We start from the raw sequence: 69368 nt of genomic DNA on the forward strand, positions 1-69368 counted from the left end.
TGATGATGGTCATGATGAGGATGGTGATGATGATGGTGAGGATGGTGATGGTGATGACAGTCATGACATGGATGGTGATGGTGATGGTGATGGTGGGGATGACAGTGATGAAGATGGTGACGGCAATGATGATGGTGGTGATGACGGTCATGACATGGATGGTGATGATGATGGTGGTGAGGATGGTCATGACAAGGATGGTGATGATGATGGTGAGGATGGTGATGGTGATGGCAATGGTGATGGTGGTGATAATGGTCATGACATGGATGGTGATGGTGATGGTGATGGTGATGATGATGGTGGTGATAATGGTCATGACAAGGATGGTGATGATGGTGGTGATGATGATGATGGTGGTGGTGGTGATGGTGGTGGTGGTGATGACGGTCATGACATGGATGGTGATGGTGATGGTGATGGTGAGGATGACAGTGACGAAGATGGTGATGGTGATGATGATGGTGGTGATGACGGTCATGACGAGGATGGTGATGGTGGTGATGACAGGGGTGGTGATGATGATGGTGACAAAGATGGTGATGAGGATGAGGGAGGTGGCAGTGATGAGGAGGATTCGAGTGTCTAGCCTACTGTAAGTCATCAGACAATTATAGCTGTTGTTAACGGCAAGTAGAAAGTGGGCTGCAAGGCAAACCTGATTTTCAGGGTGGGGGCACAGAGGAGCCGAGTCCAGGCACTGCACAGCAGCAGGGTCCTCACTCAGGAGGGGTCGGGTGGGCTTTACTGGCCCAGTGATGACCTCGGAGGGGCTGGGTAGGTGAGTGGCCACCTTGCCGCACCCTGATGGCAATGGAAAGGAGCCAGAGCCTCGGGGCCTTTTTCCTGTGGACCGCTCGCACCTTGGGGACATGTGCAGCTGAGCCAAGGGAGTTGCGGGCCACCCTTCTGGGTCTTGAGTGGATGCAGGCTCTGTGCCTTTCTTACTTCACTGCTCCTGCGGAGCCAGAGGCTCCCCCTCTCGTGCCCCAAGTCCTGTGTGGGCAGGAGTAGCCCAGAGCCCCAGTCTCACGTTGGAAGGTGCTGATCATGCTGCCGAGACAGCTCTGTGAGCTCTCACTTTTAGCAGCAAAACCAACTTCGTAGCTAACACTTTCAAATTGGCTTCAGCAACCTGGCCCCCGCTGTTTCATGGGAAATCATTTTTTGTTTTGTAAATTGCCTTTCTGAAAGCCACTTCGTCAGGCTTTGATGTGGCCCTTTGATAATTTTGTTCCTTAACAGGCAGCCCTGCACCGGGTGCCTGGCTTTGAAGCAGGGGCCCTCTCATCCCAACTGCCTTGGGGGGGCAAAGTAGTGGGCAGGGAGAAAGGGTTAACGGCCCATGAAGCAATTTCTATCAGCACTTGGGTGAGGCCAGGGCTTGGATGTCCCATGGGTCACAGGGTGAATGGCATCTGAGGCTGGAACCACACAGAAGGACTCCAGTGGGGGCCTGTGAAGACAGGGGGATCTGGTGTGCATCTCAGCCCCGGCACTTTTCAGCCACATGCCTGGGAGGATCGCTTACCCTTTGTGAGTGCCTCAGTTTCCTCATTTTAGAAATGGAGGTGGTGGGAGACAGAAGTACCTTCTGACATCATTGCAGCAAGGTTTCAATGAGATGCTGCATATGTGCCTCGCATACAGTAGTTGCTCAGGACGAACTGGGATGATGATGGTGATAGTGAGGATGATGGTGATGGTGACAATGTTGGTGATGGTGAAGATGATGATGGTGATGATGATGGTGATGATGGTGGTGGTGATGGATGACATGATTGTTGATGACGAAGAGGAAGCCGGTCTCAGTGAGGGAGGTGAAGAAGATGATGAAGATGAAGACGATGACGAAGGTCTACTCTGGTTCTCTCTTCATGGGCACTGAAAAGGGAGGGACTAACCCAGAGTCACAAAGCAATTAATGACATCCCAGTCTCTTGACTCCCATTCCGGCGCTCTTTGTTCCCGACCCTACGTCCCTTGACATCACCTTTAACTGAAACAGCTGGTTTAAACCTTACGTGGACTCCTGAGATCCATGAGTGCACAGAATTAGATAACTTGTCTTTGATCCCAGGTGTGTGGGTTCTGCTAGTGCGTCCTCCATACTCCTGCCCCTTTCTTTAGTAATAGAACCTTTGTAAGGTGACGTGGCCAGTAAGATATGAGCAGAAGTTATCGGACAGGGCTTTCAGAAGAATGCTTTTTGCCCTTTCTTCTGTTTCGTCCCTCTGCCTGGGATGCCAACAGGATGGCTGGAGCTGGAGCAGCCCATCTTGGCTCATGAGGCCACGAGAAAGGAAGTCACAGGCTAAGGGAGAGGGACAAAAAGATAGAAAGGGCCAGGGTCCGTGATGACCACAGAACATCACAACCGTGCTGGAATGCTCACCTGCTCTGCAGAAATGAAGCCCCTGCCCTTTGGAGCATTCATGCTAATTGAGAGAGGCAGGAAATAAAACAATAAACATGCGAATGTGTTCAAGTCAGGTGATGATAAAGCCAAGGAGTGGGACAGAGAACAGTTGTGCTGCTTTAGAAGGAGTAGAGGTGGCCACTAAGTCCTGCGTAAGGGGTTAGAGTGAGCCCCTGCGGGTGGGGAGGGAGAAGGTCTTGGAAATGTGTCTCATGCTCCCCAGGGGTCAGAAAGCTGGGGTTGTGTGGACATTGGGGTACATATGCGGTTGGATGCGGCTCCCCCAACACATGCTCACGTCTCAGTTCTTGGAACCCGTGACTGTCATGTTATATGACAAGAAGTGTCATTAAGTTAAGGGTGTTGAAATTAGAAGTTTATCCTGGATTATCTGGGTGGCCCTAAGTGCCATCGCATGTGTCCTTATAAGAGAGACAGAGGACAGCCAGAGAGGAGGCAGAGATTGGAGGGATGCGGCCACAAGCCCAGGACCGCTGGCAGCTACCCCAAACTGGACAAGGCAGGAAGGACCCTCCCATGTTGCCTCCGTGAAGGGGCACAGCCCTGCCCAAGCCTCGAATTTGACCTTCTGGCATTCAACCATGAGAGAATAAATTCTTGTTGCTCTCAGCCCCCCGGTTTGTGATCATTGGTCCCGGGGGCCCCAGGAAACCAGCACGGGGGGAGTGGCGGGCACTGAGGTCAGAGACTGAGGCCAGAGGCACCATGCAGGGCTTCGTAAGCCTCCTGGGGACTCTGGACTTTATTCTGGGTGTGAGGAGCCGAGGGGGGATCCAGAGCAGAGAGTAGTGGGATCCAGTATGCATTTCAAAGGACAGCTCTGTCTGCCGGGTCTCCAGGAGGACAGGAGGAAACCGTCTAACAGATGTCTGTGGTCACCCGGGTACGGGAGGGGCCCCTGGCCTCAAGGGGCCCTGCCCGGGGCAGCCCCACACGCAATCGGGCCGTTGCATCAGTGTTCTGAGTGCTCTAGAGGCAGACACAGGGCGTGGCGGGCCCCCTGATCAGCCGAACAGAGGAGACATGCTTTGAATGGGGAACAAGAGGCCGTGGGCCCTCAGGGCGGAGACACAGTTGTGTGTAAATATTTAGAAAGCTGGGTGTGATGTTTTCATATAAAAAATTTCACTTCCTTTTCTTTAAATGCTTCTCTGCATGACCAAGCGGAAACACCCAATTGCTTTTACCCTGAGGTACCGACAGGTGGGTCAGCGACCTCTGGGGGCCGAGGCAGCAGAGACGGGAAGGGAGAAGGCCGGGTGGACCTCCACCTGCTCCCTCCACCAGGCGACTCAGTTGTCAGAAGAGCCTGGGCTCAGCCGACCCTCCGGGACTCACAAGGCGCAGTAAACAGCCCCGTCTTCACGGGGGCAAGGACCTCCTGCTGGGTCATGGAATCCGCGGTAAGTGTTCTCGTCGAGTGGAACCAGAGACCTCTGCAGCTGGGTGACGAGGCACAGCTACCCTGCCGAAAGTTCGTTTGCAGAAGGGACCATTTTGCTCAAAGCGCTTGCCTGCTCCCCCGTCCACCTCTCCCCTACCACATCACCTCTTCACCTGTCCAGTTCCTCGCTCTACGTGAGCAGCTACCCAAGGTGGGTGCGGCATTCGGTGCCTCTGGGCGAGGAACGCAAGTGGCCTTTCCTTGGGCCACCCAAGAGCAGGAGAAAATCCGCCCATCAAGCAGGAGAACCCTGGGGCATCTAGCTGGGGGAGTTCACAGAGCTAGAGAGCGGGGCGCCCAGCCTGCGGGCTGTCCCGTGCCTCAGGAACGTGGCCGCTGCGGGTCCTAAAGCAGGGGAGCTTTTAAGGGCACTGAGGAGCTCGAAACGCCCAGACAGGGCTCAAGCCTGCTCATCTAAGGCCACCGCCTCCGTGATGCACCGCCCTCCCCGAGACTGCCCCTCGACTCGGCACTCCCAGCAGGGAAGGAGACGGCTGGTGCCCACACACGCTGAATACCTACCGTGTGCCAGGAGCTTCTATGTAGCATGGCATGTAATTCTCACCATGCCTTGGGGGACGGGAGCTCTCGAGAGACTCCTTTTGGGGGAGAGAAAGCTGAGACTCGGAGAAGGGGAGACTTGTCCAGACTCACTTACTTCTCGCTCCCCAAGCATTTCGCGAATGCCGCTTGGAGCTCACTGTCCAAGCACAGTGAGCATCGTGGTGACCGTGACAGAGGCAAACCCGCGCTTCCTGAGGGAAGCTTCCGGAAAAAATTTATTTGAGAGAGAGAGAGACAGCGTGCATGAGCAGGGAAGGGAGCGGGGGGTGGGGGGTGGAGAGAATACCAGGCAGGCTCTAAGCCGCCTCCGGGCTCGATCTCACCACCCTGGGATCATAACCTGACCCCAAATCAAGAGTCGGATGCTCAACCAACTGAGCCACCCCGGCGTCCCCATCCCCCGCCTTAAGGTTCAAGCAGAGGTCGCATCAATGCAGGGAAGAAGTCACGACCAGGTGATGGGGGGGGGGGTGTGTGTCCCGAATGGGAAAAGCCAGGAGCAGAGGTCCCCAGGAGCGTCCAGAGGGGACCAGCTTTGCCCACACCTGACTCCGGTGCGGCGAAACGAACTTCAGGCCCCCAGCCCCCAAACCTCGAAGAGAAGACATTTCTGTTGCTTCCCCAAGTTTGTGGTGACTTCTTATGGCGGCAACAGGAGGCTAATACGCAAGGGCCGGGAGGCAATGTACACGCATACCTGTCATCTTCGTTCCGGCTGCTGTAAGACGAGGTCACGGACCAGGCGGCTCAGACCGCAGACATTCATTTCCCACGGTTCTTGAGGCTCAGAATCCAAGACCGAGGTGCGGGCAGAGTTGGTTTCTGGCGAAGGCCCTCTCCCTGCTTTGCAGACGGACCCCCTCCTCACCGTGGACTCACCCGGCCTTTCCCCCGTGCGTGCGCATGGAGAGAAGTCTCTCTCTCTTTCTTCTTCTCCCCAGAAGGGCCCTAACCCGTTCTGAGGGCCCCCCTCTCATTAGTCATGTCCTAAACCTCTTACCTCCCACAGCACCCTCCCCCCCCACCTAATACCATCGCACTGGGGGTTGGGCACCAACAGAGAAATTTGGGGAGGAGCACAGACATTCATGCCAAGTGCCGAGCCGGGGAAACAACGCAAGGGTGGGGGGGAGTTCAGACTGCGTTGTCTTTCCCCCCTGGACCCCGAGTTTTCAATTTTCGAAATAACCTCAAACTTAAAAAAAGTTGTCAGAACTTCACGAGGAACTTTTATTTTTGTGGAGCCAGTGTGGTATCTCCATCGCCCCGAACGCTCCAGTGCAAAATTCTTTTTTTTTTTTTTCATGGTTTTTAAGTTTATTTCGGAGAGAGAGAGAGCACAAGCATAAGCAGGGGAGGGGCAGAGACAGAAAGAGAGAGAGAGAATCCCAAGTGCCTCTGCCGTATCAGCCCAGAGCCTGATGCGGGGCTCAAACTCACGAACCATGAGCTCGTGACCTGAGCTGAAGTCCAGAGTCAGACGCTTAGCCGACTGAGCCGCCCGGGCCCCCCCTCTAGTGCATGTTCCTTAGAAGCAAAGACGTTGTCCTACGTTATCACCACCGAGCCATCCGAATCTAGAGGTTGGCCCTGACCTGTCACTACGCCCCCCGAGTATCTTTCCAGCAACCAAACGTTTCTCCAAGGAGCCCGGTCTCGGTCCAAACCCATCCGACCGCACACCCCAGGTTGGCCTTTTTCACTGCGTGGTCAACTGAACCTCAATTTAAGAAAAAAAAAAAATGTAGCGTGAACACTAGGCTTGGGAGAGCCGGGAAAACCGGGCTGCCTTCTCAGGCCGGCTGTCTCCTTGCCGAGCCTCAGTCTCCCTATCTTCAAAGTGGGGTCAGGTGGCGGTCCCAGCCTCGCTCGCCAGACCGCCGCCGGGATCACGAGAGAGCCACGTGAAAACGCCTCGTGAGCCACTAACTGGGCTCCAGGGGCGTCCTCGCGGAGCCCGCTGGTTGCGTGAACGGCCGTTCGAGCCACACAGAGCAGAAGCAAGGTTTTCTTGCTTAAAAGAAATGTCCAGGGAAGGGTGTGGGGAAGGTAGTTCCAAGAAGAAGGAACAGCGTAGGCGGTGGCTTAGGGGAAGGTGTGAAATCCAGACCTGAGCTGGAACCCAAGCCGCTTTCTGAAGACGGTGCTATCCACGCAGCATCCCCCCTCTTTCTGGGCCAGCTCCCTCTCTGAGCCCCTCGTGTTGGTTCCTGTGGCGGAACAATTGCAGAAACGCCCCTAACTGCTTTCCTCCTGGATCGGACCTCGGGAGGCAGCCGTTCCCATCGGGAGGTGAAGTCCGTGCCCCTGCCCTCGACCCTACGTCGATCTTGTATTTGCTTTAGCCAGTAAAACACGCCAGCAGTAACCAGTGGGCAGTTGTGAGCCTGGACCGCAGGAGGTCGCTGCCCCAGCACGTGGACCAGCTGGCTTGCCGGAGGAGGGGACGCACGGCCAGAGGCCCGTGTCGCCCGGCAGGCAGCCAGCCAGCCGGCCATCGGACACGCGAGGGACGCCTCCCTAGACCGGCCGGCCCCCGGACGACCGGCCAGCTGACGGGGGACGTGTGGGTGAGTCCAACCGAGACCATCGGAGGCAGGTCGGTGAACCGCCCAGCCGATCCGTGGGCCTAAAGACAGACACCGACGTTCGTCACATGAAACCGCTGGGTTCGAGGGCGGTTTATCACGCAGCGGTAGCTGACTGATACGGTCCGCACATGGTTGCCCCAAGACCAGATCCCGCAGCACCTCCGTCGACCCCTGGGGCCCAGAGAGAGGCGGTGTGTTAAGTGCTGCTCTGGTCCAGCCTGTCACAGGACGGGTAACGCCGAGAGCAGTCAGGTGACCCGCCAGGCAAATGCGAGTCCGAACCCGGGGCTCCGGGCTCTCAGTCCGGTGCTCTCTCTATGATGCTTTCTGCTCTCGGCGAATCTCAGCCGTCACGTCCGCAGACCCATGACCTCCAAAGCCAGAAAGCACCCCTCGGGGTTGCCCTGCACAGACCCAGGACAGACCCGGGCAGTCCGGGACTGCGGCCCAGCTGGGCTGTGTGGTGTAGGCGGCTTCTGACGCCGCAGGCAGGGACCGTCCCCAGGGTCACCTGCCCCGTGAGCCGCGGCTACAGGAATGATCGGTAAATGCCAGTAGGTCTCACTGGCAAGACTTCTTCCCGGAATGACCCGCGTCTGCATACTAACAACGGCAGCGGCCATGACAGTGGCCGCCAGATATCGGGGTCCCGCCGCGCGCCCGGCTGAGCCGAATGTGCCCTGTGCCCTGTCTCACTCCGTGCACCCTTCCCATATAGTGCCCAGTATGCCCACGTTCGAGGCGAGGACACCCAACGTGCAGAAATCGTCCAGTGTCACGCCTGTTCACGGCCCCCGAGGGGCTTTCCCGACCGGGTCACACCGGACACGTCGCCCGCGGCCCCTCTGGGACGTGTGCCCGGGAGCTCCGTCTGCCCTGCTCAGCTGGAGCGTGGCCGTGGCTCAGGACGCGTGGCGCTGAGCCCCTGCTCCGGGCAGCTGCAGGGTTAGGGCCTTGGGTGGTGGCCCTCCTAGAGCCCCTGCCGCACATCAGGCCACAGCTGTCCCGTGGGCCCTTAAGCAAGAAGGGGACTCGGCCCAGGGAGGGGGCCACAAGGGGTCAAGTCAGCAGAAGCTCGGGGTCAGGCCCCGGGGCTGTGTTCCTCTCCTGTGGTTTCAGGGGAGGCGGCTCCTCGGGGCAAAGTCTCGGTGGCTCCCGCCCTGCCTTCTCCCTCGCTTGTGACAGGGTTTGGTTGAGGGGAGGCTCTGAGGCCTCAGTCCATCAGGGGCCTCGGCCTCCTCTCCCGCTCAGAGTCTGGGTCCCCTGAGCCCGGGCCCGGCACGGTGACCTGCCACCACATAGCCCTGCATCCCGAGTCCGCATCGGGCTGAGGTGGTGCCTGCGTTTTCCTCTGCTTTTCTGCTTTGCCTTTGACTTCTAGGGGTTCTGCTTGTGATTCAGTCTGGCTTCTGTTAACGACACGAAATATTTGCCCGCTTGCAGAGTCGGATTTACCGAAGGAGGTGGCAGGAGTCGCCCGTGGCGGCCGTGGCGAATGACCACCAACGACGGCTTAAAACAGCACGGACCGATTCCTCCCGGCTCTGGAGATCAGACGTCTTCCAATCAAGGGTCTGCGGGGACGCCGCCTCCTGGAGGCCCTCGGGGAACGTCCACTTCCTCCTGGAGGCTGCCTGCCTCCTCGGTGTGCGGCCCCATCACCCAACCTCGGCTTCCGCGCCCCAGCTCCCCCTGCCTCCCTTTTCCCTGGAGCCCTCAGTGGCATTAGACCCACACTGGTAATCCAGGACAAGCCCCCTGTCCTAGGATTCAATCCAATCCCACCCACAAAGCCCCCTTTGCCCTCTGAGGCCACACACTCTCGGGGTCTGGAGGCTAGGACGCGGGCGTTTGGGGGGCCATTATCCTGTAGACCACAGAAGACATAAGCAAAGAAGACGGACTTCTGTTGCTGCCCCCCAGTCCCCCTGGGGTAACCTCCTTGATATTTACACCCAGTGAAATTCACTCTTATGGCATCCGGTTCTGGGGGTCGTGACAAGTGTGGGTTGCCTGCCCGCCCCCATGACGGAGGCGAGGGTGTCCCTGCCTGGGGACAGGGGAGGGGGCCTTCGGAGGCCTGATCCCACCCTCCCAGCAAAGCCAAGCCAAGGGGGCACCGCTGAGCCTGCTCCCGCCAGGCCGGAATCAAACACCCCGCAGAACAGCCCCAGGGGAGGCTACGTTTCAGCGGGGGAGCGAGATGACCGGTGCCACCATTCACTCCTCCGCGACCGTGCGGTGGGGCCCGGGCCCTGCAGGGACCTGGTGCTATCTCCAGGGACCGCTGAGACAGCGCGTCTCCCCTGGAATCGAGCTCAGCGGCCCCGAGGTGGCGCTCACCCCGGGCCCGGGCTTTTTGAAAGCTCATTGAAATGAAGACTTGCCTGGAGCGTGCTGGCCGGGGGCTGGTGGCCTACGGGGGGGACGGGGACGGCATTCCCAGAGACAACAAGGAGCGGGTGGCCCTTTCTTCGGCCGCCAAAGAAAAGCCGGCCTCAGCACCACAAAAAGACCCACCGTGAATCGCTTCTGCAGCGACTGCATTTCCTTTGAGGGGGCCTGTCACCGGCACCGGGCGGTAAGAAAACATTTTGTCCCGCCCGCCCGTCAGCGGCCTTTCTCCAGCCTCGGGTGGTCTAGGAGCCGCTGCTCCTGCAAAGGGCTGGCTGTCCCGGCCCCCGAGCTCATCCATCATGCTCACCGTGAAGTGGCAAATTGTCTGAAAGCAACGCTCTCCCCAGATCAACGACTTCAGCCCGTGTCCAGGAGGGTGGCAGAGGCCTGTCCCCGGGGGGGGCCCCCCTCCCCCAGGAGCTTCACCGGCCACGGAGGAGGCAACGACCACCAGCAACTCCCGGGCTCCCCGGGGGTCAGGCCGCTGGGTCCCCTCACCCTCCGGCTCCCTGCCCACAGGGTCCGAACCTTCCAGCTCTTGTTCATTGCAGAGCTCCCCCCGAGAGACCCGGCGGCCACTGCTCCCCTGGGCACCCTCCTGGCCGCCCCCACCTGTTCTGGCACCTTCTTCCCTCCTCTGCGTCCCGGCGGCGGTCGGCCGACAAGCCTCTCCTTCCTCCTCCGTGCTGGGAATCTCGGGGGCGGCCCGGCAAAGCTGTGCCCGGGGCCTCCCCCGCCTCAATGGTGGTGACAGCGACAGTGATGGTCACAGGGACAGTTGGGGGCCGCAGCAGCCCTGTGCAGGCCGACCCAAGCACCCTGCGTATGGTGTCCGAGTCCTCAGGGCCACGCGGTGGGGACGTAGTGCTGTCTTCCCACGTCGCAGGCCAGGAGGGGCCAGGAGAGTGAGGCGCTCCAGCACGGAGCCCGCGGCAGAGCCAGACCCAGACCCGCTCGAGAGCCCGGGCACCCGCACATCCCCTCACGCCTTTACTGATTAGCTTCCGGATGGCATCCGTGTAACCCGGGCCACGCAGAGAGCAGGTTCCTGCAGACCCCCGAGGCTGAGCCCTGATTCTCGTGACCTCACTCCGGGTGGATGCGTGCATGGGGCAGGGCCGCCCCTCCAGCTCTCCTCTGAGTCCCTCCTGCCGGGTCGCCCTCCTGGGCGGCGGTCCCCCACCCCACCCTCCCCCCCCCCCGGGGGCAGGCCGGGCAGGGCAGGGCAGGGGCCGAGACCTGCGCCTTCTGGCACCGTTGCGATTAGGAAGAGACGCTCTCCTTGATGAGTGGTCGGTCTGGGCTGGGGCTCGCGCCCCTGGGGCCAGGAGCACTGTGGCATCGTCGGGGGGGCCCGGAGGGGGTCACACGGACAGAGGCTGTCAGAGCCGCGGAGAACGCACCCGGCCCCCGGCAGGGCTCATCAGCTGCTGGGCGGGCCTCCCTCTTTGTGCACAGACCTTAAAACAAACCCAAAACCACATTTCCAGTCCCGAGATGTGGACCCAAGCAGGGAAGGAGCTGGAACTCACGAGCCCGCGGTTTTCGCAGGTAGCCTGACCGCCTTTCTCGGTCTTCCATACGAGCAGAAAACGGCCCACACTCCTGTCTGTCCTGGGCCAGGGCCCCCGACACCCCCCCGTGGGCTCGGTGTGCCCACAGGCCTGTGCTCGTTCCGTGCTTCAGCTGGGGTCGGGGGTCATGACTTGCTGGACGTGCCCCTCGGGTGGGGACTAAGCCCTCACACCTGGCACAGGGCCTGGGGAGGCCGCAGGGGTGCGGTGGGGCGGTGGGGGGGGGGACTGGAGAAGTTCTGGGTGTGGTCAGAGTCCGGGTTAGCACCCCACTTCTCCACTTACCGGCAAGAAAGACAGTGACGAGTCGTGTGCGCTTTGGGCGTCAGGAAGAGAGAGAGGCTGCCAGCCCAGAGAGGGGTGGCCTCCTACCTGGGGTCACACAGCAAGGGAGTCAACAGAGCTGACTCCTCACCCCTGTCTCCCGCTCCACCCAGACAGGGACGCATCCCTGGGGGCTCAGCACACGTCAGGCGATCCGTGAAGGAAAACCTGAGCCCCTGGGCTGATGCTCAACCCACCGGATGCGGCCGAGGAGGTTGAAGAGAAGAAACCGTAGCCTCCTCCAGGAAGTCTGCCCAGACCTCCCCCGGCTGGTGTTCCAGTAAGCTTCTGCGGCTTCCCGTCTACCTCTCCTGCAGGGTCCTGATCCCAGGGAGTTTCTGGTTCCCTCCGGCTCTACCCAGCAGATATGACCCTGAACCAGATCTCAACTCTGGAAGTCACCCGAAGTCGCCCCAGCACGCACAACCCCTAGCCGTGTGGGTCCCTCTTCTGCCTGGTCCCCCAACCTGTCCATGGCACACCGGACGGTCTGGGAAGAACGAATCAACCTTTTTAGGGGCGCTCGGCAGCCGCGGCTTGAGGGGATGGGCACGGATGTCCCAGCGGCCCTGACGCAGCCTGTGAGGAGCCTGGGGTGACATCTGGCGTGGCCCTGGCGGGCAGGCGGACAAGGACGTGCGGGAGCGGGGGGAGGGCAGAGGTGCGGTAAGCGCCCGCCGGTGGGCCGGGTGCTCGCCTCTCCTCCTCTCGAGCTCCAGCTCACAGGCCAGGGGACCGAGTCCCCCGGGGCGCCCCGACTGAGCTTCCCCGCAAACCCCCAAACACCCTCTGCTCCAGCAAGGGTGCAGGGCTTGTTCTCCGGATGACGGGGCTCGGCTGCCCTCAGCAGCAAGAGCCCGGATGGCAGGCCGGACGGACATGGGTCCAGCCGACCCCCGCGGGCTCCCTTTCCCTGGACCCGGCCTCTCCAGCTACTCTAGTTCCCTCATGTGCGACCTCGGACAAGTCCCGGAACCTTCTCCAGCCCGGCGTGGGTGGGGGTCGGCCTGAGGTTCTCCTGCTGAGGCTGGCGGGCCATGCGGGGCACCGGGCCCGGCCCCGGTGTGCTCCGGGAGGGGGGGTGGGGGGGTGGGTGAAGGCTGATATTGTCATCGTCCTCACGGTCACCAACCGGGGACTTTGGATCTGATTCGAAGTGGCACTCACTCTTCAAAAGGCGAGGTTCCTTATGGGGGGCGCGGGAAAGCAAAAGCCACGTCTTGCGTGGGGTGGGGGGGCAGGGACCCAGGCCCTCGTGAGCATCCAAGGGACCCCCGCCTGCCCCACTTGGTGGGGGGCACGCAGCCCTCGATCGGGGACAAGCGGCCGGTCCCTTCCCCCACCCACCTCAGAGCCAGGCACCCACATAAAAAGGGCTCGAGTGGGCGAGTGCCTCCTTTGTCATCTGATGCCATTAAGGCCAGAATTTCTCATGGGAAAAGTAACGCTTTGGCTGCATGGAAGGTGGGGGGCCTGCGCGGCCCGGCGGTTCCAGGGGCGGCCGACCTGCAGCTGTTTGAAGTCCGCCCGTTATCTGCCGCCGGGGCTGTTTGGTTTCTGCAGGGGCATAAATAGGGTGATTGGAGTGAGCGGCTGTTTCTTTCCGGACGACAAAAGTCCCCTTGCTAATTGCCACATCAAATGATCGGGAACCCCCCAGTGCACGCCCTCGAATTACCGTGAACACACAGTGCTGCCCGAGGGCCGGAGCGGCCCCCCACCCCGGGCCGCGGCCCTGCTCCCCCCCCCGCCCCGGATTAGGTTACTCGTGCGGGCGGAGGTTCAGGAAGGTCTCTGCGGATTTGTTCTGCTCCGCTGCTAGGCCGCTATGCCAGCCCCCGGCCCGGGCCGCAGCCCCCCATTGTCTCCGGCCCGGCCTGCACAAAGCCCCGGGCCACAGAGGGGAGGTCCTCTCCCCGCGGTCACGCCCCGGTGACGGGGTGCCAGCTCCCAGGCCGAGCCCCACACCGGTGCAAAGGGACCGTCAGTCTCGGCACCTTCAAAGGGGCCGTCACAGCGCTGAAGCCACACCAAAGGCCAGTCGTTCCCCCGCCCCTCTGGGCTCTTTGCTGTCCGACGGGGTGACCGGAGCCCCGTGGCCAGTGCCATTGGCACAGGCAACCGGTGGGTCCTTATCAAAACGGGGGACACGCTTTCGTGACCCCAGTGCCGAGCACCCGGCCAGCAGGGCCCTTCGCCCGTATCGTCTCTCAGCCCCACCAGTGGGGACCGGGACCATCACTGCCATTTTAGAGATGGGAAAACAGAGGCCCAGGGAGGTCACGTCCACGATCTGTGGCTGCTCCTGGGCCGGCAGGGGAGAGACCTGGTCACCCAGCGGTGACCACGCCTGCTGACTTACCAACCTACAGACAATGCCAGGGTTGTGTCGCTACCACTCAGGAGGGGCACACGCAGCTCCTGGTGGCCAGGCTAGTGACAGTCCCCTGTTCCAGGCTATTCACCTCCTGAGGCCCGGCGCTCATTTCCATTTGGGTAGCGCTGACTTCCTTGACCAGCTGCATCCACCCCTGGGGACCCAGCGACGGGCAACACCGGCCTCGGTCCGTAACTCATCGATGCATAGCCTGATGGGGGAGGCAAGGTGACTAAAGAATTGAGTGAGGTGTGAGCCCGGGAGGAGGGGACACGAGACACAAAGTGACGTTGCTTAAGCGGAGGAAAGGGTGTTAGCCAGGTGAGGGTGGATGCCCAGGATCACTCCAAACCAGGAAGCCGGCCTGTGCAAAGATCCTGTGGCAGCAGAGTGTGGCCCACTGCTGGAGCCCAGAAAGGAGGGAGAGGGCTGTGAGCCGAGTACTGCAGGAAGCAGGGCAGGCTGGAGAGGGCCTTGTGGGCCCGTTGTGTGTGTGTAGGGGGGGTTCTGGTCTGAGAGTCGGGAGACGTTACTCTGCGGCTGTTAGCTGCAGGATGACAGGGGGTGGTGAATATTCCAGGACCAAGTTTCAAAATGACCGCCCTGCTGTGCTGTGAGCCTAGCTCTCAGCTTCCGTCAGGAAGTGCCAGCATGTGTGGGTGCTGTGCACCTGCTATGTGGGAGGAGGGGTGGCCCACGGGAGGAGGAGGACGATGACGGGGACCAGCAGGAAGGTCCCCGAGGCCCAGCAGGAGCTGGCACGGTCAAGTGTTGCAAGGACACCTCTCTTACCAGGAAGGGACATCAGATCTCCTGCATCAGACGGAGCTGAGCACAGCTGGTTCTGGGGGGGCAGGACGTGGACCCCCAGGCCTCCCTCCGCCGGGAAGATGGGGCAGAAGGTCAGTCACTGCAAAGCCTACTTCATGGTGTCATTGGCTTCCCTGGGGCGGGGTAACTGGGCACCGGGGAACCCTGGACAGGACGGTCAGGACCGTCTCCGACACGGAGAGGGTTCGATCCTGACCTGAGCCCACGCCAAGAGTCGGACCGTTGTGCCCGTTGTGGCACACACGGGCCACATTGGGTTCATCCATTCATCTGCTGATGGGTATTCGGGGTGTTTCCACCGTTCGCCCTGCTGTGAACCACACTGCTGGGAACGACAGGTGCACGTGTTTGTTTGAACTCGTGCTTTATTTATTTGGGACTGCACCCGAAAAGGGACTTGCTCGGCCACATGGCAATTCTGTTTCACTTTCGAGGAGCCACCAAGCTGTTTCTCACGGAAGCTGTGCCATTTGACATCCCGACCGACGGCGCACAGGGGGTCCAACGTCTCCACGTCCTTGCCAACACTTGCTGTTCATTCTTTGTTACGGCCGCCCCAGTGGGTGTGAGGTCGTGTCTCATCGTGGGTTTGCTTGCATTTCCCCGAGCACTGATGATGTTGAGTATGTGTCCTGGGCTCCTGCCCATGTGCCCGTCTTCTCGGGAGAAATGTCTGTCTGTGTCCTCTGCTCATTTTTTTAAGTTTATTTGTTTATTTATTTTGAGAGACAGAGAGCATGAGTAGAGGAGGGGCCGAGACAGAGAATCCCAAGCAGGCTCCGCACTATCAGCACAGAGCCCAAGGAGGGGCTCGAGCTCACGTACCTTGAGATCATGACCTGAGCCAAAATCAAGAGTTGGATGCTTAACCGACTGAGCCACCCAGGAGTCCCTGAATGGGTTTTTTGTTTTTCTTATTGTTGAGTTGTAAGAGTTCTGTATATATTCTGGATGCTTCTTATTCTTTTTTTTTTTTTAGTTTATTTATTTATTTTGGGGCGCCCAGGTGGCTCAGTTGGTTGAGCATCCGACTTCGGCTCAGGTCATGATCTCGCACTTTGTGAGTTTGAGCCCCGCATGGGGCTCTGTGCTGACAGCTTGGAGCCTGGAGCCTGGTTCACATTCCGTCTCTCTCTCTCTCTCTCTCTCTGCCCCTCCCACGCTTGTGCTCTCAGACTGTCTTTCACTCTCTCAAAAATAAATAAACATTAAAAAAATTTTTGAGTTCATTTATTTTGATAAAGCATGAATGGGGGAGGGTCAGAGAGAGAGGAAAGGAAGAATCCAGATCAAGCTCTGAACTGTCAGTGCACAGCCTGACTTGGGGCTCAAACTCAAACCGTGAGATCATGATCTGAGCCAGAGTTGGATGCTTAACTCACTGAGCCACCCAGGCGCTTCTTAATGCTTCTTAATATTCTGGATGCTTCTTAATAACTTTTCAACAAGGGGCTTATTTAGTTTGATTTTGCAGGGGGTCCCGTGAGTGGCCAGCAGCTCTGGAGACAGGCCAGACACCAAGGTCATGAAGTACATCCTGCAGGCAGCCTCTGTCCAGCCGCGGCTGGTCTGTACCATGTGGGGAAATGGCAGTGGAGTGCCCTTCGTGTTGCCCAGCGGTGATGGGAGACTGTGGGAACAGTCTCTTGGTGCCCCAGTTTTCTATTCTGTAACAATAGACAGAGCACAGAATCCACCTCGTAGAGCCGTTTCGGTGAGTGGCTTTCTTGACATGAAGCAGGCAGCAGAGAGCATGGCACAGAGTAAGTGCTCAATAAATGTTCAGTAGTATTACTATACAAACTATAAAACACTCGATGCTCTAGAGTCAAAGCAATGCCCATTAAAACTATAACTCTGCCTCACTGACATGGAAGAGGGCCATCGCGTGAGGTCCATCGTGCAGGCAGATTGTGACGCAGAACTCCAAGGCAAGCACTAACCAGGCAAAGAAAACCAAAAGGTAAAGCTAAGAAGCAAATGAGGGAGATAGAAAGGAATCATAAATACGCAATTAATCCACAAGGAGGCAAAGAAAGAGGACAGGGGAGACAGGGGTCAGAAGGCAAAGAAAAAAAGCTTCAAGACTAGAGTCAGCAACACTAGGGGCGCCTGGGTGGCTCAGGGGGCTGAGTGTCTGACTCTTGATTTCAGCTCGGGTCATGATCCCAGGGTTGTGGGATCGAGCCCTGTGTGGGGGCTTAGCGCTGAGTGTGGAGCCTGCTTAGGACTCTCTCTCTCTCTCTCTCTCTCTCTCTCTTTCTGCCTCTCTCCCCCACTCACACACTCTCTGTCTGAAATGAAATGAGATGAGATGAGATGAAATACAGGTAGAATAATTTAAGAAAAAGACTGGAGGCAACAGCACCGTATCAGTGATCACACTGAATGTAAATGGTCTAAACGCTCCCACATAAAAGGCAGGAATGGTCACACTGGAGACAAAAGTATGCAATCCACTTTTTTAAAAAAATGTTTTATTTATTTCTGAGACAGAGAGAGACAGAGCACGAGCAGGGGAGGAACAGAGAGAGAGACATGGAACCCGAAGCAGGCTCCAGGCTCCGAGCCGTCAGCACAGAGCCTGACGTGGGGCTCGAACTCACAGACTGCGAGATCATGACCTGAGCCGAAGCCGGACGCTCCACCGACTGAGCCCCCCCGGCGCCCCCGCGATCCACTTTAAATGTGACGACAGAGAGGTTAATGGTCCAAGCAGAGAACAGCAGACGTCATGCTCTGTCCATCTGAACCCCTCTCGCCACCTGGACCCTCTTCTCTGCCATCAGGGTCCTTGTGAACACGCGTTGACAGGCACCCACCTGGCTCACGCATCACCTGGAATCAAACTGTACTAAAAACATTAGAAACAAACCAACCAGTTGGAAAAAGATTGTGCAGAGAATCTGAGGACCGGAAGAGAGGTTCAAGCTTGACGTGTAAGCAGAGACGCCCCTGGGTCGCGGCACGCTGGTGGCAGGGCTCCTCGGGCTGCAGCTGCGGGCTCTCTGGTCCTCAGCCCAGGTCACCTTGGCCGGTCCACACCCTTCAACACTCACCGCCCACTAGCATTAATTATCGAAGCCTCACCCCCCCCCCCATTTACAGTAGCTTATCTACAAACAACCGGTGGACGCGTGGCGAGGGTGCTTGATGATGCCACAGTGGCTGGGGCGAGCTTCTAGAACCTTCCAGTCCCCATTTGGCCTCATGTCGGCTGGTGCAGAGACTCAGACGGAAGGGCCCCAACGGCGGTCTCTGCGAGACCGTGTAGAGGAAGCAGTGCCCTCCCAGCCCTGAGACAGAGCCCCTCCGCCCTCCGTCTTGCCCTACTCTGCTCCCCAGCCCCCAGCAGCCAGAGGTGAGAGGTTGGAAGCAGGGCTCTGATGCTGTCTGGGCTCAGGTCTGATTTGAAAGGTGGCCCCTGGCTCACGGAGCTCGTGAGGAGAGCGTGCGGTCAGCACATTTCAAGAATTTGACATTAGATGACCTTTCTCTTGGCATCTCATGTGCTGTGGTTGGCGTGGGGCCCAGCTGGAGGGCAGGGGGACCTCTCAGAGAGATCAGGAGACAAGGCCAACGCATCCCGGGCCGTGTTAGTTTGCCGAAGTCGCCATGACAAACACCACAGACGAGGCTCATGTGACAGGACGTATTGTCCGTCCCTGTCCGTCCTGGAGGCTGGAGCCTGAGATCAGGCTGGGCCCTAGGCAGGGTTGGGTCCTCCCGAGGCCTCTCTCCTCGTGTGTGGACGGCCATCCTCTCCCCGTGCCCTCCCGGGGTCGTCCCTCTGGGCCTGTCTTTGCCCCGATCCCCTCTTCCCTTTCTTCTTTCTTTTTTTAATGTTTATTTATTTATTTTGGAGAGAGACAGAGCGTGAGCAGGGGAGGGGCAGAGGGAGAGGGGAGACCCAGAATCCGAAGCGGGCTCCCGGCTCCGAGCCGTCAGCACAGAGCCCGATGCGAGGCTCGGACCCACGCACACTGAGATCGTGACCTGAGCCGAAGGCGGAAGCTTAACCGACTGAGCCACCGAGGTGCCCCGTGATGCCCTCTTCTTCGAGGGATCCCAGTCACATGAGATTGGGGCACACTTCAACGACCTCACGTTACCTTAATTTCCTCTTTCAGGACCCCACCGGCGAATACAGTCCCATTCTGAGAAATCGGGGCTCAGGATGTGACCATGGGAACTTGGGGGACACATCCGTGCTCGTAGGTGAGTTCCTACACTATGCCCACGGAGTTGGCTCCACGAGGGAGGACGGCCGTGAGCCACGAGGCGGGAGCCCAGGTGGGTAAGGTCCGGGGGGGCGGGGCTCCTGCAAGGCTCCGTCCTGGGGTGGGGGTGGGGGGCTGCAGAGACGACAGGGAAGCCAAGAGGTTAAACGCCGCTCCCGGGGCCACCGGGCTGCCGGTGAGTGCCAGCTGCGTCTCCTGGGCCCGGTGTGGCTTGCCAGGGAGGGGCGGGGGAGGTCTGCGTCGCAGGGGCCCCCTGACACCCAGGATGACGTGTCTGTCATCCCCAGCCGTGCTGGGGGGACGTGGGGCCGGGTGCCGCGGACCGTGTGTCCTGCAACCACAAAGGGCTCGCCGAGCCGGCCTCGGTCGTTTTGTCCCGACGCCTCCTCCGCGGAGCCACGGAAAGAACTTACGTTAGGAAAATGGGGAACTACCTGCCCCTTCGCCAGGAACGCGGGCTAATTGCAAAGCCTTCCTCAGTGTCTTTGTTTAGCTATTTATTAAGCTGGCTCAGACCGGGATTCCTCTCGAGCGCGCGCATCCCGGGCGCACCGCAGCAGTTCGGGCCTCATGAAAGGCCCCAGCCCACCTCGTCCCTCGCACACTCGGCTCGGAGCTCCGGGCTCAGCGATGCTCAGCCTGTGGCTCCAAGGCCTGGCCGCTTCTAAAGAGATGGTTTTGCCTCCACATCCACGCCCTGGGGCCCCACCTGCCCTACAGATGCTGTTGAGTCCCTCTGTGGGCAGCGGCCTTGGCCAGACAGTGAGGACCAGCCTGGGCGAGCCGGTCCCCAGCACCCCTCCCGGGGACCCCCAGCCCCAGGCGCCCTGTGCTCAGTATCTCACTTGGGCTTCAAGGCACTTGAGGCCACAATCTGAATTGGTCTCACGTACCTATTGGCCCGCCCCCCGCCGGGATGCAGGGCCCAGGAAGCCAGGGCCCTTACCTCCCCGTTCATCCTGAATCTCTAGATTCTAGAACGTTCCCCGGGCACACAGCTGGTAATCCATCAGCCGGCACTGAGTTTCTCCTTCCTGTTGGGAAAGGGAAAGCTTCAGAGACTGGCCCCAGGGACACAGCAGCCCCAGAGAGCAGTTCATGGTAGAAATCAAAGAGATGCCCCCGTGGCCGTCCGCCAGGCAGGCGTCCTGATGGCCCCGGACCCAGGGACCCAGCCCAGGGCCGCAGCGGGAGGACCCCTGGCCCTCTCTCATGCCGCAGAGATCACCCCTGCCCCCCGAGGAACCCTGTCAGGCGTCGTAACCTCGACACCTCACGGGAGCGCACCCCGAGGAGGTGGGGAAAATGAACCCTCACTCGCTGCTGGTGAGGACACGAGATGGCACGCCCCAAAAGCTCCCCCGGGGATGACATGTGGACTGACTATGTGGTCCAGCACTTCCGTTCCTGGAAGTGGAAACAGGGGAGCACAGAAATGTGCACACGAAGGCCCAGAGAAGCGTCATCCAACATAGTGCAATGTGGGGACATCGGCGGACCGAGGGATGTCCCCGCCGACGTGTCCCAGCCACGCTCCGGAATATGACCGGCCGTAAAAAAGCAGGAAGTTCTGACACCCGCTACTGTGTGGGTGGACCTTGACAGCTTCCTGCTCGGCGGAAGAAGCCGGGCCCAAAAGCGCACGCAGCGCGTGATTCGTGGACACGGCACGTCGAGCCAGGATAGGCAGATCCAGAGTCGGGAAAGTGGGTGAGAGGCTGCCAGAGGCTGGCGGGGATGAGGGGACAGGGGAGGATAGCCGATGCGTACCGGGGTTCCCCCTGAGATGACGCGAACGTGCCAAGCTGGAGTGTGCTGCTGGTTACACAGCGCCGGAATGTTCCAAGGACTGCTGAATCACGCACCCTCCACAGGCGAGTTGCATGCTCTGTGAATTGTATCTCAATAAAACCATGAACGAAAAACGCACCAAAGCGGGAGGTCCTCGCCCCGCCTGTCTGCTCCCGGTATGCGCCCAACTGAAACGCACCCCTGCACACGCCGAGAGGCACGTACTGGAACGTTCTCTGCGGCTTTGGTTGCAAAACCCCGAGCTGGACTCTACTCGGATGGCTGTGGAGGGTTGACAAGTAAGTGTGGAGGGAGGAAGCCGTCTCTCAGCTGTGAGAACACGAGGCCCGAAACCCTGCCCGCGAACGGGGCTGGGCCGGACCGATGTCGAGACGGTGAACCCCGACCCAAGAGCCCACACACGGGGTGACTCCTTCATGCAGAGCACAGAGGCTGGCGAAAGCAAGGTACGTTAAGGGTCAGGCTCACGGCTGCCTTGGGCAAGGGTCTGGGCGTGGCCGGGGTCTCGGGTGTCGGCCGTATGGGGGGCGAGCTGTACATGAGGGATGTGTGTGCTTTGCTGTGTGTATTTCACACGCCAGGGAAAGTCAAGGTTAAAACCAACCACGGACGGTCACGGGGCGGGGCAGGGAGGTATGCAGGTTCGGGGACCTGTCCCCCCCCCCCCCCCCCCGCCAGACTCCAGCCCCAGCTTTCCCGGCTGATTTGGTTGGTTGTGGTTTCTTACTGTGCAACGGAGCCATCACGATGCCTCCCCGAGGGGCTGCTCTCATCCCTGGGGTAACAGGTGAACCAGGGCCCAGCCCCGGGGCCAGGATCCCCCCAGCGAGGCCCGCAGCGGCTTCCTGGTGCCAGCCGGGCTGCCCTCTCAGGGCCCGGAGAGGGTGGTGAGCGTGCCCCCCTCACCCAGATGTGCCCGTCCTGCTCCTGGGAACCGGTGAACGCGTCACCTTTCGACGGCAGCAGACGTGACTCTGGATGGTCTGTGGAATCCCCAGGTCCTTACAAGGGGGCGGCGGGAGGGTCAGAGAAGGAGACGTGACTCTGGGGCAGAAGTCGGGGTGATGAGACCAGGAGCCAGGGAACGCAGGCGGCCTCTGGGAGCAGGGAACCCGCGAGAGCAGTTGTCCCCCGGCGCCGCGAAAGGACAGAGCTGGGTCACGGCGACAGGACTCCAGCCACAGCCCATTTAGGCCTTCAGCCCCCAGAGCCGCGAGAGAACCCGTTCCGGCTGCCCTTACGCCACCGGGTTCGTGGCCATTTGTGACGGAAGCCGAGGGACACCCCTGGGCTGGGCCCCTCCCTTCCCACCTGGGTCTGCCTGGGACGTGCCAGTCGTGGCCGGCACCCGGGCCCTGCATGCCGTCCCCGGGAGCTGTGTCTCATCGCATTGGCTGCTGCCCGGCTCCCAGGCCTGATGGGGCTGGAGGGCCTGACGGGGGAGGGGGGCCGGGGGAGGGGCTCACGCTGGAGCCCAGAGCTTTGCCCAGGCAGGGCCATGGGGCCACAGGGCCCCTGAGCCCACTGAGGTCTCTCGCGGAGCCTCTGCTACCCTAGCCCCCCAGCTTATTTCTGTCACTCCCGAGGGTCTCCACTGGGGCCCCGGGGCCTCCGCCCCCCCAGATGCTCACCCAGGACACCTGCAAACACCCCTCCCCCCATGCCCTCACTCCGCCCAGCACACATTCAGTGCGGAGGGGAGGGCCGGCTATGCCCCAAGGCTTGCTGTGGGCTGGGGACACAGGTGAGCAAACAGCTCCAGGGCCCCTCCCAGGGAAGACAGATGTTGATCAGATCGTGAAATCCAGATTGTGAGAGACTGCTGGGGGAGGGGGGGGGCGGGGGGGGGCGTGTTGTGCTTTGCGGCTGGGCTGGGCGGCTGGGAGGGAAGATCCAGGAAGACCTACCTGGGGAGGTGATAATTGAGCTGGGGCGTGTCCCCGGCAGCCACTGAAGGCGACAGAGCAGGGCCCTGTGAGCCAGGGGAGGGGCAGCCGGGGGTTCTGAGCCTGGCAGAAGGCTCCTGAAGGCTACAAGCCCAGAAAGACCACGCTGGCTGCCCTGTAGAGACTGGAAGGGGCAGGGGGCCGAGGGGCTCCGGCTTGGCCGACCCGGGAAGGGGGCCTCGGTGCATACCCAGGCGGCCCCCTCCCCGGCAGGAGGCCGCTCGCTCCCTCCTGCCGGCCTGGGTGGGGTGGGGGTGGGACCCGAAGAGAGAGGCGGAGCCGGACAGTGGGGGTGGGGGCTCCAAAAGGTGCCAACCCCGCACAGTAGTAAACCCCTGCCAACTCCGCCCCTGCCTGTTCCGGGACCCGCAACCAGGTGCAAATTGGGCCTGGCCAGGGACAAAAGGGCTTTGATGGGCCAAATGGTGGTGTTTTTTTGAGCCGAGGCATTGGAACGGCCCTGGGCCCCAGGCAAGGCGTCCTGCAGAGACCCAGGCCTGGAAGGGGTCCGAAGGGTTGGTTTTATGAGACTCCCCCTCCCCAGGGCAGCTGCCTCCTCGGCCCTCAGAGCAGGGCCTCTGGCCCCGTGCAGGTCTGCCTTCCCTGAGGCAGGGGCTTCACAAGAGAAGGCAGAGGGATTCTCGAAGGCACTAAAAGCTAAAAGGCACTAAGCAAAGCCCTGGACGCCTGGGCAGCTCAGTTGGTCGAGGTTCCAACCCTCGATGTCAGCTCAGGTCGTGATCTAGCAGGTTGCGAGTTCAAGCCCCGCGTCAGGCTCTGCTGACAGTGTGGAGCCTGCTTGGGGCTCTCTCTCTCTCCCTCCCTCTCTTTCTGCCCCTACCCCCGCCCCCAAATAAATAAACTTAAAAAAAAAATAACAGCCCAATGACGTTCTATCTTGAAGGCCTGTTTTGGGGTCTCAAGAGGGTCCCAGGCCGCCCCACCTTCCTACTTGAACAGTTGCCTGAACTTGCTTCCTGACACTCGTTCCCCACTGCAGCAGGTGACCTTGCCAAGTGAAGAACACCACCTCCCACCTGGCCCCCCTGGCCGCCACCTCCTCCGTTGTCATCAGGAACCGGCTGAGCTCCTGTCCCCAGCCGCGTGGGGACTCAGGCAAGTGGGACAGAGCGCCCTGCCCGGGACGGCATGGCTCAGGGCCAGTGGGACCATAAACCCGGAGCAAATACAGGTGCAGGTGGGGCCGGGGAGCAAGGACGGCGTGCAGAATGAAGAGGGCAGGTGAGGGCAGAGGCCATGCGGGCCGGCCCCCTGTCCCAGGTCTGACACCTGCAGACCCAGCCCAGAATTCCAGCTGCCGCAGGGCAGGGGCTGTGCCGTCTGAGGGCTCCTTGGTGGCCCCAGAGCCTATATGGTCCCATTTGCTGTGATTGCCGGGGCTGTCCCAGCCACCACAGGGCCAGCTCAGACAACACGTGTCCCCTAGAGCAGTCTGCACACCCAAGGGACACAGAGGCAGAGACCTGGGAGGCACACAGTGAGGGAAGGCCACTGGTCTCTGGTCAGGGGAGTCCGAAGAAAGGAGACACAGGGTTCCCGGGCTCCTCTGGTGGCCCTGAGTGCCCCGCTCAGACCAGACACACAAACGCAGACAGCAGTGGGGCTGGCGAAGGCCAGGGGGCCACAGCCTGTCTGGAGGGGAGGAGCACGTCACACGTCCTCCGTGTCCTGTTCTGGATTGCGGGCACAGAGGCTGCGGACAGGACCCTGGCCCCGTCTTCAAGGCCGGTGGGGGCTGGGACGGGTGCCCGAGGGACAGTAAGGGTCCTGCTTGACCAGCACCTGCTGAAGTGCCCCAGGCAGTGACTCCCCATCTCTGCGGCCCAGCGTCTATATCCACAAGCTGGAGACAGTAGGTCTTATGGTATACAGTGGGCAACGCACACAGAGTATACGCCGTGGGTATACCACTGACCTTGCCGTTGTGAGGACTGCCTGAGCCAACGCAGGTAAGTGGTCAGAGCAGTGCTGGGCCACAGACACGCTCGGTGGCCATCACGCTCGGCTCATGCCTCCGGAGGCTTGGAAGGAACCTCCCGTAACTGATCCGGTCTGGGGGAGAAGAGGAGCAGAGGGAATCGGGGGCACCTCTGCCGGACCCAGGGCTTTCGTAGGCGGTCGAGGAGCAGGAAAAGCACAGGCCTGGCAGCACGTTCTCCAGGGGGGCAGAGCATCTGGGGGCAACCCCCGCAGGGCTTTGAAGTTCACAGAGGAGTTCGTGTCCCTGGGCTGTAGGCGGCAGCCTTCAGGATGTGAAGCAAGGTCAGATGAGCCTCCTGGAGAAATCATGGAGGACGTCGTGAGAACGCAGGTCGGGAATTCCAGACTCTTCCCCCTCCGGGCTTGGCTGGATGCAGGACGCGGGGTGAGAGGCCGTTGCTGAGCCCGGGGTTTTCATCCAGGGCCATGGGGCGGGGTGGGGGCTTGAGGGCCAGCAGCCCCCTCCCCGGAAGTCAGCCCTGACCCCGCCGCGGGGCGGACGCTGGCTGAGAGGTCTGTCTTCCCCGCGCTCCCCTCCAGGACAGCCATTCTGGAAGCAAATGGCTTTGATTTTACAGGAAGCGGACTAAGGGGCTAATCTGAGTTTAATTTTTAAAGCCAGGCCTTTGATTTCAGACTTATTCATTTGAGTAATTAATGCCTCCGAGTCTGGGGTCAGAATGCATCCCCGCTTAGCGCGTCTCTCTTACATCCAGAGACAGACCTCACATCACTTGGGACACCCAAACCATGAATTTATTATACCAGCTGGAATGTTCCGAGGGCCCAGAGCAGGCACCCAGTGGGACTTCACAGACATCTCCGCCAAAGACGACGACAACCCCATCTCCGCGTGCGGGGTCCCCGGGACCAAGGCAAACGCTTCCCGCTCCAGCAGGGGTCCCGCACACAAGCGGTCCTCTCTCCTAGAACCTGTGGGCACAGAATGTTCTGGGCTTTGACCCATGTTTTTAACTCAGTCTCCATTCGATCAACAAACATTTACTAAGCGCCAACTGTCTGGCAACCAGTAGGTAGATACTGGAGGGTCAACTCTGTTCCTAAAGGAGAAAACACACACAGGAGGACGCACAGATCTGCGGGCACGAGTGTGCCTGAGCCCTGAGCGGGCAGAGCATCTCGGGGCAGGGCCGGCTCCGTGGGAAGGTGACCTTCGGGAGGACCCTGAAGGGGGGGCATGGAGGGGAGGGCGAGGCCAGGGGCAAGGGTGTGGAGCAGACGGCACATCGCCTCCAGAGGCTGGGTCTGGAGAGAGATTCCGGGGGGCTTTCTACGCATGAGTTCCTCGGGGGATATTTTTTTCCTTCTCCTTCCCCCCCCCCCCCCCCCACAAAGCACAGGATGAATCTACGCCCTCGGTTTCACCCGGAGCCTGCTGGCAGGACTTCCTCTCTGTCCTGTTGTGATCTCACGTCTGTCACGCACACACGGCTAGCACCGCGTCTCAGGGCCCTGGCCTCGCAGCGTGCTGAGTGGGGGTTCCGACAAGCGCAGCTCTCCTTTACGGGGGGGACAGAGACCCGGCTCAACGCTGGTGGGTGCGGGCCGTGCGGGGCCCAGACACAATCGCCCTCTGGGGACGCTGGGCTGCCGGCATCCGGTCTAGGTGCCCTGGGACGTCTTCGAGAGGCTAATGTCCAGACGGGGCCCGACTGGATGTGACTGCTGTTCAGAAAGGAGGAAAGAGGGGACAGAGCCTGCAGCTCCTTCCTCCAGGGTGAGGACCCTTCCTCCGAGGGTGGAAGGTGGTCACAGACAGAAGGGCCAATGACTTGATCACTGGTGTCCACTGGGCCCACAAAGCGCCCCCCATCGACCAACCCAGTAAGGACACACACAGGAAGCCGATGCTTGGCAAAGCTGCTCTCTCCAGATGGCGTCGGAGGGTGCACACAGGTGTCTGTGCAGACGTGGGACAGGCAGCGAGGAAGGCATCTGGCCCCTCGGTGGCTCCTGGGGTGGCTCTCGGAGCAGCTGGGGGGGATCCATGCCGCCCCCCAGAAGCAGGACTCGCATGAGGGGGTCGCTCGGAGCTGGGGAGGTGGTGAGACCGTGGGGGTGCGAGGCAGCCCAAGCTTCTCCTGGTGAGCTGCAGAGGCCTCCGGCGGCCCAACCAGCTCAGGGCGTCCTTCCGGGCCCCCCAACGGGCACACGATGCTGTCTGGCCCTTGGCGGGGCTCTAGCCTGAGCTACAAGGCCGAGCTTCGGGGTCAGTGAGCCCCGTAAACTCAGGGGGCATTTCTGTCGGTGCCTGCATCACCCCGGCCTCCAGAGCGCCCAACGGGCTTCTGCAGATTCTCAAAGGCTCAGGCTCTCCCGGACCTCCGGCTGCCTGCTCGCGGCCTTGCGAACCACCCATGGCACTTGGGACGCCAGGTGGGGCCCCGGGCTGCGGGAACACCGCGGAGGCCAGACTCGCTCCGTGGGGGTCGGGGAGGCTCCCCAGAGAGGGAGCACTGCGGCCGGCCGCCCCTGGCCTCCTGCTCTGCGGGGGGGTCACTCGTGCTCCCTGGATCAAGAAGATGGGAGCAGCGCCTCCGTCCCCAAACTACACTCCAGCCGGTGGAAGCTTCTATTCACCCCGCCCTGTCACCGACTCAGGTCCTGCGCTGGACCCAGCCCTCCGCTTCCTGGCTGGCAGCCTGAGGGAGCCAGCCTCTCTTGGAGCCTCGGTTTCCCCATCACAGGGCCTGCCTCGGAGGGCCACGGAAAGACCTCAATTACCCGCGGAGATGGCCCAGAGCAGGGCCAGCTGGCAGGAAGCCCCGCTCAGGACTCAGCACCTCTGGGTCCCTAGAGGCCAGGTCCCGCGCCTGGATCTGGGGGCTCATTGAACATCATCCAGACCTGAACCCCGAGGAACTCCGAGCCTGCTGGGGAAAGATGGCAACGCGGGACACTCGCGCTGTGACCAGGCCCTGAGGAGGCCCCCACCCAGCCCCCCTGCTCAGGGACCTGGTCTTTGAGCACCAAGGACCCCGGCCTGGTCCTGAGAAATGAACAGCACCCACCGGAGGACGAGTTGGGACAGCCAGGCCTCAGTGTGTCCAACACGCACGTGCACAGACATGTGCACAGCACGCACACCAAGCACGCAAAGACGCGCACGCACACCAAGCACGCAAAGACGCGCACGCACACCAAGCACGCAAAGACGCGCGCACGTGTCCATCTGCACGCGTACGCGGGCACACCAGACACGCCCCCCGCGGAGGGTAGCACACATACGAACACACACGGCTTTGGAGATACCCCACGGGAAGGCGATCCTGCCCCCTGCCCCAGGACCACACCATTACCTTCAGCCCCACAAGCCCCAGAGCATCACCAGGTAGACAAGGTCCCCGGGGTCCCTGCTCTTAGGTTGCAGACTGACAAAACCCAAACCGCAGCCCCACAAAACAGCACCATCTTGTGGTGGCAGCAGGACCAGGTGGGAGGCCAGAGGCCTCTTTCCTTTGGGAAGGGTTTTCCCTCAGAGCCGAGCTCCCACGGTATCCCCCGCCCCCCCCCCCCAACCTCGGGCAGGTGGCACCAGGCTGCTCTGGTCCGGACCAGCGTTTCCTCCGCTCCCCACCGCCCTTCACGGGCTCCTGCCGGGCCTGAGGTCACCTGGGCCCCGAGCCCAGCTCTTCTGGGGATTTTGGGAAACCTCGTTCTCCCCCCCCCCCGCCCCCCCCCCCGGGCTTCTCGCCTCATCTGTGAAATGGGGCCATGATACTGCCGCTCAAGATACCTAGAGCCACCCCTCCTGCCCTGGGGCTTCCCACGAATAGACTGGGCTGCCCCCCCCCGACGTGAGGCCTGAGCCTACAGCTCCCGGGGGTCCTCCCCTGCCGGTTCAGACATTGGCTGGGAAGAAGAGACGTCTATCATACCTTTCAGCACCCCCCATTCCTCTGGGCTCCCCCTGCCCCCATGAGAGCCTGAGCTCCGGAGCAGGACTCTGTTCGCCCTGCCCCCACCCCCCAGCCTGCAGGGATGACAGCTCGTAGCCACTCGGGGAACCAACGACCAAGAAGCCTCGCCGGTGACAAGGGGACGTAGTATTCCTCCACACCTGCCGGTCCACACCACCTGCCTGGCAGAGAGGGGCTCGGACTTGGCTCCGAGAGGGGCCGGATCCGGGTTCTGACGCTCCGCACGCGGGCAGCCCTCCCTGTGCCTCAGTGTCCCCATGCACAAAGGGGAGTCGTCGGAAGGGATGACGGAAACCCCTGCGAAGGGCCCAGCCCGGCGCCCGGTCAACGGACGTGTGTGAGCAGAGGCCGTGTGGGCTTTGCGCCGTGTGCACCAAACCCTCCCCGGTTCTGCGCACCCGGAACGTCGGGCTCCCGGCGGCGTCCGGGGAGGGGGTCTCGGAGAGGACGGAAGCGGGAGGCTGGGTTTCGTGTGGCGCTCCGTGACCACGCCCCCCGGCTCCAAAGGCATCGGAGGCGCCCCGGCTGCTCGCGTTTTCCGTAATTGGTTCCACAGCAATTAATTTCTCGCGGGCGAGATGAACGCGGGTCCGTCTCCCTCCCCGGGAGAGCGCCACGTGCTCGGGCCCCGGGGGCCTCTTCTCTTCCAGCCAAACGTTAATTTCCCCCGAGTGCCTCCGGAAAGAGGTTTTAGGACGAGACGCGAAGCCTGGCAGGAATCTGACATCTGACACAGCCGTCCAGGGAGAGGAGGGGTCGAGACACGTGCTAATTGCCCGTCGTTGCGACAAAAGGTTCCGTCCGCTGAGCCTGCGCTGGTTTCCCGGCTGAAGATGCCCGGGTCGTGTCCGGGTTGCGTCAGGCTTCGCTTTGGGGAAGCATCCTTCCAGGATCTGAGAAGAGAAGGAAAGCCAGAGGGTCCTGGGGGGCTGGTGTGCGAGAGTCATCTCTGCTGAGAGCCAGATGCTTCTCTCCCTGGGCACCTGGGAGGTGAGCGCCCGGTCTCCTGCTGCCCCAGGCCCCAGAACCCCCACTCCCTCCCAGCAGAGCGGCTGACGGCTCTCCCTTCCAGAGGATGTACAGGGCCCGTTTTGTGGGCCTCGGAGCCCTGCATCAGGGGCTCCCCGAAGGGGCCAGCGGTTGGGTAAATGCAGGGCCGAGGCAGAGCCTTCAAACCAAAGCTCCGAGGTCATGTGCAAACTAAGCTTTTAAAGTGCTGGACATGCTGGTGCAGACGGGCCAGGGACCCCCAGACTGTGTTCTCGCCACGGGAGCTCTTGGGAAGGCCCAGGCTTGGTGGGGGGGGGGGGGTGGGCTGGGGGTTACCGGGGCCCTGTATGTATTGCATCAGCCCCCACCCCCACGTGAACGGCAGTGCGGAGTCAAGACCAGCCCTCCTGGCCCTGCCCCCCAGCAGACGGTGCCCTGGAGGCTCCCAGTAGAAATTCCAGGGCCCCTCCCCTCTTCAGGAGTCAAGGCGCCCACTTTGGGGAGTAAAACAGCCTGGCCTCCAAACCATTTCCCACCCTGGAGCCTCCGGGGGGCCAGTGACATTGCAAAGTGCAGAAGACACAGGCCACGCCCAGAATCTGCCCTTGGGCTCTCTGGCTGGCTTCGAACTCTTCGGGCAACTTTGAGCAATAAAGCCCAGGACGATGCTCCCAAGCCATTAAGTGGAGAGACAAAACGGCATTCCCAGGGAACGCACCTGTCCCGGAGCACATGCAACCTGTGTCCACGGAGGACCATCTGGCTTCTCTGGTGACCTGGAAGGTGGCCGTCAGTCCTCTCCAAATAGAACTCCCACCGGTATGAGCCGGACCCACAACAGATGCCGTTACCTGGGTATCCGGGGTATGCTCAGGTCGACCAGCTTCAGCACCCGTGTTCAGAGCCCTCGAGACGAAGAAGAAGTCGGCCAAACGGTAGTCCCACACCAGTAACAGACACAGGTCTCGATCGTCAAGCACCTTCTCTGTGCCGGGCTCCGTGCGAGGCCCTCGGTGCTACAGAATCTTCTGGAATCTTCTCGATCGTTCTAGAACGCAGGCTCTGTTATTGCCCCTGTTTTATGCAAACTGAGGCTCAGAAAGGTTCGAGGGTCTTCCCAAGTTTGTAAGACCCATCTGCTGAAATAACCGATGCATTTATTCTTGGTTAAAATCCCGGAATCAAAGACCAGAAGAGCTGCCCCCCACCCCCCGCTTCCTCCTCCAGACTCCACACCCAAAGGCCTGAGCCTGGCTGGGGGCAGGGGCGCGGGGCGGGCCCTCCCTGGTAAATAGCATCGGCCCCTTGCACTGATCGCAGCTCTGCCCTCGAGAGTTCAGGCTGATAACACGAGAGTAATCGCATAATAAACGCTCCACAACTGTGCCTCTGGACAATGAACCACCCCAGCCAGAGTGTGTCCTCATTACTGGGCCGCAAGCCAGCCGGTTCCAACTTGGCCCCGTGCCCGACTCCGGCCTGGTCCCCGCCTGGATTGCGGCCCACGGCGCCCTTCCCAGGAAGGCTCACGGGTCACCGTCAAGGTGAAGCCAGAGGCGGTTAACGACTTGACACGGGTCATGGCGTCCTTCCCCGGCAGGACTCTGCCTGCCTTTATCTTGGGCACGGCATCCTTTGGACGATTGACCCGAATCCACAGCCATAAACGATGGTCTTTGTGCATCTGGAAATGCTGCCTCATGGGGCGCCGATCACTGACCCTGTTTGTTTATTTATTGGGAGTATTTTTAGCTTGCGCTGTTACCCCTGGGATCACCGACTTTCCTTTTTAATCCTCCGCTCGAGCAGAAAGGAAATGGAGAGTAACACGCAGGTCACTTGAACTCCGGGGTAACTTTCGGGCAAGCTCAGGCCACCGAGGTCAAGCTTCCTCCGGCGACAATCCTGCCGCATCTGGCAAATGGCACGGGGCCCCCCGGGGTGTGTGAGCTGAGCAGAGCCTGGCCAGACCCACAGGTGAAGGTGTCCATCTAAGGGCCCACAGGGGGACGTGATGGGCCCTGGGGCCTGTGGACCCTAAACGTGACGGCCTGACGTCTCACGCGAGACTGGGTGTGATCCCACACCCGCCTTTCAGAGTAGATCCCCCGACTCCTTCCCAGTCCTGGAGTCCTTGGCTTGAAAACCGACGCTGCTAATCTGCTCCCCCATGCCTCAGTTTCCACATTTGTAAAATGGGGCCGATGAGAACACCTACTCCACACACCTGTTCAGAGCATTAAATAAAGTGTCCCCGGCCCATGATAAGTGCCCTACAAGGGGTGTCGTGTCATTGTCACTCTTAGTTCTAGGGACTTGGATGTCAATCAGGGTCCTTGTGGAAGCAGGCCACCCACCCCAAGGGGACACAGAAGATAAACGATGGTGAAGAATCTGGTTACTGTCCCGAGGCCAGGAGGGGGCAGTTACAGAACCCGGAGGTGGGGCGCTCGGGGGGAGGGGTGTTGACAGGAGCCGTGGCCTTGGGTAGAGGGGGGACGTCCGCGACCCCAGCGAGCCCCTCTCTCCTTTCATGCTCCGACCTGCTCCTGGCTCCTCCTACCAGCTGGACCCACCTGGAACCCACAGGCCGGGCGGCTGGACCCACCTGGAACCCACAGGCCGGGCGGCTGGTCACCAGTCAGCCTCCTGGGACGAGGAGACAGGGTAGGGAGCGGGCTGGGCTGTCCCAGGGGTGGGGGCAGGCTGGCGGTCGCCATCCGCTCATCGGCCTTCTCTCCCCGGCTGGCGTGTGCGGTTGGGGACCAGACCCTGAATCTCACGTCGGTTGGCACCAGATACTTTTTATGCCCACAGATATCCTTGAGTTTTGCCCCAGGGTATAGTTAAGTTCCATGTTTATAGTTAGGTTTGATCATTTGGGGTCTTGCTTTTAAAATTCTTAGATGGGACCAGAGCAGTGTTTAACCTCTAGGGCTAATTTGCAAGACCCTTCTGCTCACTCAACCCCAAACCTTATAAAATATGAGGACTTCAGTCAGTCCGTCTGGGGAAAACGGGCATTACGTGTCCTGTGTTCTTTTGGGCGGTTCTTTCCTCAGCCCGGGGGAAAATTTCTTCCCGTGCAAGGGGGTCGGTTCTTGGCTGACTATTCAAAGGAGGCCCCCTGCAGGCCCCCGGACTCTCCTGTGCCTGGGTCTCCTTGAACTTGGGGCTCCTCTGACTTCAAGGGAGCCCCGCCCCGCATCATGAAGGCTGCAAGCTGAGGAAATCGCCAGACTCGCTGCCTCCTAGGGATTTACTGTCGGTGCTGCCTGACGTCCAGCCTCTTGAACACCATGGTCTCCTATCTTTTGTCTGGGTTTTTAGCCCAAAGGAGAAGGTTGCACGTATCTTTTTCACTGGTATGAACGAGGGTCTGTCGTAGACATCACTCAGTCCTTCACGTTTAAGAGAGAGCTTTTTTTTTTTTTTAATTTTTTACAAACTTACTTGTTTTGGACAAATTTTAGAGTCACGAAGAACTTTCCGAGACAGGACAGAGAGTTCCCCATGCGCCCTTCACTCGGTTTCCTCCAGCAACAGTGGTTTGTATACCCCTGTAAGCACGGGTGGGGTGTGACAAAACGAACTCAGAACTCTATCCCCGCCCCGGCCACGTGTCACGGGCATGGGGCCTGGAAGTCTGTCCCTGCGGTGCTTCGCCCGATGGCTCTCCCACAGGTCCGGTGGCAACCTGATAAATCAGACTTGCATCTGCCTTCTCACCAAGGAGAGAGCTGGAAAAGGGGCCCAGGTCCTTCCCCTTGCTGTCGCCAGTTTCCACCGCCCTTTTCTGAACGGGGACCCCCTCGAGCCGGGCCAGCCTGGGCCGTGCCGTCCACGACAGCAGCCACGTGCCCACCTGCGCCCCCGTGGGGCGTGTGAACCGTGGCGGCTCCGCACCGAGACGTGCCGTGGGTGTGGGACGCTCGCCGGGCCCGGAGGACTTATTCGTGAAGGCACTAGGGACGTCAAGTATCTCACCGATACCGTCCTCGGTGTTGACAGGATAACGTTGGATCTAGTGGATTAAACAGAATACATTATTAAAATGAACTTTCTGTTTTTCACGTGGCAAATAGAGAGCTTAATATTACTCATGCGGCTCTCTGCCCTGGTCCGAACACCAGCCGCCCTCTGCCGTCCTGCCTGGGTCCCGGCCACCGCTGCACCTGCCATCCCCTGGCCAGAGGTGACACCCGCAGAGCACCGGGGTGGCCGTGGGGAGCCAGATCGGAGTCGGGGCCGGCTCCTGATAACGGCTGTGAGGGTGCCGCAAGCTCCTGGGTGGCTGGAGGGGTCAGTGGCCTTCAGGGCGCGTCCCTGGCCACTGCCGGGGTGCCCGGAGGCCCCTGCTGAGTCACATTCCTGCGCTAAACTAGAAGGAAACTCCCTCCCTGGGCCTGCTTCCCACTCGGGACAGCCTGGTTAATATGTTACCTGCCGGTCCTGTCCCCAGGTTACCCAGACCTGGGGGGGGCCCCCCCACACATGCCCGGGGGTTACCTCCAGTGTCAGGGGAAGGGGGTGGGGAGCTTTTAAGGTATATTTTTAAATGGGACTGTTTCAGAAAAGAGCCAAGTGAGAAGAAGTCAAGCCTTGAACCTGTCAGCCTCTTTATTTCCAGGCTTTTTATTGCCTAAAATTTTTTTTTAACGTTTATTTATTTATTTTTTTTTTGAGAGACAAAGAGAGACAGAGCACGAACAGGGGAGGGGCAGAGAGAGGAGGAGACACAGAATCTGCAGCAGCTCCAGGCTCTGAGCTGTTCGCACAGAGCCCGACGCGGGGCTCGAACCCACAGACCGCGAGATCATGACCCGAGCTGAAGTCGGACGCTCCACCGACTGAGGCCCCCAGGGAACCCCTTCCGGTCTTTTTAAACAGGTATGTACTTTCTATAAATCATGACAAGAGTGCACGTTTGCCGTCCTTGAGAACAAGAACGAAGACAAAGCTACCTAGCAAGTCAGGCTGTGGCCCTTCCCTCCCCCGAGACCCCATCCATGGCCTCTTCCTCCCCTTCAAACTTCTATTGCCTTCAACACCCTGGGGGGCGGGGGCTAGTTTCCACTTTTCATAAGGCATCCCGGCCCCCCGCGCCGTCCCCGAGCTGCAGGCCCCGGTGTGCGTCCCCACGTGGGACGGGGAGGCCGGCCTCCCGCGCTCGCCGTGAGCTTCTGGATGGTAACAGGGCCCTCTGCCAGCTGGAAGGGGGCACCGCCTGGGGGTCCGTGCTGCTGGGTCTAGGAATCCCCCTGCCCCCGCCAAACGGCTTTCCCCACCGCCCGAGGCGGAGGCTCCGGGGTGTTGCTGCCGGATCTTCGACAGAGAAACAACAGGGGCAACGGCGGTGAGTTGCGGTCATTTCTGGAACGGATGGCTGTGCGACCTTCCAAGGGAACCAGAGATATCCACCTGAGCGGACGCAGAGCTGCCCCCATCAGCCGACGAGCCCAGGCGGCCGCAGGGCGCTGGGGCCAACGGGACCCGGACGGACGCACACAGATGCGCGTTTGTGGGCACGCACGCCCGGGGTGCCTCGAGCGCGTCTCATGGTGTGTAAGAAGCCGCGGACGCAACCCCGGAAAAATGGGCCTCTGGGCTGGGGGTGGGCGAAAGGGAGGACGAAGGGAAGTATTTGGTTATTTTCTTCCAACTACACAGAAATGGCTCACTGTTATCGGAGGACAACTAAACACGCTTCTGAAGACAGCAGCTGGGCCACGGGCCAAGGGGAGGAGGCTGGATGGGCTGCTGGTAAGACTTCCGGCTTCCCCCAGGAGCTCCACGGGGGCCCCCGCTCACTTTCCTGGGGTCCAGACACCACGATTCTAGCAGGGGGACTGCAGGGGCAGCCGTGGAACCTCAGCCTCCAGCGATGCTCCTCTCGACCTTCCCCCCAGCCTCCACCGGCCTCCCCCCGGCCTCCCCCCAGCCTCTCCCCAGCCTCCCCCCAGCCTCCAGCGATGCTCCCCCTGGCCACCCCTGGCCTCCACTGGCCGCCCCCCGGCCTCTGCCTGGTGTCCCCCCGGCCTCCCCCGGCCTCCACCAGCCTCCCCCCAGCCTCCCCCTGGCCTCCAGCAACTCTGTTCCCTTGGCCTCTATCTGGCCTCCAGGGGAGCCTGAGAGAACCACACGGGCAAAGTCCCAGAATCCAAGGAGGGTGCTCCTCCCCTTAGTGGAGCCAATGGGGGAGGGTTGGGATGTGCAGGGTCTGAGGTCTGTGTCACAGCAGGGCCAGGTGGGCGGGACTCCGCCTCCCTGAGGACCTCACTGCCCCTTACCTGGTCCACCTCCTCTTGGAAGAAAAGGACAAAGAGAAAGAAATGCCTGGAGGGGGCCGGGGAACCCCACAGGTGGTTCGTGGGCATCCCCCCGGTCTGTTAGCTCAGAGACTTCACCCCACCTCTGCTTAATCCAAACCTCTGAAGGTTGGGACTCAGAAGTCTGCCGACCCGCTGTGTAACCCTGGGGGTTCCAGGCACAGAGTGTGAGAACCGCCCCAGGCTGTAGGCCACGGCTGTGGGCGATGAATCCAGGCCGACGGGGAGAAGGGCAGTGCCAGGTTCGCCCACAACCTCTTATTTGTGGGGTGTCCCCCTCCGGCTCTAACCAGAGTTCTGCGACCCCACCCCGAGGCCACCAACCCCCTCCTTGACCCCGTGGGCTGCCCCCCCCCCCCGGTCCTGCTGCAGGTCTGCTCTTGAGGTCAGCGGTGGGAGGGAGGTCCTCTGTTCCAGGGCTTTTGCAGAAACTCTGGGGACACACGCTCCCCTGCCTAAGGACTCGGGGGTCAGAGACGCCAGCCTGAGCTGCTGGGGTTTCACAGGGGGTGAAAGGGAAGGGGGCGTCCACCCCGGAGTGAGGCCAGCGGAGACCAGGCACCCGGGACAACAGAGCCCGGGGTCCCACGTTGTTCGAGTTGCAGGACCCAGATGCCTTTACGGCCCCTTTCTGGCCACCGGAGAAAACAAAAATTAAAACACAACCCCAAACACCGAGCCCACTGGGCTCTGAGCCGCCCCACCTACCATTAATGTGGCCGGTTTTCAGGTGGCCCCTTCCCCAGCCCAGCGCCCCCATCCGGAGGCCTGCAGCCGGCCCCGCCGGCCCCCTCTGGCGGGCCCAGGAAGCCCACCGCTCTGCCCTCTCTTATCTCGTGCGAGCCCGGCCGGGCATCCACGGCCCCCGGGCCTGGTGCTGGACCAGATTTAAGGGGCCGGATGCTGTTGTCAGCTTATCTGGTTGTAAAGGTCCTGCCTTATCTCCAGCCGCCTCTCACTGCCAGTCACTGGTTTATGCTTTTATGAGGCCGGCATGCTTCCCCTGAGCAAGCAGGAGCGACCTCCAAAGGTGACTGGCGGCAGGAGGCGACCAGGACTCCTCCCCTATAAAGCGCTGGGCCCCAGCCAGCCCTGGCTCGGCAGCCGCGTGAACCCATGAGACCCCTGCGGGGCAGGTGGGGGGCCAGGCGAGGGGCAGGGACGAGCCGGGGTCATCAGCCCCTGGTGACAAGGCCAGAAGAAGTGACGGGAAGAGGAGCCTCTGGAGGGAGGCCCTGGGCGGTCCCGGTCCCCCACGCCCTTTCTCGCCCCCCTCTCAATGTCCCGCCCCTCCTGGAACACTTGGCTCCCACAGAGCCTGCTCTCCACTGTTCTGCCCACCAGGGTGGGGAAAGCACTGGGTCTGGGGCCTCACCAGGCAGGTGTCCTCGAGTTAAGACCCAAAGGAGATGGGGAAGTGAGACATGGAGATCCTGAGAAGAAAGGCCCAGACAGGCCGTGGCATGTGCCAAGGCCCTGGGGCAGAAGCCTGGTGTGTGCAGAGAACAGCCGGAGGGGTAACTGGAGGTAAGGGGTCAGGGAGAAAGTTAAGAGAGGTAATCAGGGGGGTTAGGGACCAGGGTATGGGCTTGGCTTTGACTCTGGGTGGGATGGGGCCTGGAGCGTTTTCAGCCCAGGAGAGAATGATGTATACCGGTCCCCCTCACGTACGGCGGATGCATTCGAGGACCCCCACGGATGCCTGACCCTGGATAGCACTGAACCCTGTATGGACTATGTTTTTTCTACGCATTGCTGCCTATGCTAAAATTTAATTCATAAACTAGACCCAGCAGGAGATGAACAACCACGATGATAAAATACAACAGTTATAACAATTTATGCTGATAAAGGTTGTGTGAGTGTGTTTTCTCTCTCTCTCGGGACATCCCGTCCTCACCCTTCTCGTCGTGATGGCGTGAGACGGTAGAGTGCCCACGTCACGAGATGCAGGGAGGGGACTGACGTAGGCGTCCTGACGGAGCGGCGGGCTGATTTCACACAGGCTCGTCTCCGGACCGCGGTAGGCTGCGGGGAATGAGACCGCGGAAAGCGGGTGCGGATCAGAGCAAATAACTGTGTTATCTACCCGCTCGCCACTGGAGGGGGGCGGGGGGGCGGTGCGCTGACGGGCAGGGCAGAAGCAGGGACACCAGAGGGGAATTGTGGCACCATGCGTGCGGGAGGGGGCGTGTGGGGAGCGGCGTGGCCGAAGAGGCAGAGGGCGGAGGGGGTGGCTGAGACAAACCCGGTGACTCCTTCTGGGGACCACGTCCTGTGCCCTGTGACTCACAGGATCCTTTCTCCCACGAGGTGCGAGTATTCCCGCCTTCAGGATGGGGAAACCGAGGCACAACGTGCCCGGAGCTGGAACTCGAGTCCAGAGCCGGTGCCCCTGCTCACAAGGCCAGCCTGGCTGTGCGCCGTGACCCGTGCAGCGCCTCACAGGTGGTCCTCGGCACGCGTTTCCTGGTGACGCAGAGGCGTGCCCTGTCACCATCCGGGGGGACTCGCCGTCTACCCTCTCGGGAGGCCCGTCCCTGCCCGCCCCGCACGAGGGGGAGGGCGCAGCTCAGGGCTCAGCAAACTTTCTGCGAGGGGCCAGAGAGGGTAGATTTTTGTCTTAGTCGCATCGGCCCTCAATTTCCCGCCTCGTGGAAGGAAAAGCAGCCCCAGCAACGTCGATGAACGGACAGCTGTGTGCCAAGAACGCCCGCGGATGGACGCCGACTTTGAAACCCGTATCGTGCTCACGTGTATTTGTATTCTTGTGAGTTTTTTCACCCGTTGAAGACCGGAAGAGAGGGACGCCTGGCTGGCTGTGTCGGCGGGGCACGCGACTCCTGATCTCGCGGTTGGGGGTTCGAGCCCCACGTCGGCCGTGGAGATTGCTTAAAAATAAAATCTTTTTTTTTTTTTTTTTTTTTAATTTTTTTTTTCAACGTTTATTTATTTTGGGGACAGAGAGAGACAGAGCATGAACGGGGGAGGGGCAGAGAGAGAGGGAGACACAGAATCGGAAACAGGCTCCAGGCTCTGAGCCATCAGCCCAGATGCCCGACGCGGGGCTCGAACTCACGGACTGCGAGATCGTGACCTGGCTGAAGTCGGACGCTTAACCGACTGCGCCACCCAGGCGCCCCAAAAATAAAATCTTAAAAAATAATAATGAAATGGAACAGCCATTCTTGGCTCATGGGCCGCACGAAAGCAGGCAGCGGGCAGATCTGACCGGGGCCCAGGCTGGACCCTTTGGAGACGGGAAAGAGGCTAACGTGTGGTTGCAGCAGCGCTCCCGGGGGCTCCTTCGTGCGGTGGGGGCGTATGGGGTGGGCAGGGGCTGGCCTCCAGCTCAGACACAGCCAAGGACTCCGAGGTCAGGCCCCGGGTCCTGGCCCCTCTGCCCCCTTGCACCAGACAACGACCTCCTGGGGGCATCGGTTTCTTTCACGACATTACGGGTCACTTACCACGTGCAGGGGACCGTGCTGGGCGCGCCTCCGGGACCCCTCCCCGTGTCATCTCTGTCCCCCCCCCCTCTGGGACCTGCGCCTGTGGCACAGGTGGGGTCATCGACAGGCCCGTCTTGCAAGGGAAGAGCCCAAATGACACAGAAGGACGAGAAGGGAGAGTGCGGAGAAGACACGTGCAGACACAGGGGTTTTACCGGAACTGGTTTTATCGGGTGGTGTTATTTTCTCTTGGATCTCGCAGAAGGAGGTGTAGGCCCACCCGCCCGAGCAGACGTCGTGTCTTAACCCCCAGAACCTCAGAGCGAGACTTTATTTCCCATAAGGGTCTTTGTAGATCATCCCGGGTGAGGCCGGGCCCTGAATCCCATGGCAAGCGTCCTTACAGAAGAGGAGAGCACACAGAGAGCAGGGGCCACGTGGCCACGGAGGCAGAGGCTGCAGCCACGCGGCCACCAGCCCAGGGACGCCTGGGGCCCCTGAAAGTTGGAGGAGGTGGGAAGGAGCCTCCCTTAGGGCCTCTGGCGGGAGCGGGACCCCGAGCCTCCCCTCTGTCCCCAGGGGCATCCCCCTAGGGGTGCAGCATTCCGTGCAGGCTGTCCCCCGATGTTGGGGCCTCCCGCCTCCTCCTTGTCCTCCCCCTTCCTGCTCCTGCCCCCAGGGGGTCCCCGCTGTCCCGTCACTGGCGAGGACTCCTCTTCAGAGTGGGGTACCAATGCAGCAGGCACCCTGGCTGTGCCCGGCGGCCCGGCCCAGGGCACCACAAGGCCGAGGGGCCCTGCCACCACTCAGGGACTGGCCTCCCCCAACCCCGACGGGCTGCGGGCTCTCAGCTCGGCCAACTCACTGCTCCGAGACTCACCTCCTGCTCTGCACCGTGGAGCCCGGGGAGAGTCTGTGAACGAGGTCGGATGTCCCACGGACGGGGAACTCACTCCCATGCGTGGCCGGTGCAGGCAGGACCCGGCATCGGCAGCAGCCCCTGGGTTGACTCGCACTTTGAAATCGGCCCTGGGGGGCGGGGGGGAGCTGACCGCCTCCCTCAGGACAACACGGCTTTGGTTAGTGATGGTAACCACCAGGTGGCTGAGAAAGGTCGTGCTCGGCCTTGCCGGGCGGCCCCTCCAGCCAGTGGGCCCGAGGAGCTGCACTTGGCCTAACAGAGCTTCACGGGCCCCGAGCACTGGCTCCCAGCCGGGCCCCGCTTCCCCCACCGCTGAGGCCCCAGGTCACACCTTTCCAAGTGAGCCTTTGAGGGGAGGACCAGATCCCGCTGCACTGGCCAGAAAGGGACACTTCTAACTGACCTAAGATCTCCACAGGGCCTCTGAGACACCCCCCGCCCCGGCCCGCCCCAACCTGTTTCCTGCCAGGAGGCCGACAGAACGGATGCTCTGGCCCCATTGTATAGATGAGGAAACTGCGGCTCAGAGAGGTTCTGGATCTGGACGGCACTTGGCAGAGGCTGGCCTTGAACCCAGGTCTCTGAGCCCCATTCCTGGGCCCTTCCTGGCACCCCCCCCCCCCATCATGCCCACCCCGCCCCCACCCGTGCAGGTGCCCGGGGGTCCGCAGGCGCCCATGCTGCCGGGCGCCTGCCTCAACGTCCCCGCCAGGCCCAGCTCCTGGTATTCCAATGTCCACCTGTCGCCCAGGGGCTGGGACTTCCGAAACTTAGCAGGACCCACCAGACGGTGCGGCCCAGAGGTCCGGCGGGAAGGAAACCCCTGGCTCTCAGAGCCGCCCCTAAGCCTGGCAGTGTGGACAGGAACCGTCACCCTCTGAGTCCCCAGCCCCTCTGGCTTGTGCCGGGGAATGAAGGGGAGGGGACACAGGTCGGCACTGCCCCCTGGAGGGCAGCCTCAGGGGCCCGAGCATCTCCGGGTGCCACTCAGGCCAGGCAGGCGTGGCTGATCCGGGCATACACTGGAGGTCCTGGGCAAGCAGGGGCCCTGCTGGAATCTGTCTCCTCGGGGTGGGGGTGGGGGGTGCCAGCTGATGCCCAAGAGACTCATGGATCCCCCGGAGCCCCTCTCCAGGGCAGGTCCCTCCAGGGGCACCGGGCGACGTCGTTCCTTCACAGACGAACAGAATCTGCTCAGCTCCTGTGCCCGGCGCCGGGCCAGGTAGAGTCGGCAGGAGAGCGGCCTCTTCCTACAGCTCTGGTGTCCGTCCCACGCACACCTGCAGGACGGGAGCCTCTGGGGCCGCGTCCTCGCGACCCGCGGGGGCTGGACTCACGCGGGAGCCAGCGCGCCCGGGGCAGAAGTGTGGCTCGGACCGTGGCCTGGGCTGCCCCTTCTCGCATCTGGGATGGGCGCCCGGAAGGCCCGGCTAACAGAACGAGCCCTTCAGAGCGGCTGCCGTGGGGACAGAGCGCGCGAGGAGCCACCCGCACCCCACCGAGGACGGCAGCCCGACGGGAGACCGGGCCGCGTGGCGCCGTGATGCCCTGCCCCGGCCTCCCGCCTGCCGGAAGCAGGCCAGCAGCAGCCAGGACTGTCCCTCGCCGGGAACAGAACGGTCTCCCCCCGAGGACAGCCGGGCCACCTGCTGCGCTCCGGAGCCCCTGGGGGCAGCACCCACGCGCTTATCTCCCTCTGCTGGTCCAAGACGGGGCGGTCGGCGGCCGTGGGGGCTGCCCCGAGCCGAGGGTCCTCAGAGAGAGCAAGCCGGGGCCCGCGGCGGGGGCACAGCCCTCCACAGCGGACGAGGCAGGTCCCACAGACCGTCTCCTCTGAGCCCCACACCCACCCGGGCGGGGGGCTCGCTGGGGCTCCATTTTCCGGGCGAGGAAGCCGAGGCCCGGGCCGGCCGGGTGGCCGTCGAAGGCCGCCTCTCCTGCTGGGTGGGGCCAGGTTCGGAATTTCCGGTCGCTCCCCGCCTCCGAGCGGTGTCCCCAGCCGGGCGGTGCCAGGCTGGGAAGTCTCTCTGGAGGCTCCACACCCACCCGCACCTGGTATTTTTATTCCCGTGTGAGTCTGATGCCAGAAGGTGGTTAAAGCTCACGGCCCGCTGTTTCCTTCCACGGCCGGGGTCAATGGATCCTTTATCTGGCGAGATCTTATCTGCCCGTCCTTGCCGGATTCTGGAGCTGGCTCCTGGAGGTACAGGAGGCCCCGGTGGGCAATCACGGGCGCCAGGCCTTGACCCGAGGGGTGGGGCCTCCCGCCTTGGGACCCGCCTCTGCCCCCTTCCCCCAAGCACTGCCTCCCTACGGCTCCTTTCCCTCTTGCTGTCACCTGCCCGATCTCTGCAGCAGTGGGATGCGACAGGCAATGAAGAGGAGTCGGAAACAGCAGAAGCAGGGCAGGGAGGGGACAGAAGGGACGACAGGAGGGAGTTCTTCGGGCCTCAGGGAGATATTTCGACCCCTGGCTACACAAGCTGGCTCCGAGCTTCCTAGCGGCCGAGGGAAAAGGGAAAGACGTTGAGGGAAGGGAGAGGTGGCGTAGGAGACCGGTCTGATGGACAGAGCCCGGAACGGTCCCCCAGAATTAGTCTCGCCCATCCTCACTGCCGCCAGCCTGCCCTGACACGGATCTTCCTCTTCAGGATGCATGTGATGGAGTGCGCGGCGCGCTTCGTGACAGGGTGCGTGAGCAGGTGCCTCTGCGTCTTCGTTCTTCCAGCCTTCCACTCAGCAAGCACTCACTGAACCCCCCTACGAGCCAGGCCTGTGCGAGATGCTGGGGAGGCCGTGGTCAGCAAGACAGGCCCGGCCTCCACCCTCGGGTGTCGGAAAGCCTGGTGCCGACGGGCAGGAGGAAGCAAGCGGCTACGGAAGGTCCGATTTGCAAAGCAAATCATATTCTTCTTGCGGGGATTTCAATATCGTGGTTGAGATTCGCAGCAGTAAACCTACTTTTGCAAGGTCGACGAACACCACGGCCTCCACCAGGACTGCCCTAGGCCACTCACTGCCCAGCTCATCACCGCGGCCCCCAAGGTTCCCCTCCCCCACCGCACTCTGGCCCCCGTCCCCCCCCCCACTATCTCACACCCCCTCCGCGTGCCCCCAACTCCGCACCAGCCACACAGACTTCACTGCTCTTCGTCAACTCAACTATGACGGGCTGTTCCCTGCCGCAGGACCTTTACACTTGCTGTTCTGTCTACCTGGAACGCTTTTCCCCCAGAGCTTCAACCCCTCTGCCTCCCAGTCTCCATGACACTGTGTCGGGAGTGACTTACTATTTTGAGGCCATTCTCTGCCCAGCACATAGTAAGACTCAATACGTTTTCTTCGAACAAGATACGAGGCACTTGTTGTTACATTTTCAAGGCCCCCAAAGGAAATAAATGCAGCCAGATCCCTGACTGCTGGGTTTTTACCTGCTTCCCCCACGTAGGGGATGCCCGCTCCTAGTCTCTCCGCACTGGGACCAGATGAGTTCTGAATGACACTCACGTGTCACCTCCAGCCCCGGGTCTGACCGTGGGGCCCGGGAGGGACACCGCCAGGCGCTGTCGCTCCTGGGTCAGTTTCCTTTCTGGAAAATCAGACTCACCTCTGGGGGGCAGCATGGTGTCGTGGGAAAAAGCCCAACTGGCTTCCCGTGACCTGGGTCTGGATCCGAGCCCTGCTGCCTCAGGAGCCAGCGACACTGGCTGAGTCACTTCTGCTCCCGAGCCCCAGCGTCCGAACCCTCCACGCCGGGTGGCTGTGCTCAGTGGCCGGGGGAGGTGTGGGCATAGACGGCAGGGACCCTGTGCCCCCGAGACACCTTCAGACAGACTAGGGGACGTTGCTGGTGGCCGTTTTTGTCCCCAGATGCTGAAGTCAAACATGCTAACAGTTCTGGGGAAAAAAGCAACAGTTTAAAAATAGGAGGAAACATGTCCAAACAGGAACGTTCTATTATTTCTCTCTGGTCGCGCTTGGCAAGCCCTGGCGGGAGGAGCAGGAGAAGGCAGGGCCGTCTCACTAGCCAGAGCTCCTGGGGGTTCCCAGCCCCGAGCCCCCCGCCCCCAGCCTCGGCGCCTCCTTGGGCAGCCGGGACACCGAGGGCGGTCACAGCTACCTGCTTCCTGGAGGGGGCGGAGGCTGCCTGCCTCAGCTTCCCCGCAAGGCCACCTGGCCGCCCCTGGTCGGCCCCCTCCCCTCCTCGCTCTGCTCTGGGGTCTGGAGTCCCCTCCGGATGGCACTGGGGTGACTGACATGAGCCCTGGGGACAGTCCCGAGCGACCTGTCGTTTGCAGGACACCGATGACTCCCTGGAACAGGACCTGTGTGAGTTTCCCGTCCCTGTTGTAACACAGCGACACTCGACCACAAAGCCGATGGCTCGGACCGCACGTGCTCCGTGACAGCCCTGGGGGGCGGGAGGACAGGGCAGCGCCTGCCGACCTTTGTCCCTCTGTCTGGCCCGGCTCCACTGTCCTGCCCGTCTCAGGAGGACCCCCGTGACTACACGGCCCCGGGAGAATCCAGCGTCACCTGACATCTCAACCCTTGACCCAGTCGCACCTGCAAAGTCACGCTCCCCACGCAAGGTCACGGCTTCACGGGTTCTGGACATCAACATGTGCACGTCCTGGGGGCGGGGCCGTGTTTCAGCCGCAGCCCCTGCGCACAGCTGGTGCTCAAGGGGCTGGCCGTGACCACGAGCTGCACGCCGGGGGCCTCGCCGGCCTGGGGACACACACCAGTCTGGGGGGGGGGCGGCGGGTCTCGGGGTTCCTGATTCTCGGGGGACACTGAGGCTCAAGCCAGGACTTGTCCCACGTTTCCGTTTCCCCCGTTCTTCCAGGGAATGACCTCGGCCTTCACGCAGGGTGTCTCCTACCTCTAGAGATGTCCCCCCACGAGGCCCGGGATCCCCAGGGTCCTGGACCACTGAGGCCGACAGCTTAGGGCAGGGTGGCCCTCTGATGCTGCTGTTGGGACAGTCCCAGGGACATCAGCCCCGCCCCCAGCATAAAATGTGAACAGTAGAGCTGTGGGTCCAGTGGAGAGGTCGGGGTTCGAGTCTGGATTCTATGGGACAGGCCCAGTGTCTGTAAACGGGCCAGCAGCCCCTGCCTCAGAGGAGGGGGTGGAGAGTAGAAATGTCCCCCTGCCCCCAGCACGAGGCCGCCGGACCACAGGGCCTCACTCTGAAGCTCCCCCGGCCTCGGAGGGTTTGCCGCAAAGTTGCCCCGTGCCAAGGTTTGAACTGGGGAGCACAGGACGGGCACATCCACCACCAGGGGGCGGCCTCAGCTCTCACCTCTGAGTCCCTCCAGGGGTCTCCCCGCCTCCGCCCCCGGCCAGTAGGGCCCAGGCGGCTGGGTTCATGGAACTGGGGGAGGTGGGGAGGGGGGCTGGAACGGCCGCTGGATCCTGCCGAGCCGTGAGCCCCCTCCCCACTGGGGACAGGTGGGGAAGGAGAGCTGGGTGCCTGGGCGGCTCACAGCCTCCTGACTCCTCAGGACCCCAGCCTTCCCTGCCCACCTTGGCCAGAAGATACATTTGTTTGTCCTCAAGGAAAAAAGCCGGGGTGGGGGTCCCTGAAAGAAAGGAGAGGGAGCGGCCAGGTTAGCGGGGAGCATCCCGAGAGCAGGGAGAAGGGCTGGCGGGCTGGGGACCCTCGGTGGGGCTGGCGGTCCAGTCCCGTGGTCTCGTGGGGAAACTTCCCTTAGCGGGTAGCGAACAAGTAAGTCCCCGTCCCCACGCAGGGCCTCCCCTGTCTCCACGACCACGGGGGTCGCCGGGCCGAGGCCATCAACCTGTGAGGATCTGGACTCTGCCCCCACCCCCAGCACTCGGGGCTGGGGGCCAGATGTGATTTCACTGGGACAAGTGGAGAGCTGTGACCAGGTGTCCCGAGCGGTGGGGAGGGTGGGCCAGGGGAGCCAGGCCCGCTGCCCTCCCGGCTTCACGGTCCAGACTGGCTGACAGAGTGCCCCGGGCAGGTGGACACAGGGGCCCCAGGGCTTCCTGACGGCGGGAGTGCAGCCACGGGAGGGCGGGATAGCGCCCTCCCGGGGAGTGTGGGCCCGGGCATGCACAAAGGCCCAGAGGCTGCATTCCTGGTGTGCCCAGGGCTTGGGGCGCGGGTGGGTGTGGCAGGAACCAGGTGTGGGTGTCCCCACCTTGGCCTGAGAGCCAGACTCAGACTTGAGCAATTCTTTCCAGATAATGGGTGTGTGGAAAGCCGGGGCTTCATTCCCAAGGGCTGCGTTTGGGCTCCCAGCCCGTCGGGAAGGATAAAGTGATTCACGTGTGCCCCCCACCCTACCCCCACCCCGCTGCTCTTACTGGTCGAGGTGGCTCTTCGGCCAGCCAGCGGCTCAGGACTTACTCCTGGCCCCTCGGGGCTCCCAGAGCGCTGTGGCCCCCAGGCAGGGGTTGCTGGGGGTGGGGACCCGAAGACGGGCACAGTGTGGCCCGGGAAACTGCTCCAGGAACAGCATCCTGAGGTTGGTTCGGGGAACTCGGGGTGCCCAAAGACCAGGGGGACCTGAGGCTCCTAGGGATGGCCTGGGGGTGGCAGAGGGCAGAGTAGGGAGTCCTAAGCCTGGCTTGAACCCCCATAGGGCTCTGGGTCCCCTGAGCCCTGCTGACCTGTGTTCTGGAAGACAGGAAAAACCCACAAATACCATGGTTCCTGGCCACTAGGAACCAGCTCCTCACCCACCCCTCTGGGTAAGCAGAGTCAGGGAACCCCAAAGGGTCTGTCCTTTTCAGGCTTAGAGGGATTTCAGCCTCAGCAGGTGTTAGAGTTGAATTGTGTCCCCCAAACGCTGGATTCGTTGTCAAATTCCTAGCACTCTGGACCCCAGAATGGGGACATATTTGGAAACAGGGTGGTTAGAGATGTGCTTGGTTAAGAAGAGGTCCTCCTGGAGTAAGGTGGGCCTAATCCAATGTGACCTGTGTCCTCGTAACAAGGGGGGACAGACAGACACGCACAGGAGAACGTCCGGTAGAGTCTGCAGTGACAGCACCATAAACAGAGCCTGGAGAGAGGCCCTGGACAGACCTCTCCCCGGCACCTGCAGGGAGCGTGGCCCTGCCCGTGCCTTTATAACGCTGGGGTCCAGAACAGTGAGAGAAGTTTCTGTTGTTCAAGCCCACTTGGTTCATGCAGCCCCGGGACACTAACGAGATAAGTGGGGTAGAGACCTTCTTTGAACCCCACCCTCCCCTGAGAGCTGCAGCAGGACAGAGCACCTCTTCCCCCCCGAGCACAGCCTGGTGGCTGCCCCCCCAACCACCCAAAACATCCCATGCACCCCAAGACGAAGGTCCCCTCTCTCCACAGCCAAGGGCTTCCTTGGGGTGTCATTTCCTTGGGCTTGTGAAGTGTCCAGTGTGCCATGGATGGGGCCTCCATGGATGGATGGATGGATGGATGGGGCCTCCATGGATGGATGGATGATGGATGGGGCCTCCATGGATGGATGGATGGATGGATGGGGCCTCCATGGATGGATGGATGATGGATGGGGCCTCCGTGGATGGATGGATGGATGGATGGGGCCTCCGTGGATGGATGGATGGATGGATGGGGCCTCCGTGGATGGATGGATGGATGGATGGGGCCTCCGTGGATGGATGGATGGATGGATGGGGCCTCCATGGATGGATGGATGGATGGATGGGGCCTCCATGGATGGATGGATGATGGATGGGGCCTCCATGGATGGATGGATGGATGGATGGGGCCTCCATGGATGGATGGATGGATGGATGGGGCCTCCGTGGATGGATGGATGGATGGATGGATGGGGCCTCCATGGATGGATGGATGATGGATGTGTGGGTGGAGGGGAAGCTGCGGGGCCTATGCTCTCACCTCCGGGTCACCTCACCTGGGGGACGCTGGAGGTGCAAATGCTAAGGTTGTTAATTCGGGAGGCACTTTTAGCCGAACGGTCCCGTTGGCCAGAAGTATCCAGACCGGCACAGGCCGCTGGCTTTGCACCACTGCACTCCAGCAATTTCCATGCCGGTTGCCAGGTGAGATTTTTTTTTACAACTTATTTCCTGGCTTGGAAATCTGGAGAAACAAACTGCGTGGTCCCCAAGCCTGCAGGACCGCAGCCTCCTGCCCCACAGCGGGCACCCCGCTCACCGCAGGTGTCCTGGCCAGTCTGCTCTGGACACCGGCCCGGAGAGGGAGACTTGCCCTGCCGGCCCGTGTTCCTGGGACAGATGTCTAATTAAGCTCGGCTCCGACAGCATTGAATTTATGGCAGCGTTTATTTAAAGGAGGAAGCAGCAGTAAAGCGTGACACCCAGGGAGTGATGAGCGAGAGCCCCGCGGGAGACACAAAACAGGTACTGACGAATGGGGCTCGTTATTTAAAATTCCACCACGGACGTCGCGGACGGCGGGCAGGCCAGACGCCGCTTGGAGGAGGTGGAGAGTTCGTTTCCTTCCTCTAGATAAACATGCCAGCAGCCAGATCCTTCCGTGGTGATAAATGGCTTCCTCCTGCCACCGGCGTGGGGTCGCGCCTCACGCTGGCCGGAACTGTGGCCCGTCCAATGCTCCAGGCGGGCAGGGCGGCCGCGGGAAAGTGCCAAAAGGGCCCTAATCCCAGCATGTCCCCAGGCCCCGGGATTCCAGGCATCCCTCTCCAGACCCCCAGGGTTCTGGAAATACAGAGGGAGGCAGCCATGACTTCCTGCTCAGCTCGGCTGCAGAGGTAAGGACCTCCCGGGATAGGCTGGGCCCTCGGAGGAAGGGAGCCGGGGCAGGAGGGTGGTGGGGGCCGTCCTGCACCCCAGGAACACCGGCTGGTGTCGGTTGACGTCTGAGCGCCCGTCTGGCGGGGGAGGTGTTCACTCCACATCGGATGAGCATCTCTGCCCAGCCCGGGGCTGTTTCAGGAGGAAATTGGTTGACAGATAAGTGGGACCTGGAATCATCCGCCCCAACAGCACTTTCAAACAGTCCAAACGAGGTTATTTGCAAAAGCCAATTGCTGCCATATGTGTCTCCTGGGGCTGGAGGAGAGGAAGGAGGTGAGGCCCCAGCCTGTGGCCCGCAGGGATCTGCCTCCTGCTTCAGAAGGTCACAGACACATTTGTGGTTTCCTGCCTCAGGGGCTCACCTGGGGGTGGCCAGAAAGCGGGACAAAAGCCTGGGACTTAAGGGAGCCCCCTTCCCCCGGCCCAGAGTGGGGGCCCTCCCTTCCTCCAGGGGGCTGCCTCCTCCCCTCCCGTGCTCCCCAGGGCAGCTCCCTGCTCCGCAGCGAGGAGGTGGCAGGAGTGTGTGTGGGAAGCCAGCAGGAGGAAGGAGCCCCGAGACGAGACGAGACGGTGAACCCCGAAACCATCCTGCTCGCGGAAGTAGCCGGATCCAAAAGGGCCACCCAGCGCGTGACCCTGTTTACAAAAACGCCCAGGGGAGGGCAATCCATACAGACAAAATGCAGATCGATGGCTGCCAGAGTTTAGGGTTGGGGGACTAGGGGAATAATTGCTTAATGGGCACCGCGTTTCCTTTCGGGGTGATGAGAACGTTTCAGAATTTGATAGACCGCTAGCTGCCCAGCACCGGGACCATACCAGCCGGCTCTGAACTGGTCGCCTTGAGACGCTTCATTTTACGTGACGTGAATTTCATGTCAATTTCATGCCTCCCTCTGGGAGGCACCTACGTGGGGACACCTGGGCAGGCGGCCGGTGGGGCCAGCAGGTGACAGGTGCACAGACAGCTGCTCCCCACGGTAGGGCCTGACCATCCGCGTTGTGGGCTTAATAGTGGAGGAACTCCTGGGCCCCGTTCCAGAAGTGGGTAACTTGTGGGTAACTGGGAGCTCAGGAGCCCTCAGTCTCCCCATCCGTAAAATGGAATCCACAAGGACCATGACAGGAGGCACATAGCCGGGTCCGGTGCACAGCAAGTTATACAAACGGAGTGGTTAGGAAGTAGCCTTGATCCTGGGTGACGTTTCTTTCTTTGTCTTTGTCTTTGTCTTTGTCTTTTTTTCCCTTTTTTTCTTTTTCTTTGTCTTTTTCTTTTTTTCTTTTTCTTTTTCTTTCTTTGCCTTTTTCTTTTTTTTCTTTTTCTTTCTTTCTCTTTGTCTTTTTTTTCTTTTTCTTTCTCTTTTTTCTTTTTCTTTGTCTTTTTCTTTTTTTCTTTTTCTTTTTCTTTCTTTGCCTTTTTCTTTTTTTTTTTCTTTCTTTCTCTTTGTCTTTTTTTTCTTTTTCTTTCTCTTTTTTCTTTTTCTTTGTCTTTGTCTTTTTTTTTCTTTTTTTCTTTTTCTTTGTCTTTTTATTTTTTTTCTTTCTTTTTCTTTGTCTTTGGGTAACGTTTCTTTCTTTTTCTTTTTTTTCTCTTTCTTTTTTCTTTTTCTTTGTGTTTGTCTTTTTTTTTTTCTTTTTCTTTTTCTTTTTCTTTTTCTTTTTCTCAAGGAGGGAGAGCACCAGGGGCAGAGAGAGAGAGACAGAGAATCCCAAGCGGGCTCCACACTCAGCATAGAGCCCGATGTGGGGCTCGATCCCATGGCCCTGGCATCATGCCCTGAGCTGAAACCAAGAGTGGGATGCTCAACCGACTGAACCACCCGGCGCCCCTGGCTGAGGTTTCTGGTCAGGGTCTACGTCTTACCCTCTCTGCCAGGTGGCCAGCTTCCCAGAGACAGGGGTGTGTCTGGCTCGTGGCTCATTCCACTGTGCCCTGCAGCCAGGCTCCCCAAACTCCAGGCCGAGGACAGATGGCAGTGCCCCCTGACAGCACATGCTAAGATTTCAGACCTTCAGCATCACTGCAACTAAGAAGGGGCCTGGAGACCTGCATTTTTGCAAGTGCGTCCAGTGAGTTGGATACACAGCCAGGTTCAAGAACTTTCTGCCGTCTGACCTTGCAGCAGAGGGTTGGCAAGGCCACTGGAGAGGACAGAGCATTTGCTTGGGCCTTGGTGGTGCAAACAGCCCGTCCTCTGCCACCTGGGCTGGTGACAGGGGGACCAGACCCTGTGCAGGCAGAGTCCAGAGTCTAGGCCTCAAGGAGACGCTATTTGAGGATTGCTTTTTTTTTTTTTTTAACATTTATTCATTTTTTTTGAAAGACAGAGAGAGACAGAGCGTGAACGGGGGAAGGGGCACAGAGAGAGGGAGACGCAGAATCCGAAACGGGCTCCAGGCTCCGAGCTGTCAGCACAGAGCCCGACGTGGGGCTTGAACTCACGGACCGCGAGATCAAAGACCTGAGCCGAAGTCGGCCACTTAACCCACTGAGCCACCCAGGCGCCCCGAGGATTGCTTTTTAACACACAGCAGGACCCTGTCCTTCCCCAACAGGGAATGACCCTCCTAGAGATCCAGGAGTTTAAAAAAAAAAAGGCTATTTAAGAACTTGTCAGCTTTTTTTTTTTTTTTTTTTTAACTATGAAAAGAATGTTTGGATCCTTCCCGCAAAGGAATAGTAAGATTAAGCAACTTAGAAGAGGCGGCTGATGACATACACATACACCCAGGAAGAAAAATCTCTTACTCACACAGAGCCAACTACGTGGGGAGCCCTGTGAGGTCTGCACTCAGCCTGGCAGCCGCCCTGGGGGACTTCAGAGTCGGCTGTGGTGTGACGGTGGTGACAGATGCTCACCGCTCGCCCAGGCCAGGCCCCCCGCGCCCCTTTCCCGGCGCCCCCAGCAGCTGGAGGGGGTAACGCAGTAACAGCTCAGGCCGGCCGGTCGTCCAACCGGCTCTGGCCTCTCTCCGCCCGGACCCACCAGCCCCAGCGCACATTCCACTTGGTGCGGCCGTGGCTCGCGGGCGGAAACGGCCCAGGCCTGGCCCGTCGGCTCCTCTGCAGAGGATTCTGGAGGAAGATTCTGAAGCCCCAAGAGGGCCACAAGCCGGAAGGAGCCTGGATCCCGGAATGACCTTGTGGGGTGGACACGCCCACCACCGCCGCGGACCCGTGTCGAATCGCGACGTCCACGACTCACGGAGGAAACAGGCCTTTGCTGTGCCGAGCCACTGACACTGGGGTCACGAACGGTGGTGGTCGTCTCGCTGCTGTGGACTAATGGTCACGGCCACAGTCGGCCAGGCTCTCGTCGGGGAAACAAAGCTCCGGGTTGGGGCGGGGGGGGGGGGCGGCGGGGCAGGTAAATGGGCCGAGGTCACAGCCAGGGTCCAGGGAGGCCAGCCCTCAGTGCCCCCTGTCGGAGGAGAAATCGAGACTCGGACAGCCCGGGTTGCCAGCTGGTAGTTCTTGGGGAGCGGGGACTTGAACTGCCATCTCAGACGTAGACCCGTGACTGCATGGACCACGTGGGCTCCGTGGCCATGTCACGTTCCGGGAAACAGAAGGAGCAGCCGTGAGCACCCCCAGCCCCGTGCGCCCCCTGGGAGCCAGCGTCCCCTTCCCGCGGGCCAGCCTGGGGTCTCGTGGGGACGACTCCACTCCCAGGCAGCCGGCTCCCCGCTCACTGTCCGTCTCGGCCACCGGACTCCCGGGCCGCCCCCCCCCTCCCCGCCCCCGGCCGCCCGGTCCTTCCCAGCCTCTCAGACACCAGCTGGAGCCGGCTTATCGACGGCGGCATTTGTCGGATGGACGCTCAGGGTCGCCTCCGAGAGGCCTCCCAACACCCCGCCTTGTGGTCCAGCCCGCTGCCCTCGCTCCTGAAGCATCGTCCACTTACTTGTTTATTGTCCCCTGTCCCCAGATGCGTGGGCCCCAGAAGGCCGGGGACGCTGGGCCGCGTGACGCTCGGAGGTGGCCTCGACGCCTGGTCCCCGACACAGGGCAGCAGGTGCTCGGCGTTCGTTGTCCGAAAGGATCAGCCGTGAAGTCACCACGGTTTCCTTCCCCCTCGTCGCTGTCTCCCTCTGTGGTGCAAGGGCCTGGGAGCGGGGCTCGGGCCACGCCTGGCAGGACGGCCTGGCGGCCAGGGGCCGCAGCACAAGGGAACGTTGGTGGGGCTCCGGGCGCCCATGGATGCGGCCTCGTGGTCCAGCAGAGGCTCCCACGAGGCCGTGTCCTGAGCCACGGGACAGGGGCAGGTGGCTGATACCTCTAAGCATGATCTCTGATGACCTCAAGGCCTCATCGAACGTCTGGTAAATCTGCACGGCTTCGTACGGTATTCTACGCCACCCTCAGAACTGTGGCAGGAGTGGGGTTCCAGGCAGATAAAGGAGGCCCTGCCTGACCTCCCAGGGTTCCTGCCTCATCCGGTCCTCACGTCGGGCAGAAACAGGGCCGGGCGGTCGGCACCCAGGCATCCAGGGTGTCCGGGGTCCCGAGGAGGTGGGCAGATCTTCCCCGCCGAGGACCCTGTCCCCGGAAGCCCTTCCTTGTCGCCCAGCGCCTGGCCAACTGTCACTTCGTCTGGGGGACTGTCTCCACGGGCCTTCCCGGCCAGCCTGGCCCCATCCACTTCCCTGCCGTCCACCGCCCTCCGGGCACGCCGGGCCTCCGCTCCCACACCGGCCTGCATCCGTGGGGTCGCCTCTGCCCACGATGCTCCCTGACCCTGCCTTCACAGGGTGGCCTCCTCCTCGGGAGACGGAGATGCCGCCCCAACACCCCGTCCTCCTGGACACGTCCCTGCCCTTCTCCTCCTCTGCCTTTCGCATCACAGCTTTGCTGCTTCCTTGTTCACCTGGAGAAAGGATTCTGAACAGAGTTGTAGGGGTTGAACAGGGACCCCCAAGAGGTACGTCCTCATCCGAATCCCCGGATCCTATGAGTGAGGCCTGATGGGGAAAAGGGTCTAAGCGGGTGTGATTAAACCAGGGACATAGACATGAGATCCCCTGGCTCGCTAAACCAGTGACTATGTCCTTATAAGGGAAGGGGAGGGGAGCCCAGGAGGGGCCACGTGACCATGGAGGCCGAGAGCGGGGGACACAGTCACAGCCCAGGGACACCTGGGGCCCCAGAGGCTGGAAGAGGCAGGAAGGACCCTCCCCCAGAGCCTCTGGAGGGAGCATGACCCTGCGACATCTCGCTCTCAGATCGCTGCCTCCAAACTGGGCTGCGGGGGCCGGGGGGGAGGTGATTCGCCTTGCTGTGGGCCACCCTGTCTGTGGTCACTTGCTGCGGCCGCCCCAGGACACTCCTACACGGCCGCACCCACTCTCCCAAAATGTTGGCCCCAGCCCCTCCCGCCCTGCGGGGCTGAGGGGGGTCTGAGTGCGGGGAGAGGACCTGAGCGGCGGTGAACGGGACTTGTACACGGACCAGACCCGACGGGCGGGGGGGGGGGGGGGGTCATCACGGGCAGAGTAAGACTCCGCCATGGCCGGAAAGCCACGGGCGCCTTGGGTGACGGTGGGGGGACTGTGGGGGCCACGTCTGTTTCCTGTCGCTGCGCGTTCAGCCTGTTGTCTCTCGGTTCCCTGGGCCAGGAATCGGGGGCAGCTGGGCCCTCTGCCTGGCGGCTTAGGCGGCTGAAATGAAGGTGGCGGCCGGGCAGCCTCAGCTGGCCTCAGGGAGGAGCAGCCCCCACACTCACTGGAAGTGTCAGCAAAGGTCATGTTCTGGCAGGTCTAGAGCTCCTGGTCAAGCCTCGGACTTCAGGGCAGGCCTCGGCCTTCTTCTAAACGCTTGCCTGATTAGGCCAGGCCCACCCAGCCTCACTCTCATGATGAACCCAAAGTCAACTGATTAGGGACTTTAGGTACATCGGCAAATGTCTTTCACCTTTGCCCTGTAACAACCCACCCTCCCAGACATGACATCCCATCCCATTTGCCATATTCTGTTGGTCATAGGTAGGTCCCGGGATCTGCCCAGGCTCAAAGGAAGAGAATTTCACAAGCATGTGACTCATTGAGAACCACCCCTCCCCCATCTCTCCCCTTCACCCTGGAGTGTGTCCACCACATAAAAATTGCTTATTTTTTGTAAACTGTATTTAAAATATTTTTTTAATGTTTATTTATTTTTGACAGAGAGAGACAGAGCATAGTGGGGGAGGGGCAGAGCGAGAAGGACACAGAATCCGAAGCAGGCTCCAGGCTCCAGGCTCCGAGCTGTCAGCACAGAGCCCGACGTGGGGCTCGAACTCACGAACCGTGAGATCATGACCTGAGCTGAAGTCGGACGCTCAACCGACTGAGCCACCCAGGTGCCCCTTTGCAAACTTTATTTAAAAAAAAATTTTTAAAAACCCTGTAATCTTGTGAATGCAATGCTTGAAGTCCCTCCCGGGACCCTGGGAACCACCTGGGTAGAGAGAGGATCTGAACTCTAACCTGTGTTCGCTTCACAGAAAGTCTGCATTTGATGACGGGTCAGGGAGGGGACATCTGACAAGGCTGTCCGAGGTTAAGAATTGGGGCAACAAAGCCCTTCCCGGGGGGGGGGGGGGACCCAGGAGGCCAGCCCACTCCCTGCTGGCTCCCGAGGGGCCACTGCCCTGGTCTGCCGTGACAGGACCTGGGACATGGCCAGGGCCCAGGGCACGACTACGGTGTACTACTTAAGATCCCAGGGCCCCTCAGCTCTTGGGGGGCCCCCGCCTCCCCGATTTGTACCGGTTTCTGCAAATGTCTGGCTGACCCTACGCTGTGGGCGCCTTCATCCAGATGCCCGGCAACCAGGCCTGATCCCGGCGACAGGAAGTCACTTTAGGGACAGCGAGGTAGAGGGAGGGAGGTGGGGAGACGGGGCTGGTGCCGAATCACGTGGGGGGTCCCTGGGGCAGAGGCGCCCCCTCTAGGGGCAGCGGCCGAGAGGCTCTGGGTTCGGACGCACACGCCCGCCCCCGGCTCAGAGGGGGTGGAGTCGTGCACTTGGCATCTTGGATGCAGAGGGCTCAGCGTCTGTGGGTTCATTTAAACCAGTAAACCGGACCCCGGAGCTCGCTCGCTCGCTCTCTCTCTCTTCCTCTCTCAAAAATAAATAATAATTTTAAAAAATTGGGGCACCCGGGTGGCTCCGTCGGTTAAGCGTCCGACTTCGGCTCAGGTCACGATCTCTCGGTCCGTGGGTTCGAGCCCCGCGTCGGGCTCTGTGCCGACAGCCCGGAGCCTGGAGCTGCTTCGGATTCTGCGTCTCCCTCGCTCTCTGCCCCTCCCCTGCCGGCACTCTGTCTCTTTCTCTCTCAAAAATAAATAAAAGCCTTTTTAAATGTAATAATAAAGGAGTAAACTCTAAGGCCGGGGAGGGTGTCCACCTGCTGGCCGTGCTGTGTCTGCTCTCGGGGGCACACGCGTGAGCCTGCACACCGTGGCTGGGGGCGGGACACCCGGCTTCTCCACTCAGCCCTGGACGCGCTGCGGGACCTCAGTCGGCCCCCCAGTTTCTTTATCGGCACAATGCAGGGGTGTGAAAAGAACATGCAGACCTCGAACTCTCCGTTCGAGCAGTTTGGGGCGGCGAGTAGGGGGGAGTCTCCTGCAGAACACAGACTGACCCGGAGGGGGAGGGTACGGGCAACAGGAAGAGCCCCGCCTGGGCTCCCCCGGACCCATCTCTGCCGAGCAGCTTGGAGTCCACGTGACTCAGACGATGCCTGAGGCCCCTACTCACCCCAACACCCTATTTCCTAGAAGAGTCCCTGGACGGGATGGCCAAAAAACGAGGCAAACAACATAAAACCCATCCGAAAAGTGTAGGTTTTGCCGGGTTTCTCCTTCTTTTAGCATCTGGGGGAAAGGGGGGCTGCGGGCCACCAGCCCTCCCAACGTCCGCAGCCTGGGTCCGGGCACCCCGTCCGGGCCTCCCCGGAGCTGGCGGGTCCCTCCTGCGGTGTCCACAGCAGGTGGCCGTAGGGCCAGCTGGGGTGCTGTCCTTCCAAGCTGTTGAATCACATTCTCTTGTTGCCTCTAGAACCCCGTCTCTTTCTCTGCAAGGTCTCGCGGGGATCTGCCAGGGGTGAAGGGCGGAGCTGAGAGACGGTGAACGAACATTTCAACCCCGTCTCAGTTCTGTAGCTTCGTGGGATTCCCGGGCCCCTGGGAAGGAACGCCGAAAGCAATAAATGGTAACACGTAAGCTGTGCAGTCTGATCCCCGGGTCCCGGACCCTCCCCCGTGGCAACCCCCCCCCCAGCACACCCCCATTTTCTGGGGTGCGGCTACTCTCTCCTGCCCCAGACCACGGCAGCCCCCAGGCACACACTTCACCTCCACTCTCGCCCTTCCAGTCTGTTCCTCACGCTGCAGAGCCAGGAAAGGATCGGGGCTCGTCTGGGTCAAGAGCCAGAGGCAAAGACAGCCTTTGGCTGTCCCACGCGCATTCTGTCTCTGTCTCTCTTAAAAACGAATGAACATTAAAAAAAAAAAAAAAAGAAACAAAGAAAAAGAAAGTGGAAACACAGCTAAGAATGGGAGGAAGAGATTTCTGACGCGTGTATCTGATAAGGGACTTGTTTCTAGAGTATACGAAGAGCTCTTACAACTCAACAAGGCAGAACTAACTCCAGTTTAGAAGTGGGCAACGCGTTGGGGGAGACATGTCTCCCAAGAAGACGCGCGAAGGGTCAGGAAGCAGACGAAAGACGCCTGAGGCCCTGAGTCATTAGAGAGACGCTAGTCGAAACCACAGCAAGAGGCAAGGGCACACGAGGAGAGTGGCTTGAGCGTAGAAGCAAACGATCCCAAGCGTCGGCGAGGATGTGGAGAATCGGCACCCTTGTCTGCTGCCGGCAGGAACGCAAAACGGTGCAGCTGCTTTGGAGACACCGTCTGGCAGTTTCCTCCAGATGCTAAACGGACCACGTGGACCCCGTGCTTATGAAAACACGTCTGTGCAAAATCTCGTGCATGTGTGATCGGAGCAGCATTATCCCGAACAGCCCCAGACCAGGCGCAGCCCACATGTACCCCAACTGGTAAGACGGGATATGGTCCAGCCAGTGAAAAGAACGGAGTGTTCACGCGTGTTCCGGGACAGACGAAACTCCGAATAACCGCTGAGTGAGAGGAGCCAGTCACAAACGACCACAAACGGTATGATTCCATTTGACTCAGAATTTCCAGAAAGTCCTCAATCTATACAGCTAGTAAGTGGATTAGTGGGTGTCTGAGGTTGGGGTTGGGGTGTAGGGTAGGAATAGGAAATGACTACTAACTGGGGTCAACTTTCCCTTTGGGGTGATGAAGATATTCTAAAATTAGACTGTGGTTACTTTGTACAAGTCCGTGAACATACACTACAAAATGGTATTTGAATTCTTTCTTAATAAAGCCATAAAAAGAAAGGGAAAGGGGAAAAAAAAACCAGGGAAGATCTAAAACAATGCTTTGGAGTGGGCAAGGCCTTCTTATGTGTGAAAAGAAAAAAAACCCATGAGGAAAGCAAACTGTCTATAAAGTTGACGGGGCAAAAATTGTAATCTTTTCATGGCAAAGGCCACAATGTCAAAGGAAAATAACTAAAATATTTGTTGGGGGACCTGGGTGGCTCAGTCTGGCGAGCGTCCGACTTCAGCTCAGGTCACGATCTCATGGTTCGTGAGTTCGAGCCCCGCGTCAGGCTCTGTGCTGACAGCTCGGAGCCTGGAGCCTGTTTCGGATTCTGTGTCTCCCTCTATCTCTCTCTGCCCCTCCCCTGTTCACATTCTGTCTCTCCCTCTCCCCAAAATAAATCAACATTAAAAATTTTTTTTTAATATTTGTCATTCATATGACAGACTAAGAGCTCGTGTCCTTAAGAAGTAAATAGCATTTACGAATCAATAAAAGGTGTGCCAGTCAATCTAGGCGAGGTTATGCTACAGTAACGAAACGACCCCCAAACCGTTGAGGTTTGAAACTGCGATGGCTTGTTTCTGGCTCATAATACACGTCCGTCCAGGGTCTGGGGACATCCCGGGCTCACCACTGCTCCCCGGGGACCATCTCAAATGGTGCCAGTCTGCCATGCCAGGCGGAAAAGACCTCACACTGGTGATCGGAAGCTCAGCCTGGTAGTGACGTGCAAACCACCCTTTACAAAATGGGGTCCACTCTGGCCACGTGGCGACCGCGTTCAGCCAGCAGCGCTAACGGGGACCACGAGAAGGCCCACCGCCCAGCAGGGAAGAGGGACACAAGATGGGCACGGCGGCTTCACGGGGAAGGAATCGAAGTCAGCCCTGCACACGCAAAGATAGTTGAGCTCCGGTGAAAGTGGAGAGTTGCAGAAGGAAGCCACACGACTTCACCTACCAACGATTGCAAAGGTGGGTCACACGCGGTACGAGGGGAGACTCATCACGGAGACGCTCGTCGCGGCCGTTCAGACCATGAATCGGTCTCCGAAGCATCCACCGGACCTAGTGATTGTGCTTCCGGGAAATGACACTACTTTTGGCCTCGCCTCCTTCCCCCCTTCCTTCCTTCCTTCCCTCTCTCTTTCTTTCTTCTTCTTTTGGTTAATGTTTAAGTTAAGAGAGAAACAGAATACAAGCAGGGGAGGGGCAGAGAGAGAGAGAGAGAGAGAGAGGGAGGGAGACCCAGAATCCGAAGCGGGCTCCAGGCTCCGAGCTGTCCGCACAGAGCCCGACGCGGGGCTCGAACCCACGGACCGTGAGATCGTGACCCGGGGCCGAAGTCGGACGCTCAACCGACCGAGCCACGCAGGCGCCCCTGCCTTTCTTTCTCTTTCTTTCGCCTCATCCCTGTATCTCTTTGAAACGGTAATAACGGTACGCGAACAACCACAGCCCTGTCACAATTTCCAGCATTATCAAAAGTCTGCTTCACTCATTTTTCCTTAATACTGACTTCCTTCTGCGCCCTAGCTCAAAGCTCTCAGCGTCTCTAGATCCTTTTTCTGATCTAACCGCACGCGCCTCGCTCCCTGCTCCCCCGCCCCCGCCCCATTTCCCAGCGAGGGAGCGGCTGGGGGCAGGCGCCCTGGCCTCTCTCTGGACATGTGGCTCCTCAGAGAAGATGCCGGCTGGCCCGGCCCCGCGGCCTCCGAACGCCCAGGGGTGCGTTGGAAATTTAGAGTTCACGTTCCTGAAAAGCCAGTCCCTCCGTTGGTAGGCCCGTCTGCCCCAGGAGCGACTTCTGGAAATTCCGAACCACCGTCCTCCCAGCTTCGAAATAGCCCAGTTCTCTCAAACGCCATAAAACTCAGTGTAAACAACTTGGCGACTCCAGCCACGGGTGTCCGGGTTACCCGAGAGGTTGCTAGGATATTATCTCTGCCGGGAAGTTTATCCGCCAAGTTTGAAGGCCAGCAGAGGGCTTTTGCGGCAAAGTGGACGTATTCGCAAAGGTCGAGCGCTCCCTCCTCCCAGCGGGGCGCCCAGCTCTGGGTGCTCACGGGAGGACGCTGCCCTGACCGTGGTCTGCCTGGCGGCAGGATCCTGGGGGAGCAGCTTCAAGCTGTCCCCCGGGGCTGCCCCCTCCCTGTCGTGCGTGCTTGGAGAACCGGTCACCCGGCCCTGGGAGGGACTGTGGGGTGGCTGCGACCAGGGCGCTGGGCGGGCTCCAAGACCCGTCAGCACAGCCATCCCGGGCTGCATTTCCAGCCACGGCGCAGGAGAGGGGGGGTGTCCCGTCCCTGTCACCAGGGCAGCAGTCCTAGGATTTGCCGTTTCTCTCGTACTAACGGCCCACGTTGATGGCCTGACTGCCGTCGACATTGTTCCCTCGGGGACAGTGAAGTAAAAAGGCCGATGGATGTGGTCTGGGGACTCAGGGGTCCCAGGGAAGGACAAGGGTGCCCCAAAGAGTCACCCGCTCCCAAGCTGAGCCTGATCCGGGGGCCCCCAGGGGGCCTCTCTGTCTTCCAGCTCAGATAATTGGGTGTTAACCAATGGGGGGATCCCTCCCCAGGGCCTTTGCACATGCTATGCCCTCGGCCTGGTTCATCCTGACCCACCCCAAAGCTGCACCCACGAGGCAGATCTAAGTTCCTTGTTTGGGAGGCTGCCATCCATCACCCCCACGACAGCAAGAACCCCATCCGGCCGCAACCTCGCCTGCGCGCGTCTCTGTGCCTGGTGACATGAGCCGTTCCGCTCGTGTTCCAGTCCTTACCCTCCTCTGGCTTCCCCAGGACCACAGGAATCCCAAGATCAGCCCACCGCTGGGGCTGGGCTGGGCTTCCCCCAGGGAAGGTGTCCTCACCTCGGCACTATGGACATTTGGGGTCAGAACATTCTTTGCGGTCGAGGCCTGTCTAGAGGCCTGGCACCCACCAGATGCCAACAGCACCCCTCCTCCCGGCTGTGACAGCCAAAACTGTCTCCAGACGACTCCAGTGGCCCCCCGGGGGGGCAAAATCACTGCCCCGGGGCAGCCTTCCTGTCCGCAGGAAGCTGGAAGGGAGAAGACGAGGGCCTGTTCGGACGTTGAGCCCGGCCTCCCCCTGCCCGGGGCCACCGGCACATTTCTCCTCCGCTCGGCTCCACAAGGAAACACCTACAGGTCTGGCGGGTTGAGGCCAGAGGTGCTGTGTCTGAAGCAGGTGTGAATCCCGGCCCTGACCTACCCGCCTGTGACCCGAGGCCTCCCTCAGGGGTCTTTGAAGGGACAGCCCAGACAGGGTCCCTCAGCAGGAGAAACGATCGTTAGCGCAAAGAGGTCGGGCGCGTCAGATGAAACCGTTGTGGCCGGAGGCGGTGGGAGAACAGCACCCTCTCCCCCAGGCCCGGATCCACGTGGAGAAGACCCTTGAGGAGCCAGCCGGGCCAAGGTCAGGGCCGCCAGGGGGTGGGGAGCTTCCGGCCGGAGACGCCGCCTAGCCAGGAAGCCGCTCTGACTGTCGGATCCGAGGAAGGGAGCACACCTGCCCCCGTCGTCCCCTCCCCGCCCACGCGGCCTCTCGCCCCGACGGCCGCCCCGGCTTCCTCCTCTGACCTGCGCTCTGGCCCCTCCGATCCAAGCTCCCCCCCGAAGAGCAAACTGGCCGCACCCCGACGTCCAGGCCTCTGGAGGGCAGCTTGCCTCCCGTCCTCAGACCTCAGCTCCAGCACCTCCTTTTGCAGGCGGCATCCCCCGGCCTCGCTGGCCAGGACCCACTTGCGTGGTACCCACGTCCCAGGTGCCCCGGTGTCACCAGCCTGTGTGCTTTCTGGATCGAAGGCGGTCTGCCCTTCAGACGTGAGCCCCCAGGAGGGGAGGCTCGCAGTTCGACAGCAGGCAGGGCGCCGTGGCGACTTGGGGGCTAGAGGAATGAATAAGTCCGCACCAACGAGGGCTCTCCCTCCGCCAGCGACCGAGGGCCACCGAGTCACTGCCCAGCCCGGCCACTGACCCCGCATGCAGCTTCTGCCCTCGACGAAGCCGGCCTGACGTGGGCGCGCAGAGACCTCCGACGTGTGGGAGGGCAGGGACGGATCAGCGGCCCGGAGGGTTCTGGAATTTTCGGAAGGTGCTGAGGTTGACCCAGACCCAGGCCCTGGGGAGCGTTCGTTCCCAGCGACATGCGAAGGGTAAGGAGCGCAGAGAGCTTGCTCTCCAGGCGCCCCTCCCACCTCCCGCGGGGGCCAGACCGGAGGGTGGCGGGGGTCCGCATCAGAGCGGCTCTTTCCCACGCCGCCCCCTCCCGCAGTGGAAAGACCAGGTCCCAGGAGGGAGGCTATTACAGGGACTGGCCCCGGCCAGACCCGGAAGCGGGCGCTGGGAGTCTCTCCAGGCCCGGCCCTGGGAGAGCAGCAGCAGAGGACTCCCGCCGGGAGCCCCGGAGACGCCCCCCGAGGAGGCCGCTCTGCGTCAGGCCGCTGGGGCCCTTGTCGAGGTCTTGAATTCAGGACCCCGAAGGCCCTTCCGACTCCACACCTTTGGGCCTGCCACTAAGGGAGAGAAACTCGTTTCCCGTCAGGACCCTGAAGGTGGGGACCAGGCGAGAACCTTCTAGAGTCTTCTGGCATCTGGTGGGAGATTAAAACCCTTCCTGGTAGAAAGGAATCTAATCATGTCCTGTCGTGCGAAGGTTCTTGGTAAGAGTCACTTGGAACGTTTCAACCTCCTCACAAACGAGCATTTCCCTGGAATCACCCCGTCATGGTTGACAAACCTGTTGGGCTGTCGGCACCTCTCGGGAGGGCACGGCCCCTTCTTTGAGTTCCTCTGGCACCGTTTCTGCTCAGGGGCGCGAGGCGGGTGGCCAGGGCAGGAGCGTCACCTGCCTGAGCCCCAGAGGTCCTTGGCACGTAAGAGCTGGCAGGAGGACCCCAGACCCCTGCTAAGCTGGGCAGGGTTCAAGGAAAGGCTCCCGGCTCAGGTGGGAGGAGGGGCTGGAACACCGAGGGAAACTGAGGCAGAAGCCCGGCCTTCAGACTGCACGCACAGTGGGGTTCACGACAGTCTGGTGCCCTCCAGGGCCCGGTTCTCACTGTGCTAACCTGTCACAGCTCATTCCATCACCCCTGGGGCCGGGGCTCTGGGTCTGGCCTCCTCCGCTCAGAGGGACCTGGGGTGGGAGAAGCCTGCACCCCCAGGCTGTGGAATGCACTCTCAGGGTGCCTGTCTGCTCTCTGGGGGGCTTCCTGCTCCGGGGCCGGAAGGCTGGGTCCCTCAGGTAAAACGGAGACATCCTCCCCGGGGCCCAGCACACCTTCTCTGCAGCCGCCTCCCCCTCTGGCTTCTGGTGTTTCCCCCTCCCGCCCCCCACCGGGCTCAGGCTACCCCCACCCACCTGCAGGTTTCACCTGGCAGAAGCCACGCAACTCTGAAACCCCCACTGACCACAGCTTCCGTGGCTGAGCCGTTGCCCCGAGGAATGCAACCGTGAAGGCAACCACAGGAGAGCGAGGCAGAAGGCAAGTCTGAGCCACCGTCCGTGGGAGGCGTGGGGTCGAGGACACTCGTGGACCTCTGCTACTTCTCCGAGGCTGGCCCTCGGGATATTGGCCTTCGGCCTCAAGGGGCCTCGATCAGGAAAGACTCATTTCCCAGCGGACACTCCCTAGGGAACGTAGAGATGGCAGGCGCTCAGCAACTATTTAGTGGGTGGGAGGAAGGGAGGTAAGAAGGGAAGGAGGGAAGTTGGATGTGTGGGTAGACGGCAGATGGGTGGAAGAAAGGAAGGATGAGTGAGTATGTGGGGGGTGGATGGGCGGGTGGATGGATGGGGGGTGGATGGGCGGGTGGGGGGAGGATGGGCAGGTGGGGGGGTGGATAGAAAGGTGGATGGGTAGGTGGGGGCGTGGATGGGTGGGTGGGTGGTGGGTGGACAGGTTGGGGGGTGGATGAGTGGGGGAGGTGGATGGACGGATGGATGGGCGGGTGGGCGGGTGGGGTGTGGACGGAGAGGTGAATGGGTGGGCAAGTGAATGGGTTTCCCAGGAGGGAAACCCCGTTACCGTAGAAAGACGTTGACAGTAACGGGCGACCAAGGGCTCATGCCAGTTTTCTGCAGGCGTCGAGATTGCTCACGGTTTTGGTTTTCGTCCTGTGCTCCTCCGTGTGGGAGACAACGGGAGCCCCGGACCATGCTTGAGTGAGAGCAGCCCGTGCCACCGCCTCGCCAGGAAGGAGGGCTTTAAGTGCGGGACTCGGTCTTTGCTGAGGCCACGGGTGCCCAGGGAGGGAGGCGCTCAGCGGGCGGCCATGGCGGGGGCAGCTGAATCTGGGAGGGGCGGGGGGACAGGGACACCCAGGCCACCGCAGAATCTCTCCTCTGTTCCTGTACGAAAGGGTCCACACGGCCTGAAAGGAAAACCACCCAGGTCGGGGGTCACGGAGACCTCTGTACGGGCCGCCTGCCCGTGTCAGTATGCACTTTGTGTCCCACACCGGGGCGCCGCTCCTCGGGCATCGTCCGCGCAAGACCTCCTATGTGCTCACTCGCTGCACCCTCTGTCAGGAGGAAGACGCGTCCTCATGGCCACCCAGCCAGAGGCCAGCAGTGCGGACGGAGAGACACCCACACACCCGGAGTCCGGCATTTCCACAGTCTCTGCAGTTATCAAAGAAGAGATGAAAACCCAAAGTGGTCTGTGGGACCCTCCGGGCCCGTGGAACATTCTGGACTATTCCAGGACATTCTGGAAACCCCCGTCCCTGATGCTCCAAGCATTACAATCCGTGGAGACGGCCCCGGGGCTTCAGCTCGTGCTTCTGAGAAGAACAATTCCGGTTGACCTAGGTGTTCTTGGCCCAGAGGCGGCCGTGCCTCTCCCCATCCCACGGTCCTCCCCGAGCTCAGCAGCCCCACCCGGGCCCCACGTCCCCGGCACTCAGGTGTTTTCTGGATATCCCTGGCGACATCTGGTTCTGTGGGTGCGCAGAGAGCCCTGGGCCCCTGTGCTTTCAAAATCTCTCCAGGTGACTCCAATCCACAGCGAGGGCCAGGCCACGGCCACGGCCACGCAGGGCTGCGGGTCTGCCGGCCGCCCCGCCAGCCCCCTCCCCTCCGGGCAGGTGTACATCACGAGAATCCGAGTCGACAAACTTCAGCGGGCCCCCACGCCACGCCCTCGAGACGGTCTGGCTGAGAAGGTCTCCTGGACTTGCTCTGCCCCTCCCAGCCCTGCCCCCTGCCCCGTCTCCGAGCCCTGGGCGTCTCCTGCAGCTCTGAGCCCCACCACCGCCTGGCATCCTCGAGAAGGGCACACGTTCAGGTTGGGCCTGCTTGTCAAGGGGACCCTGAGTCACCGGGTGTGAGCCGGGAACAAAGCCGGTCTGGGGAGGGGCCGGAAGCTCCGGGGGGGGGGGGGTGGGGGGAGATTAGGCTGCAGGGAACGAGAAACAGGGGGGCGGCAAGGCTCTCTCCCGGCATCTGCGGGCCTGACTCATGGCACAGAGAGCAGAGGATAAGGAGTGGCCGTGATAAGGGACCGATGTGACACAGAGAAACCCCTTCCGAGCCCCGCGCTGAGCTGCCTTTCCGAGGAATTCTCCCTGGAAGAGAAATGACTCAGGCTGCTCACAAGGCGGGGGGGGGGGGGGGGGGACCCGAGAGTGGCTAAAGACTGGGACCGCAGCTGGCCCTGGAATGCCACGGAGGTCACGGGCCCTGGTCCCACCCCCTCGTAGTCGAGAATCCCCACACAGCTTTTGACTCCCCTAAAACTTAACCACTAACAGCCTACTGTTGACTGGAACCCTTACCAATAGCATAAACCGTCAATGAACACATTCTGTTTTGATGTGTATTATATATTGTATCCTTCCAATAAAGCAAGCCAGAGGAAAGAAAGTGTTATTAAGAAAATCAGAGGGAGGGGCGCCTGGGTGGCGCAGTCGGTTAAGCGTCCGACTTCAGCCAGGTCATGATCTCGCGGTCCGTGAGTTCGAGCCCCGCATCGGGCTCTGAGCTGATGGCTCAGAGCCTGGAACCTGTTTCCGATTCTGTGTCTCCCTCTCTCTCTGCCCCTCCCCCGTTCATGCTCTGCCTCTCTCTGTCCCAAAAATAAATAAACGTTGAAAAAAAAAAAAATTAAAAAAAAAAAAAAGAAAATCAGAGGGGTGCCTGGGTGGCTCCGTTGGTCAAGCGTCCGACTTCGGCTCAGGTCACGATTTCGCGTTTCATGAGTTCGAGCCCCGTGTCGGGCTCTGTGCTGACTGCTGGGAGCCTGGAACCTGCTTCGGATTCTGTGTCTCCCTCTCTCTCTGCCCCTCCCCTGCTGGCACTGTCTCTCTCTCTCCCTCTCTCCCTCTGGCCCTCCCCTACTCATACCATCTCTGTGTCTCTCAAAATAAATTAATAAACTTTAAAAATAAATAAATACATAAATTCATACATACACAAACATTAAATAAAAAAAGAAAATCATAAAGAAGAGAAAATACATTTAGAGCCCTGGGCCGCGTTTAAGGAAAGAAAAAATCTGTGCGTAAGTGAACGACACAGTTCAAGGGTCGCCTGTATTTTCAAAGGTGTGACCAGGGGAAAGAGAAACCAATGACAGAGACATGCCTGGGGCCCCCACGGCTGGCAGCAGAGGAGGGGGGCCCGCGTGTCCCACACTGAAGAGGCCAGGGGAGGGGGGGGTCACTGTACAGGATGAAAGTGCTGTGAGAGCCCCCCCCACCCCCGGTGGCAATACCCCCTCGGGGGAGGGTGGCTCCATGGGATGGCGGAAGGTTTCTGACGCACCACCGACCCTGGACGCGAGAGGCGATCCTTGGCCCTGGAAGGGTGTCGGCCTCCGTGACCTGTCACGCCTGCTGGTGGGAAGAATTCGGGGCGAGCTAAGTCCTGCTCCTGGAGTGTGGGATGCTAAGCCAGCCTACACGAAATCGGGCTCCACGGCGAATACGCATCTGCAAGCCTCCGTGGGCTTGGCCACCAGGGCCTGCCGGTCGGGTCAGGCTCGCCAAGTGACAGCCACCCCCACGGCTCAGGGTCACAGGGGACTTCCAGGTGACTCCGACGGATCAGCCCTGTCCCGGAGCGCCGTGGCACCGGGACGAATGGACTCCAACCCGGACGTCGCAGAGTGGGGCTGGGGGCCCACCGTGGTCCCCGGAAAGCCAGGGGGAGGCCGAGTTCACCCTGATGAGGCAGGCGGGGGACCGGGCGGCCTCGTCCGACACCTTGGAAGGTCACGAGCCCTGGATGGGGCTGGCCGAGTCCCACCTGTCACCGGGAAAGAGCTTTTTGTGCCAGCCAGAAAGCGCATCCCTATTTCGGTGCTAAATTGTTGGTGAAGTCCCCAGGCCAGCCCTGCACGCACGTGTCACCCGTGAGGACACGACCAGTGTGACCAGCACCCTCCTCGACACAGACCCTCACTTCCTTTGAAGTTTCCCGATTTCCCGTTTGTTCTCTCATTGCCCCTCGTAGCCTGAAGTCGAGAGCCTCCCGCTCCCGCCCGAGGCCTCCTGCACCGCCGCGAATTGACCGAGAACCTCGGGGGTTTGTGCGGCCCAATGGGTTCGGTCAACTCCAAAGGGGAGCCAGAGGGTCTGGACGGTTCTGCCCACCCCCCAGAGCCCACGGTGGACGAAAGCCCCCCCCCCACTGCGGCCACGTGCACAGTGTTGCTGTTGAACTCGGGTCCGGCACATCCCTGCTGCCCGTCTGGGCCAGACCTGATCAGGTCCTCCTGGCGTCCTCTGCCCGGGCTCCAGAGTGCTTACCGATTCAAGGGTTTGTCACTCTTCACCCCAGTTTGGAGGGTGCGGCTCCCCTGAATCTCAGGCTCATCTGGGGAGCCCAGGGGTGGGCTTGAGAGCCTGTGGGTCCTCGGGCCCTCGTTTGTGACCTCGGTTAGGAACCATTCCCACCTGAGGGCGGTAGGGCTTCTATGCCCTTCCTGCAGGAGACTCCTTGCCCCTGGAGGCGTGTGCCCACCTCCCCAGCACTGCTCCCCAGGGGCGCTGCAGGGGAAGGGACACAGAAGGTCCCGTCTCCCCACCCCCTCCAGGACCCAACCTCCAAACCCCTTCTCTATACTATCACCCCCTTCATCCACACGGTCACAGAAGCAGGTGACGCCTTCCCAGGCTCAACAGCAACGGAAATGTGACATTGTACCCCCTCGGCCACCCTGCCTGGTGGGGCTGGACTTGCGCAGAACGTACCTGCCTGAATCCCGAGTCTCGAGAGTGGGGGTCCTGAGTGGGGGCTAAGTGGGGTGGGGAGAAGGGCAGGAGTCCTGTTCTCAAGTCAGGACTGGCCCATTAGGAACACTTTGAAACAGAAGACGCGGGACTTTGTCTCTCCTCCCTGGTTCCTCTGGAAGCTTCATTTATCCCAATGCCCCCTTGCTCTAAGCTCCCAGGACACGGCCCATGTAGGCAGCCGTACCTCTGGCAATGCTCTGGGACCCCAGATCCATCCCCAAGAGATCCTGTCCCCTCAGCGCAGCTCATGCCCTTTCGGGTGTTAGCAGGAAAGCGCACTGAACAAACTGATTTATACTAAAGTGAAAGTGGCTGATAGATAGCTAAAGCCTCTAAGAGCTATCAGCATTTTCTAGAAAGGTGGCACCTGAGCCAAATTACCCACTCATTAGTGGGCTTCAAATTTATGCCAAATCAAAGGAAGCTGCGGTGGGGGGGGGGGGGTGTGGAGGGGACACTTGAGGGTAGCGGTATGGAGCAGGCCACTCCGAAGGCTGTCCCCGTGACACTGCCCCTCTCCTCCTTGTCTAGCTCTCTGTACGAAATGGGACGCAGGTGACGGGGTGCGGAAGGTGTCCCGAGGGCCTGCGCTCCGGGTGAGCCCAGTGAGATGCCACCCTTGCCAGAGCGCCTAGTGGGATTGCCCTCTGTGGACCCTGCCCTCCCCCCGGGACCGTCCCGCGGAGGCTCTTCCGGCTTCCCTGAAGTGACCTTGGCCCAAGCCGAGCTGCTGCTTGTATTCA

The 69368-nt window shown here is 60.9% G+C and overlaps 1 protein-coding gene across 1 annotated transcript; it reads right to left on the reverse strand.

Annotated features, from left to right (window-relative positions):
- Window positions 1-28087: 28087 nt before the first annotated feature.
- LOC123600564 lies at window positions 28088-31175 on the reverse strand. The gene is made up of 3 exons (XM_045482589.1): window positions 31011-31175; window positions 30325-30489; window positions 28088-29376 (listed from the first exon to the last, which is right to left on the reverse strand). Exons 1-3 carry the CDS (start codon window positions 31173-31175, stop codon window positions 28405-28407), a joined length of 1302 nt encoding a protein of 433 aa, XP_045338545.1. The 3' UTR covers window positions 28088-28404.
- Between the last annotated feature and the right edge of the window lie 38193 nt (window positions 31176-69368).

Source organism: Leopardus geoffroyi, chromosome D1 (genome assembly GCF_018350155.1).
Source record: "Leopardus geoffroyi isolate Oge1 chromosome D1, O.geoffroyi_Oge1_pat1.0, whole genome shotgun sequence".
Taxonomy (NCBI): domain Eukaryota; kingdom Metazoa; phylum Chordata; class Mammalia; order Carnivora; family Felidae; genus Leopardus; species Leopardus geoffroyi.

Bases quoted from the DNA above. Each gene is read 5' to 3' on its own strand.
- LOC123600564 (XM_045482589.1), bottom strand. From the start codon at position 31,175: ATGAGGCAGCATTTCCAGATGCACAAAGACCATCGTTTATGGCTGTGG. The intron at 30,490-31,010 runs GTGACCCGTGAG...AAGATTCTGTAG, and splicing joins CCTCTGGCTTCACCTTGACG to CACCGAGGGCCTCGCACGGA. The intron at 29,377-30,324 runs GTAACGGCATCT...TTCTCTTCTCAG, and splicing joins AGCATACCCCGGATACCCAG to ATCCTGGAAGGATGCTTCCC.